Here is a 71885-nt window from a genome sequence, read left to right on the forward strand (position 1 = left end):
TCATTAAAAACCTTACCAGGGAAACTCAATAGGATAAAACCTTAGTCAAGGGAAAAAGAGTACAGTGCGTATTTACTCCCCATCATGATGATAATACTTAAGATTTTTGTACTGACGCATTCCAATATTGTATACCAACTTTACAAATGTTGCAATCGGTAAAGCTTTAATGAATAAGTCTGCCAAATTATCACATGATCGAATCTATTTAACTTCAATATTGCTATTCTTTTGAAGATCATGAGTGAAGAAGAATTTTGGTGATATATGTTTTGTCCTATCACCTTTGATATAACCTCCTTTTTAACTAAGCCATGCATGCGGTATTATCTTCATATAATGTTATAGGAACTTCTTTGTTGTAATCAATGCCACATGATTCTTAAATATGTTGGGCTATTGATATGAGTCAAACACATTGTCATCTTGCTTCATGGATAGCTATTATCTCGGCATGGTTTGAAGAAGTAGCAGCTATAGTTTGTTTTGTAGAGCGCCATGAAATAGTCGTACCTCCAGAAGTGAACAAATAACCTGTTTGAGATCTAGCTTTATGTAGGTCAAATAAATATCCTACATCTACATAACCAATCAATTGAGGTGTAGATTCATGTGAATAAAATAAACTCATATCTATTGTTCCTTGAAGATATCGAAATATATGCTTAATTTCGTTCCAATGTCTTCGTGTTGGAGCATAACTATATCTTGCTAACAAATTTACTGAAAATGCTATATCTGGTCATGTAATGTTAGCAAGATACATTAATGCACGTATTACACTTAAGTATGGTACTTCAGGACCAAGTACCTCTTATTTATCTTCTACCAGCTGAAAAGGATCTTTGTTCGTATCAAGTGATCTTACAACCATTGGGGTACTCAATGGATGTGCTTTATCCATATAAAATTGTTTTAAGATTTTCTCGGTATAATTTGATTGGTGCACAAAAATTCTACTCGGTAAGTGCTCTATTTGCAAACTAAGACAAAATTTTGTTTTTCCAAGGTCTTTCATCTCAAATTCCATTTTTAGATAATCTGCTGCCCTTTGAATCTCTTCAGGAGTTCCAATACTATTCAAGTCATCAACATATATAACAATTATAACAAATTGATCCAGATCTTTTTATGAAAACATATGGGCAAATAGGGTCATTTTTATAACCTTCCTTCAACAAATATTTACTAAGACGGTTATACCACATACGACCTGATTACTTTAATCTATATAATGATTTATGCAATTTAATTGAATAAAATTCTCGAAAATTTGAGTTACACGCTTCAAGCATTTTAAATCCTTTAGGGATTTTTATATATATGTCGTTATCAAGTGATCCATATAAATGGGTTATATCTACATCCATTATATGCATATCAAGGGTTTTATTTGTTGCCAGATTAATAAGAAATCGAAATGTTATTGCATCCATCACAGGAGAATATACTTCTTCATAATCAATGCCAAGTCTTTGCGAAAACCCTTTTGCTACAAGTCGTGCTTTATATCTTACGCTTGCATTTTTCTCATTTCGTTTTTGCACAAATACCCATTTATACCCCACTGGCATTACATCTTTAGGTGTTCGGACTACAGGTGCAAAAACTCCACATTTTTCTAATGAATTCAGTTTTGCCTTGATTTCGTATTTCCATTTTGGCCAATCTTCTCTCTGTCTACATTCTTCAACAGATTTAGGTTCAAGATCCTCATTATTATTTACATATCAAGCGCTATATTATATGCAAAAATATTGTTGACAATTATTTCTTTTCGATTCCATAATTTTCTTGTAGAGACATAATTTATTGAGATCTCTTCGTTTGTCCTAGTTTCAGTAACCTAAACTTCTTCTGGAGTTTCATGATTAATTATGTCTCTATTCTCTTCGTGAGAACTTGCCTTCTTGATGTAAGCATCTTGGTCATTTGCTACTCTTTTCTTTCTAAGATTTGTATCTTTTGAACCAACTGGTCTACCACGCTTTAAACGTGCCTTAGATTCATTTGCTACAGGTAATTGTCCTTCAGGGACATCAATCCGAATTGGAGCATTTGCAATTGGTATGTGAGATTTAGTTGAATTAGTAAATGCGTCTAGCAACTGATTTGCTGTCTTTTGCAAATAAATTATCTTTTGAACTTGTTGTTCACATTGTTTAGTACGAGGATCAAGATAAGATAATGATGATATTTTCCAGGTAATTTCCTTTTCCAACTACCTATTATCTCCCCCTAATGCTAGGAATTTTGTTTTATCAAAATGACAATCAGCAAATCATGTCATAAATAAATCTCCTGTTAATGGTTCTAAATATTTAATTATAGAAGGAGATTCATATCCAACATATATTCCCAATCTTCTTTGAGGACCCATTTTAGTGCGTTGTGGTGGAGCAATTGGAACATATATCGTACATCCAAATATTCTTAAATGGGAAATATTTGGCTCTTGACCAAAAGCCAATTGTAAAGGGGAGAAATTGTGATAACTTGTTGGCCTAATGCGCACAAGTGCTGCTGCATGTAAAATAGAATGTCCCCAAGCAGAACTTGGGAGCTTGGTTCTCATAAGTAATGGTCTAGCAATTGATTGGAGGTGTTTAATTAATGACTCTACTAAACCATTCTGTGTATGAACATGGGCAACAGACTTTTCAACCGTTACTCCGATTGACATACAATAATCATTAAAAATCTGAGACATAAATTCACCAGCATTATCAAGATGTATTGTCTTAATTGTATAATTTGGAAATTGTGCTCGCAATCGAATTATTTGGGCAAGTAATCTTGCAAACTCCAGGTTGCAAGCAGATAATAAACACACATGGGACCATCTTGTAGATGCATCTACTGAGACCATAAAATATTTAAATGATCCACATGGTGGATGAATGGGTCCACATATATCACCTTGAATTCATTCTAAAAATGTAGGTGATTCAATCCCAATTTTAGCTAGTGATGGTCAAATAATTAATTTAACTTGAGAATAAGCAGCACAAGAAAATTCATTAGATTAAAAACTTCTGGTTTTTCAATGGATGTCCGTGTGAATTCTCATTGATTCTTCGCATCGTTATTGAATATGGCCTAACCGATCATGCTAATTAATAAAAGTATTAAGATCACTAAACTTCTGATTTACTATAACACATGTTTCAAATACATTGATATTTGTGTAGTACAATTCGAAAGAAAAAGCAAGTAATTTTTCCAACACACATTTCTTGCCTACAATTATTCTTGTAATATAAAGATATTCAGTATTTCCTTCATTGGTTGTCTCAATATGATATCCATTACAGCGAATATCTTTAAAACTTAATAAGTTTCTTTTAGACTCGGAAGAAAATAATGCATCTTTTATAATAAACTGTATTCCTCCGGGCAATAATATATCAGCTCTTCTAGAGCCTTCAATTAATTTTGTACTACCAGATATCATATTTATGTTAGCTTCACTCATTATCAAAGAAGAAAAATATTTCTTTCTTTAAGTGTAGTGTGCATTGTAGCAATGTCTACGAGACAAAGATCTTCATCATTAATCTTGGATCCAATCATAAACTTAGGAATGTTCATTTTTGTTTATTCAAAAAGAAAAATACATAGTAAGGCATATTACAAAGCCAACAAAACAAAGTAATTTATCTAAAATTGAAAATCACACTTAAACATATTAAAAGTAAAACACTCAGTTAAAAGTAAAACACTCAACTTAAACATATTAAAAGTAAAACACTCACAAAAACATAACTTTAACAATTTTGGACATTTTCATCCCTAATTAAATGATCAATTCTCCCTTCAGGATTTTTGAAGAAATCTACAATATCCAGATGTGTTAAGCAATAGGTCCATGATCAAAATTATCATCTTGATAAGCAAAATTTACTTCTCTATTTTCATTTTGGTAGGCAAAATTTGCTTTCATGTTTATCTCTTTTTCTTTTAATAATGCTTGATAAAGTTCAACAAGATGTTTAGGCGTACGACAAGTACGTGACCAATGTCTTTTCATGCCACATCAATAGCACAAATTTTCTATATTCTTCAAATTTTTATGTTGTCCACTTTTGCTCTTTTCCTTTTTCCTTTCATCATTATTCCACTTCCAGTGGCTTTTATAATTAAAAGGGTTATTATTATAACCACCACCCATGCCCATGATTATCATATATTGTCACATTCACTTTAGGGAATGAAGTAGAACTTGTTGGGCGAGCTTCATGATTTTAGAAAGAGTCACAGTTTTCTAGTGGTCATATATTTCCTTTAAATTTTTCCAAAGAATAAGTGGATCTTTTACCATAAGGTATTCAGTTTTCAATCCTTCCTAGAGATGGTGTTGAAGGAAAATCATGGCTTTAGCCTTATCTTGATTGGATGATTCATTTCCTTCTTTGATGATGTCAACAAAACCCATAGCATCTAAGTGAATTTCAACATCAAGAATCCATGACAAATAATTCTTGCCCATAATATCAAGAACCACAAATTCAAGTTTCGTAAAATTTGTCATGACGAAAACTATAAAAGAAATATTTAATAAATTAGACAATCTCTAATAAAATGGAAATATTATCAGAAATAAGAATTTAGAATAACAATAATGAACATACAACTTATTATAGTTATAGAATTTAATCATTTAAAAACATAAATCATAAAAGCAAATATCTACAAATATAGTGTCTTTCTTTATTAATCAAATTATAAATCTATCACTATATAATGTTTTGTTTATAATAAAACCAAAACGTTCCAAATTAAAACACTTTCATATATTTTTTACTATAAAAATGATTAAACATTCCAACATATTTATAAAACATATTGAGATACAAGCAAAATTGAATTTACTTACTTGGAAAATGGAAAAATTCAACACCAAATTTGATAAGAGACAAAAGCTTGAAACTTGATGAGAATATTTTTCCCTTGACAAGTTGATATGGTTAGAGACCCGTGTTGATAATGTATTATAAAATATACTAAAAGAAAAGAGAAGATAATTGAAGGAAAATAGAACCAATGCTTTTCTATTTCAAAGTTGAGTGTATATCATCTTTCACAATACATCTGTTTATAGTCTCAAGATTATGAAATATTATAAATGAAATAAAAGCTTATAAAATACTTTGAAGTTGTAGAACTTGAAAGATTCAAGAGTTAGAGAAGATGAAAGATTAGGAAGTTATAGAACCGCAAGAAATATCCACATTTATTCATAACAAAAATATAATTATCACGCAAAGAATCAATATTGGTAAAGAATTAACGGAAATAAAACCATCAATAATCTAATTTCATTATGTTCTCCTACCATAATTTTTCTTTTTTTAATGTATAATTAGCTATAATGATTTCTTTGTTTTTAATTTGAAAAATAATATGACCTCTTACCGTTATTTTTAAATGAATTTGAAAAGAATTAAAAGAGTTTCTAAAATTTCATAAAAATTTTGTAAACTATATTAGCCTATAAAGTAGTAAAGGACAAATTTATATAATCTAGGAGGGGTTTTGTGTCGACTCTAAGGTTTAATCTAATAATAAAAAAATTTCTAAAGATTTTTGAAATAACACAAATCCCTTTATGGGTTTATTAAAATTTATAATATGATGAGTTTATAAATATGTATCTAATTTGTTTATTCTAACACAAAAAAAAGAAGCTTTTTTGTTATTATAATAACGGAAGAGAATATTTTTCATAAGAGGATTATTATTATTAACCCTTAAGAGCATCTCTTCATTGATTTTTAAATATAAAGAATAAATTTTTTATTCAAATCCAATAGACTCTCTAAAAGTGGAGAGTCAAACTCACTCTAATTTATATTTAAAGATAAAGAGCCTGTTGGACTCTTGTTTTTATGAATAAACTCTTTATAATAAAGAGTTTAAATCATATAAAGAATTATTTGGAGATGTTCTAACAAACTCTTTATCTTTAAAATATATATTAGAGAGTGAGTTTGGCTCTTCACATTTAGAGAGTCAAATTTCGCTCTCTATTCTAATTTTAATTAATAAACTACAAATTCCTATACATTTTATTTATTAATTCTCTCTCTCATTAAATCTCTTTCTTAAAAATAAAGAATATATTTATTAAATTTAAAGAGTCTGTTAGATTTGAATAAAAATTATGTTTTTTATATTTTAAAATTAATAAAAATGTTTTTTCTTTATATGAAAGATGCTATAAAGAGTATTATTGAAGATGTTGTTAGTAAGTGTTATAAAAAGTCGAGATGCGCTAACGTAAGTAAATTAATCAAAATAATTAAAATTTTCAACTAAGACCAAGGTTCAGACCCGGTGCCAATTCCAACCAGGGGACCTGGGCCTGACCCGAATTTGTTCTGGGTTTGTTTCTCTACGCTGAGTACTGGCGGATCATAATCTCGGATCCGGTTTTCCGGTTCGGGTATTTTGCGTACCCTAAAAATTTAAAATCCAGAGTTGCAACTTGCAAGGGTATAAGTTAACCTCACTCCGCAAGTAAAACAGAAAAAAAAAAATAATAATTTAATTAATTAATTGAGTTAATAAGTAGGGAGTAGGGACTTTTAGCAAAACCTAGGAAGTGTGTTGTTTGTGAGCAACAGCAGCCGAAGAGCCATGGCGAGTTACGACCTCACGCAGCGCATAGCACCGAATCTCGACCGACATCTCGTCTTCCCAATCCTCGAGTTCCTCCAAGAACGCCAGCTTTACCCAGATGAACAGATCCTCAAGTCCAAGATTGAGTTGTTGAACAAGACCAACATGGTGGATTACGCCATGGACATTCACAAGAGCCTCTACCACACCGACGATGTCCCTCAAGATATGGTGGAGCGGAGGGCGGAGGTCGTCGCCAGATTGAAAGCCCTTGAGGAGGCTGCTGCTCCCTTGGTCTCCTTCTTGCAGAACCCTTCTGCCGTTCAAGAGTTGAGGCCTGATAAACATTATAATTTGCAGATGCTTAATGAACGCTACCAGGTTAGCTTATTCTTTTCTTGGCTTTTTTTTATTATTTTTTTATTTTTCTTGGGGTGAATAAATTTGATAGGTTTATGAAACTTTAGGAGTTCAGGAACAGAAAGTTAATGTATATTGTAGAAGTTTAATTTAGCTAAATATTAGGGAAGGTCAATGTGATTTTTATCGAGTTTACTTTCTGCTGCTGTAAATAAGGCTTAAACAGAGGGGAAAGAAAGAAAGAAAGAACAAATTATTGTTTGCAAGTTGGGTATGCTTTCGGGGCTTATGGATCTAATCTTTTTTTTTTTTAGTTTCATTAGGTCAAAGCGGTGGGTAAAGCATTGATTATTCAATGTACAATTGAGTTATTGTTGTTGGATTCGGAGGCTGGGCTATACAATGATAAAGGGTTTTGGGAATATGTTTGGTTTAAATCTTTTTGTGGTTGTTCTCATTAATTAGTTTGATACGCTTGTAGATGGTTTTATGTACTTAATTTTGGATGTCTCTAAGATTGGAAAAGAAAATGTTGTCTTGATTGGGTAAGGAACAATTTTTGTAATCTGGAATGGCTATCTAAAGGATTATCCCAAGTTAGCTGAAAATTTTAATTTTCTTGTGTTGGTACTGTGAATGTTTTGGAGAAGTTTAATATCTTAGGTTTTAAAACTAGGGGAAAGAAGTTCTTGGATTAACTGTGTTTCTGTTGATTATTTTATCATTTTGATTCTTGAACTTTTTGTTTTTATTCTGGCAAGAAATATGCTTTCCTCTTTTAGGTAGATTTAACTTGTGAAATTTATTTATCTTCTTTGGTTCCCTTTGATCAGATTGGTCCAGACCAGATAGAGGCATTATATCAATATGCCAAATTTCAGTTTGAATGTGGGAACTACTCTGGTGCTGCTGACTATCTTTATCAGTACAGGGCCTTGTGCACAAACAGTGAAAGGAGGTTGAGTGCACTATGGGGAAAGTTGGCAGCAGAGATATTGATGCAGAACTGGGATATTGCTCTTGAAGAACTTAATCAGTTGAAAGAAAAAGTTGATGATTCAAAGGTGTTTTTGCTTTTGGAAAATTTTTTCATACATATTTTTGTGTTTTTACTTGCATCCTAGTATTGTTTCAGTGTAATGTCTGTACCAACTCATTACTTTTGTTGCAGAGTTTTACTTCTCCTTTGAGTCAGATGCAAAGTAGAATATGGTTGATGCATTGGAGTCTGTTCATCTTTTTCAATCATGATAATGGAAGAACACAGATCATTGACTTGTTCAATCAGGATAAGTATGCCGCTTCCAATTTTTGTCTGGTTCTGTTTACACTTTTATTATTTTGTCAAATTTATCATGCTTCACTTAGTGTCAAGTACATCTCTTATGTGTTTCTTCCTTACCTTTTGTTTCCTTTTTTGTTTGGGCTTCTAACAGCTTCTAGGATGATGATGTTACTGAATTAAATTGATGAACTTCTCATCTGTTACTGCCAATGCAGCTTTTAAATTTAATTTTCACTATGAAAACCGCTTGCAAGAAATCATTGTACTATGAATTGTTTTATATTGTCTTTTGTTGTTATGGAAATTGCTGTATGATGATCAGGGTGCCGAATATTTTCTAGTGCATAGATTTGTCATAACATGATGGCTCATTGATGCTTCTTTTTTTTTGAAGTCTTGTTTTCACATCCTTCTTTTGTTATATTGGAAGTCATTTTTCATGTAACCAGAATCGTAACTTTTTATGTCACACTCTTGTCTCAAGTATAGAAGTAGTGATTTGAAGCAAAAGTAATATCTGTTTCTGTAGTGCTTCAATTTCTTGTTTCATAGCACAAAGAAAAATTATCCTTAATCATAATAATTGTGTTTGCCCTTTCATTATTAGTTTTTTTCTTTTTGAACTTTCTACTGCAAGCTATAACGATGTTGTACCTACTATCAGTTTATTATTATTTTTTTCTTGCAATCTGAGAAGATGGGAATATCAATTGTCAGGTATCTCAATGCCATTCAAACAAATGCTCCCCATCTCCTACGCTACTTAGCCACTGCCTTCATTGTCAATAAAAGGAGGAGACCTCAATTCAAAGATTTTATTAAGGTTATACAGCAAGAGCAGTACTCTTTCAAAGATCCCATTACAGAGTTTTTGGCATGTGTGTATGTCAATTATGATTTTGATGGTGCACAAAAGAAGATGAGAGAATGTGAAGAAGTAAGCTTTCTTTACCTGAATGTGACTCTCACTAGTATTTTTGTGAAAGTACCAAGTCATATATATATATCATATCATTTTTGTTGAGATGTTAGAATCTGACTTGGGATTTGGGGGGTTTGGGATAGATTCTTTTTTTTACTCTTCCCTTTTAGTCTTTATATCTATTATTTTGTCAGAAACTCTGTTGTCTGCACCTAAATTTTGAAGCTGTGACCTGGATTGTCCTAACCTTGTATGCAAATATAGGTTATATTGAATGATCCCTTCCTGGGAAAACGATTGGAAGAAGGCAACTTTTCCACTGTGCCACTGAGAGATGAGTTCCTTGAAAATGCTCGGCTGTTCATCTTTGAGACCTATTGCCGAATTCATCAGCGTATTGATATGGGGTAAGTGTTTGTTTTCTAAAACTGTTTACTCTAGTTACATGCTTGGGAATATCTGTATCTCAGCAAAACAAAATATTACCAATTCTTCTCTGTGCAAGTGGTGTCTGCTGCATAACATGCCTCTTTGCTCCTGAACCTTAGCTCTTTTACACTATTCTGTTTAATGAAAAAAACTAAGGAAAAGTATTTGAAATATAGGTAAATATTGTTAGATAAGTCCGCAGAGTTTGGTTTATTCTGTACAACATTGGCATCATGAACAAATTTTAAGTTCTCATGATATTTTACGTATGGTACACTTGTAAATACAATGTAAGAACCAATGAAACATGTGTAACCATATCTAGGGGAAACTAAACCATATACAACTACTTTTTAAAGACCTTGTCTTTCCCTCTTTATATAAAAACTTGTTTGTGCAGTAATTCCTGTTTCTTTCATCAACTCGCAAAGTTTTACTAGAGCAATTCACATTTATTTGCACTCTTTATATGTGGCAGAGTGCTTGCTGAGAAGTTGAATCTGAATTATGAGGAGGCTGAAAGATGGATTGTGAATCTTATTCGGAACTCAAAACTTGATGCCAAGATTGATACAAAGACAGGAACTGTTATAATGGAGCCTAGCCATCCCAATGTGTAAGATTATATATACACATTATTGTATCTTTGCATAATGATGCATGCTCTTTCCCATGTTTCATTATTTTCTTCTTCCACACGATTTCTCTGTTAACTTTTTGCTTTACTCTTTATTTCAGGTATGAGCAATTGATAGACCACACCAAGGCACTATCAGGACGTACCTACAAGCTAGTCAGTCAGCTTATGGAACATGCACAAACACAAGCTGCTCGATAAGTCAGTGCTGACATTTCTTAGATTTACTTGTTGCAAGTTTTGATATATCTAGGTTAAAATTAAAGCTTCCTGGTAATCAATCATTTGCTGTTTTTTCCGGAGTTGGAATGAAGAAAAAGAATCCAGTATTTTTGTAAGATAATTTATAATTATGTTCTCAATATTTGCTGTAAACTTTTTTAATTTTTAAAAGGTTAACATGTTCTTTCTTGATGAGATTATTTCCTTCCGAATTGTTTGGCAAATTTTTGCTATTGCATTCCTACTTGGAGCCTTGTAGCAAATCTTTGATGGTTGTAATTGAAGACAGTTTGAGTTGGTTGGGATCATAATCATAAATCATTTATAGAAAACTAGATGTGTTCCAAAGAGAAGCTTCTCATTCCTCGAGAAATTCTATTTATAAGGATTTGTGACCAAAACACTCTACTTCATAAGCAAAAGCTTTCATCTTTTTCTAAGTAAGATTGATTTGTTTTCAGGTTTTCCTAGGGTTGTTAGACGAGTTGAGCGGCTCAGCTCATCTGAATCTTGTTTATGACTCGACTCGTGGTTAGTTGAGTCAACTCAATTTGAGCTCGCTATATAAAACGAGTTGAGTTCGAACATGGGGAGGCTCGACTTGTAGGCTTGTGAGCTTGATGTGGCTCGGCTAAGCAGGGTTTCATTTGTTATATTTTATAAACTGTGGAGACTGAAGTTTTATCTATATTCTTTAGTTTTAAAAATTTGTAAAAATGACATTTAACCCCCTGATATAATTTGTTTTAAAACACAAAATTAAACCTCCAAATCAGATATCCCAAATCGACAAACCCTAACCCCTAAATTTGTTCTTGCATATTCATAATAAAAAATCAAAATCAATATAATGGTTGTGTTAAGGAAGAAGACGAAGATGAAGATGTAGAAGATGGAGATGGAAGCAGCATAAGTCTGCATAACTCGTGATGCTATGCAAGATGAAGATGAGATGGAGACGAAGATGAAGATGAGATGAAGACGAAGATGAAGATGAGACGATATGAAGATGAAGATGAAGATAAAATGTGCAGATGGTGGTGATAAAGATGCAAATGATGAAGATGAAGTCGAGTCGACTCGAACTCGATCGAGCTTGAGTTTGAGTTCGAGTCCCTTTTCTCTGACTTGACAAGCTTGAGCTCGAACTTGAGCTCGATCCGATAGCAAACAAGCTGAGCTCGATAAGACAAAAACTCGACTCGACTCGTTTACAGCCCTAGGTTTTCCATCTTCTTGAACCTTTTTTAATCTTCCTCTCTCAACCATTTTCGGATTGTTGGATTTGAAGCACTATTTTAAAACCTAGACCGGAGGACAACCCGCTTAGCTGTTCGGGTCATGGGTCAATCGGTCTGACCGGTTGAACTGGTGATGTCATCATGCTGACGTCAGCATTGCAAAAAAAAAAAAAAAAAAATTTTTTTTTTTTTGAGATTTTAAGATTTCTATTTTTTAATAACAACTTAATTAATGTCCAACATGATTCAAAGTTCAAATTCAATAACAATCCCAACATAATTTAAGTATTTAACAACAATTCAAAGTCCAAATCTAAACATGATGTTGTGTTCATCCATTACATATTAAATGACAAAATACATAATAATTAATAACAAAACATTTAGTGCAAGTGTTTTTTCTTTGATCAGTCTCCATGTTGATTGAGCTTCACACACTAGCATCAAAATTCATCATCATCATAACCATCACCATCATCTACATAAATTTCAGTAAAAAATAGAAATAATAAGTTAAAACTTGTAATTTAATTTAAAATAACTACTAAGTTGCTTAAATATTTGAAACCAACATTCTGAACATCGGTTGAATCATAAAAAGAAGGGTGATTAGCAACTCCAGCAAAAATATATCCTTCTCCATATAACATTTGTTCCAACTCCTCATAATTAAGTTCATTGACCTCCTCTTCATCGTCAACTATCCAACCTTCAGTTTTGTCGATACTTTCATAATCAATAAGATCGAAACTTATTTTCTTGTAACATCTCCTAAAATACCATAATGAAATATTAAAAGCATGACAAGTAAAATATCAGGGAAAATAATAGATAATAACAATAAGAGTGATACATAATTGAGTAATTGACAATATTTTATACCTGTTTTGCAAACGCAAGTCATAGTGAACAAAAACAAGATCATTCAACCTTTAATGCTCCAATATATTCCTCTTTTTAGTATGTATGCGCTCAAAAACACTCAACTTTCGTTCACATCCCAAAGAGCTTGAAGTTTGGCTAAGAATTTTTATTGCAAACTTTTGCAAATTTGGAGTACTATACCCAAATGATCTCCACCGTTCATCTAATTGAAAATTAAACATAACAAATGAATTAGACTTAAAAAACAAAAGAACTCATAAATTTTATAACTATTACGTACCAGGAGTGTGGTTTTGGCGGTTTCAAGAGCAAGCCCACGAGAAAAGCTTTCCTCTCAGTTTGAATATAATATACTCTCTTTCATTAACCCTGTCTTGTTCAAATTGAACGCACTTGATTTACTATCAATAGTATCAAGGAAACCACTCATGACTTTTGGCTTGGCGCAAAAAGATGCTTCGTCATATTTAAAGGTATGATTCAAATAATAAGCCACAACAGGGATATCATGGCACAACGTCCTATCCCAACGTAGCTTAATGATTCGTGTATAAGGCTTGTGCAATCTCTTTTTATTCTTAGACAACTTCTTAATTGCATTTTTCGCTTTGTACATGTCATCATACACATATCCTATTGTAGGCATCTCATCTGAGTCAACAATCCGCAGCAAGCGCATCAATAGACTCACAACTTTGGATATCTTACCCATATCATCCCAAAATCGTTATCTAGAATTATACCAATAACATGTTTGCCTTTATTACTTATTGCATATCGAGAATCAACAAATGATTTATTTGTCACCATGGCTTGCAAGTCATGTTTGTGCTCATGAAGGCTTCCCATTGCAATGAAAGTTGTAGTAAAACGGGTTACGCCCAGACGGACAATTTCTTTCCAACCCTGTTTAATTGATAAATAATAGATGTTAGTCAATCATAAAAAATGCATATTATGTTATGACTTGATAAGAACATGAGCTAAAGGTATATTACCTGTCTTTTATTCAGTCAAGCTATCAAGAATGTATGATTATATACAAACTTCGTCACCTCATAAGCACGTCTCGCAAGATAAACTATGTGATCTATCTCAGCTATGTCTTTTAACACTAAATTTATACTGTGTTGCACAGGGCGACCAAATAATACTCGGATATTTCTCAAACAACATTCTTCCAGCAACTTTATAATTGGATCCATTGTCTGAGACAAAATTGACAATATTATTTGGTCTAATCCATAAAGCTATCTCCTCAAACATCTTCAACAATGTCCCATCATCCTTCACAACATCTGAAGCATCAACTGATTTCACAAAACAAACTCCCTTAGGACAATACACCATAAAATTGATCAATGGCCTATGTGAATTATCAGTCCAACCATCAACCATTAAGGGACATCCAACATTTTCACAAATTTTTCTGTAACTATCAACAAGAAGCTGCACTTCCTTCTTAGCATCTGTTAGGACAAGTCACGACCATTTCAGAAAGTGTAAGTTTTTCAGAAAGCTACGCCTGGGTATAAACACCCAAATTATCATGGTTTGCGTGTCAATTTGTTAAGAGATGCTAAGAAGGATTAAATAAACACCTAAATTATCATGGTTTATATTCCATTATAAACATTAGTACAATACTTAATTAAATGATTAGAAATTTAATTAATTATAATATTAAATTATAGATTTATAGTATTATTGTTTAATTAATTGTTTGTGTTTTGGTTTTGATTGAGGAATTTTACGTGAATTGTGATGAATTGATTGAATTCAAATGTTACCTAGAGATTAGAGGATTTATGTATCACATTGGACACAGATGAATGAATAATCAAAATTTGTAAGGAGTGTATTTGTAAACTTTTAAGGTATTTTTGTCATTTTTTAAATGGGGGGATAATTGATTTTTTACAGGGTACCCAGGAAAGGAATTGGAACCTGCATTTTAGGTTCTGATTCCTTGAATTTAAGAACCTATATTGTACGGTTTTGGTTCCGGTTCCTTTTTTTAGGAACCTGCACTGTACGGTTCCGATTCTGTTTCCCTCGAAAAATACAGGGTACCCGAAACCACTCACCCCTATTTAAAATTTGGCTCAACCCGGTTGGTTTAACCGGTTTGATTGGGAATTGATCATTGAACAGGGCCTAACAGGCCTAAAAATCAAGGGTATCAACCTGCCCAGTTCAATCCGTGGTTGGGCCAAGGTTACTATAGCAACCCATTGGTCAAACCGGTTTGGGAAAACCAGGTGAACTCTTACACCTGGTTTTCAATTCCTAAGAGTGGATTTCTATTCCGGTTTTCCCATTTTTTCATTCTCTGTCAAGCCCTAACTCATATTTTCTCTCTTCCATTGTCGATTTCTTCATTTCATCTCTTCAATTATTCATATTTTCACTTTAGGCTACTAGGAGGTTGTTGGTTTTTACGATTTGGGTCAAATTTGCAATTTGAATGGAGGATTTTGCTGGTTTTTTTTTTTTTTTTTAATTTGAATAGAGTAGGCTATTGGATTTTTGCGATTTAGGTCAATTTTGTGATTTGAATAGAGGAGGTGCTAGGTCTTTGAGAGGAGGCTGCTAGTTTTTTGCTATTTGGATCAATTTTGCGATTTGTATAGAAGCTGGGTTTTTTTTATTTGAATGGAGTAGGATGTTGGGTTTTTGCGATTTGGGTCGATTTTGGGGTTTGAATGGAGAAGGTTGCTAGGTTTTTGAGAGTAGGTTGTTGGTTTTGCGATTTTGATCGATTTTCTGATTTGAATGGAGGAGATTGTTGGGTTTTTTTTTTCGAATTGAATGGAGTAGACTGCTGGGTTTTTGCGATTTGGGGCGATTTTGGGATTTGAATGGAGAAGGTTGCTAGGTTTTTGAGAGGAGGCTGCTGGTTTTTGCGATTTGGATCAATTTATTGATTTGAATGGAGGAGATTGCTGGGTTTTTTCGATTTGAATGGAGTAGGCTACTGGGTTTATGCGATTTGGTTCGATTTTGGGATTTGAATGGAGAAGGTTGCTGGGTTTTTGAGAGAAGGCTACTGGTTTTTGCAATTTGAATGTAGTAGGCTACTGTTTGTTTTATTGTGAAGGAGTTGGATTATGAGGAAGAAGAAGAAGATGAAGCAACTGCTAGTTTCAAAGAAGCTTGTTCATTTTATTTTGGGATTTATTAATTTTTAAAGATGGAATCATGCTGACATCAGCATTGGTCCTATCCACCGGTCAGCCTAGTTCAACCGCCCAACTCTGGACCTGGTCCCTTGACTGAGTTTCACCTTGGATTGGGTATTAAAACATTGCTTCAAACTCCTTGTAAGCCCTTGATAGTGTAAAACCTAACGCAACCCATTATATCAATTGTTAAGGAATCTGTAGCTTTGTGGCAAAATATTATTTTTAAAAATAATGGTAAGGGGTCATATTATTTTTCAAATAAAAAACAAAGAAATCATTATAGTCTACGAGAGCAATTGAGTCGATCGTAGCTTTATGGCAAACTCCTCTTTATCTGGGTTTGTACCCTAGGAATCTGTTAGATCATCGCTTCCATCTTTGCGAGCTTTTTTGCCATTGCTTGCTCTATGGGAGTTACGATTGACGAAAAAAGGCTTACACTAGTAGTTCCGAATGTGAAGGGACTCCCACTCGACACGATACGTATAGTCAAGCGGTTGGTTAGGGCTGCCCGATCAATTGTCCCTGTTGTTTGGAACTACGAGAACGTGGTCGATTGGTATTGTGGGAACGAAGTCGACTGGACAACTGGGTTGGATGACTTGAACAACAGAAATCCAATTGATCCGTCATTAGCTCCAACAACTAGGTTTTTTATGGAGCTTGCAAGTGTAGAGGTCAAGACACCATTTATTGTTGACTGGGAGAGTTGAGACTGGCTTGACGATCCCCATTGTTCAAACGAGTGCACCAAGTTGATCGGGATGCGAGGTCTAGCCTCTTGTTGATGATTTGGCGACTCGAGGGCAGAAAACTGTTGGACCTTCTCTTGCAAAGTCTAATTCTCTGCTCGGATAGCAGCATTTTCATCCTCTGGCGCTTTGAACTTGCTATCATTTTCTTGCAGCAACGTAGTGAGAGCCACAATCTGGGCCACAACGTCGTCAGAAGGAAGCTATGTGTTTCCCATCATGATGAAATTCGTCTCTAGGTTAGATAATTGCCAAGGGCCCATGGTGAGCGCCAAACTATAGATGGTTAAATCTACCGAAACTCCTTGCGGAATTGATCCTCTAAGGTAGAGGCCATTGACAATATCAAAGACCTACAGAGAGACACAAAAGATAAACGTGAAGACTTGAGGACATCGGTGTGGTGTCAGCCATAAGCATTCCTACGATCAAATCAAAAAGGTTATGACGGGAATGAGCATAAAGTATGCTAGGTTTTAAGTGTTTACCGTTCCCATAGAGCTAAGGCACAACTTATCGTCGCAGAGTGGTTAGAACTCGGCTCTACAATGGAAAACGACGGCTAAGGAGAAAATAGGTAGGGGAATAATGTGTATATCGAGTATCGATTGAATACTAGATTTTGGACGGATGGAAACAAATGAATTTCCTAGAGTACTGACCTTTGTTTATCTAGGGAGCCAAGGAAGGTTAAGTCCTTGTATAATTCAAAGTACTAGTCTTCATGGAAATAGGAATAGTAGCTCCCATGAATATAGGATTACTCAAAATCCATGTTTTAAAACCCGGACCGGCCCAGCCGGTTTAACCGGTTGGACCGAGACCCGGGGCCTTCTCCAGGTCGGGTCACTCTTTTTAACTGTTTCAAGTTTAAAATATAACAAACACAACCCTGATTAATACGCATCAATCCCTGAAGATTTCAAATCTAGCAAACACACCCTTTGACCAAATGCAAATCGGCAATGACCTCCCTTTTTCTGGCGACCTTCCACCTTCCCTTACTGTTGGAAACCACCTTCTGACTTTCTCCAACGCTATCACACTTCATCTCCAGCCGCAGCGTGATGTTTCGTCATCCACCTTCGCCGCGTCATTTTTCTTCCATTTCCCGACGTCGATCAGCCTTCTCTGGCATCAACAGGCTTCCTCAGCCACCGATCTACCTTCTCCCAAGCTCCCTTGCTGTCGTTCACGAAGATCCAGTCATCTCACCAAAGAAAACCATCGCAACCATTGACTCCCACCACCAATCTGTCATTTCCGGCGATGCCTCTACTTGCTAGCTACCGATTCACCCTCCCCATCATCCGATCTACCCTCCCTGGTGTGTCGCCGCTGTTCTCCCAATCGATCGCCGATTTGCATTTGGCCAGGGTTGTGTTTGCTATATTTCAAACCTATAGGGTCTGATGGTATTTATCAAGGGTATTTTTGTTAGATTTTAAACTTGTCAAACCATTGGTTCAACCGGCGGTCCAACCGGTTGGACAGGTTGAACCGTGACCCGACCATCATAGCGGGTTGCCCTCTGGTCCGGTTTTTAAAACACTGCTCAAAATAGGAAGAATCCGTGAAGGACTTTGGAACCCTAGGATATTGGAATTCTTGTAGGACTCAGGGTCCTTGGATTTTAGAATCTGTATGGGACTTGGAGGCCTTATGTGAGTTAGACTCTCATGAGATTCGAAATTCATGGAGAGTTAGAATTCGTGTGGGAAGCGAGGTCCTGAATAGTGAGCGTGACCTCTATTGAGAAGTTTGACTCGTAGTTGTGTCCAATTTGTAAAGAGACCCCGACTTGTAAAGTAGCCCATATCGCAAAATGGCATGTCTCGTAGAGTAACCAGCTTGCAGAGTTAGACTTCTAGAGTGAACTAGCATATTGATTGGACCAACTCGTGTAGTAGATCTTCTACATGATGTGATTTGATAAAAGACCAATCAGAGTTAGGTCATGACACGAAGCCGTGGTTATAATATATTGGAGTAATCGGAGTTGGGCCGAGGTATTGGGTCATATGTCGATAGTCTCCGAAGTGGAGGAAAATGTTATTGGGTTGTCAGGAGTGCAATACGGTTTTTTGCCCATACCACAACTATGACACAACATAATTACATTAGAAAGCAGGCACAACGCGATTATCAATTGATAATGATCAAAATTATATGATTAATGAAGAGGTAGAAAATGCTGTTGACGTTGAGGAAGAAAGTCACGATATTAACGGTTCTAAAATAAGAGAAATGGAAGTTTCATATTTAGACTATTTTAGATTAATGTTATATTATAGATTAATACTTTGATTAAATATAAAGAAAAAAAAGAATAGTACTTCAGTTAGTTATTTCAAATTACGTTGTGTTGAGCATAGAAAATAATGAACAGTGGGAGGCATGTCCGTACTCAATACTAGCAACAAGTAACTTTGTATTGTTTTAGACTAACAAACAATTTTATAGGGTGCTAAAATCTGTTTGAATAATGTTACATTTACAAAGAAATTTTACAAAAATCTCCATACAAAGTGATGTGACAAAAAATGAAAAAAATATTAAATTTAATGAATTTGACTTTTTGTTTCACTCTTCTATTCACTTTTTACTACCTCACTTTATATGCAATTCTTTATAAGATTTTTTTATAAATATAGTATTATGATATCTGATTGGTTGTATAAACTAGTGTTCATATAACATTTTGACGTAGAAATGTCGCTTTTCAAATCTATTATTGCGTTTGTATTGATTTCAAGGTTTTGTCAAAAGCATTCTCAAATTTAAAAATACAGAATTCAATTTTCAATTTTCACTCTGCCTTCAACTTAAAAGGTATTTGCAGACAACTGTTAATAAAAACAAAGCAACATACCAAACGTTTGTGCCCATGCCCAATCAACAAAACTAGCCAACTAGTACCATAAAACTTGGCTGATGTTATTCCAAAGGCTTATATTCAGGAATCACATAAAAGCAAGCATTTCACCGTTTCCTTTATTTTGTATCATTCCCCAACAAGGGATGAGGGGAAAAATGTGACTGCTATGAAAGCCTGCAGACACATCTGCAATGCTATAAGGTTTACATCACTGAACCGTGCATCTTGTTTTAATGACCACGTCTTCAGTATTTGTAAATACATATACAGCAAAGAAAATTTCGTATAAACTATTCTGAGCAAAACCCCGACTCCTTTATCTTCCAGAGTTAGTAAAGGCTGTTTTATAAACACTGTCAAGCATAAACATTTCAAACGAACTACCTCCCTTCTCCTGATCTCTTCTTTCAGCTGTGTATGTAAAACAAGTTTCTCCTACAAAACATCTGCAATATCCACACATGCTATATGATACTTAGAACCATAGCAGAGTCACTTCCATTATAAGGCGGTGACCAATTACCTGGCACAACCAGAGGGCAGGTAGTCACTTCTGTATCCATCAACGAGTTTGTGCCACTTAAAATCTGACCCAACTCCAGGATTCAAATAATATAACTGCCCAGGAAACTAAAGCAACTCTTCCACATGCTTCTTACCATTGTGGATATGAATTACCATATTTCTTCCAATTCTCCTGCCAGTATTGTTTATTGGCACTCCTCCGTGACGTGAAACCATATGCATCTGATGGTCTTCCATAAGGGCTACTTCGATGGCTTTCTTTTGGAGCTTTCCTTATTTCCTCTTCAAGATCATACTCTGATCGCTGTTAACAGTAGAACAATTCATCGAACTTAGTTGGATATTAAACAAACAATTAGTATTCAAGATACAAACTTTTTGAATAAGTGACTTAATTCTTCTTAGACAGTAAATTAATAAGTGATGTCAACTGTGACACATAATAGGCACATCATGCATCTAGTGATGTCATTCACTGAACAACCAAAATCTCAGAAAAGCAATTTTTTTTTTTTTTCAGTTGAAACAGTGATTGAATAGCTTAACTAAGATTTGAAGGATTTACTTGGTTCATTTCAACAAAATCTCCACTGTCATAATAACAATATATAGTGAGAAATTATAATGTCCTAGTTGTACAATATTTGTGTATTTGGTGTAGATAAGTCATTGTCACATGCATTTACAAACATGTTAAGACTCAAAAGAAAACCTTCTCAGCTACTTTCAAAGATTTGAAAAACTATTAACAAACAAGTAAAAGACAGATAATGAGGTGGAAGTTCATGCCATGCATCATTTGCTTTAGGGTATGCACAAAATTCATAATCATGAATATAATCACACAAAAAGCTCTCATGCCGGAATCGGGTTGATAGCAAACCTTAGTGGGATCTGAAAGAACTGCGTATGCCTCTCCAATCATTTTGAAGAGTCTATCAGCATCCTTGTGAACTTCATGGGCTATTTCCTTCCAGAGCCGTCCCTCTACTCCACTCTCAGTTCTCGCCAGAAACTGACCAGCCTAAAGTAAAACAGTGGAACTTCACAAATAAGTTAAAACAAGAATAGCAGTAACATCACAAATAAATTAAAACAGCAAAGTACACAGAAGTAGAACCTTGTCTGGGTGATGTCTAAGCGCTGCTTTTCGGTATGCCTTTTTGATATCAGATGCTGCATCAGATGCTTTAACTCCCCTGGCATCACAATTAGAGACAGTAAAAAACTCAAAACTTTGTTTGGTTCAGAAAAAAGTTATTAAATGAGCCATTCTTATGCATGGTTGAAACATAAATGTAAGTTCAAAATAAGTTTGAACTTATATTGCTTCGAAACAAACATTTTTAACCAAACAAGGTTTCTCACTCCAAGATCATGATTTCTGAAGCACTTTAGAACTGATTCAGCAAAAGTATAAGATGTAATGGCGCAGTAGGTTTGAAACTATTTAAGATAAGGTTATAAAACAAGAAAATGAAAATGAACACATGGCATCTTATATTGGTGTCTTCTTAGTTGTGTTATGTTCCCTCAGCTTGCAATCCTGAGAGAAACCTCTGCTGTTAAAAAGCCAAAGGGTGGAACTTTTACATATGATGAAAGATGGGGAACTAAAACACATAATAAAAGAAAGAAAAACCTATAGAAGCAGCATTTATATATACACATATATACATTTGTCGTGTGTGTGTGTATATATATAAACCTTAAGTCCAGTATTCTACACAGAAAGGTTCGAATTAGATTAACTTACAAGATTAGGTAGAGATCCAAGGGGACTCCTTTCTTAGCTTCCTCTTCCATTAAAGATATATGTCGATGAGCTTGCCTTATTTCTTTGCCGCCAGTGGACCTAGATGGCGAGCCAGACTGTTTAGCCTTTTCATTAGGCCTATTTTCAAGAATTGACACAAGTCTCTGGAGGTCAGTAGCTGCTTGTACATAGTCTCTGATCATCTCATGTAAGACAGCTCTTCTAGAAACAGCCTGTTAAAGAGTAGAGCAGTCAGGCACAAACACACNAACTCCAGGATTCAAATAATATAACTGCACAGGAAACTAAAGCAACTCTTCCACATGCTTCTTACCATTGTGGATATGAATTACCATATTTCTTCCAATTCTCCTGCCAGTATTGTTTATTGGCACTCCTCCGTGACGTGAAACCATATGCATCTGATGGTCTTCCATAAGGGCTACTTCGATGGCTTTCTTTTGGAGCTTTCCTTATTTCCTCTTCAAGATCATACTCTGATCGCTGTTAACAGTAGAACAATTCATCGAACTTAGTTGGATATTAAACAAACAATTAGTATTCAAGATACAAACTTTTTGAATAAGTGACTTAATTCTTCTTAGACAGTAAATTAATAAGTGATGTCAACTGTGACACATAATAGGCACATCATGCATCTAGTGATGTCATTCACTGAACAACCAAAATCTCAGAAAAGCAATTTTTTTTTTTTTTTTTTCAGTTGAAACAGTGATTGAATAGCTTAACTAAGATTTGAAGGATTTACTTGGTTCATTTCAACAAAATCTCCACTGTCATAATAACAATATATTGTGAGAAATTATAATGTCCTAGTTGTACAATATTTGTGTATTTGGTGTAGATAAGTCATTGTCACATGCATTTACAAACATGTTAAGACTCAAAAGAAAACCTTCTCAGCTACTTTCAAAGATTTGAAAAACTATTAACAAACAAGTAAAAGACAGATAATGAGGTGGAAGTTCATGCCATGCATCATTTGCTTTAGGGTATGCACAAAATTCATAATCATGAATATAATCACACAAAAAGCTCTCATGCCGGAATCGGGTTGATAGCAAACCTTAGTGGGATCTGAAAGAACTGCGTATGCCTCTCCAATCATTTTGAAGAGTCTATCAGCATCCTTGTGAACTTCATGGGCTATTTCCTTCCAGAGCCGTCCCTCTACTCCACTCTCAGTTCTCGCCAGAAACTGACCAGCCTAAAGTAAAACAGTGGAACTTCACAAATAAGTTAAAACAAGAATAGCAGTAACATCACAAATAAATTAAAACAGCAAAGTACACAGAAGTAGAACCTTGTCTGGGTGATGTCTAAGCGCTGCTTTTCGGTATGCCTTTTTGATATCAGATGCTGCATCAGATGCTTTAACTCCCCTGGCATCACAATTAGAGACAGTAAAAAACTCAAAACTTTGTTTGGTTCAGAAAAAAGTTATTAAATGAGCCATTCTTATGCATGGTTGAAACATAAATGTAAGTTCAAAATAAGTTTGAACTTATATTGCTTCGAAACAAACATTTTTAACCAAACAAGGTTTCTCACTCCAAGATCATGATTTCTGAAGCACTTTAGAACTGATTCAGCAAAAGTATAAGATGTAATGGCGCAGTAGGTTTGAAACTATTTAAGATAAGGTTATAAAACAAGAAAATAAAAATGAACACATGGCATCTTATATTGGTGTCTTCTTAGTTGTGTTATGTTCCCTCAGCTTGCAATCCTGAGAGAAACCTCTGCTGTTAAAAAGCCAAAGGGTGAAACTTTTACATATGATGAAAGATGGGGAACTCAAACACATAATAGAAGAAAGAAAAACCTATAGAAGCAGCATTTATATATACACATATATACATTTGTCGTGTGTGTGTGTATATATATAAACCTTAAGTCCAGTATTCTACACGGAAAGGTTCGAATTGGATTAACTTACAAGATTAGGTAGAGATCCAAGGGGACTCCTTTCTTAGCTTCCTCTTCCATTAAAGATATATGTCGATGAGCTTGCCTTATTTCTTTGCTGCCAGTGGACCTAGATGGCGAGCCAGACTGTTTACCCTTTTCATTAGACCTATTTTCAAGAATTGACACAAGTCTCTGGAGGTCAGTAGCTGCTTGTATATAGTCTCTGATCATCTCATGTAAGACAGCTCTTCTAGAAACAGCCTGTTAAAGAGTAGAGCAGTCAGGCACAAACACACGGATAGAAAACTACATAATTAAAAACCTAAGCAGCAAAGACAGTAAAACTTATTTTGAAAAGAAAATTGTATTTGATGAAGAAATTGACAGTTTCAATGTCTTGTCAAATTTTAAGAAAAAAAAAAAAAACTGATTTATTCATCTTTTTTTATCCAAAAAAATTTTTGAAAAATACTCAAAAATCAAGTGCATAAGGAAATCATGAGCCCGTAAAAAGAAGGGAAACAAATGCAAATACAAGCAACAGGTCAGACAACAGGCCAAACTTATATCCAGATAATTCCCAAATTTGAGATAAGTAATCACTCACCGCATCCATGACTAAGCTAAAAAAAATTCTTCAAATAATTTCTTATACCAGCAGGACACATGTATTACTCTAAAGGAAGGTACACTCAGTAAGATCTACCGATTCATCTAAAAAATAAAAGAAGAAAAAAGAAAAGGAAAGACCATATGAAAAGTTCACGTAGAAAAGAGATTTTAGGGATTTAAGGTTATTTTCCGATTTTCTCAAATTAATTTTTATTTTCTTGTCTCGATGTTGTAAGAGTAGACCTGCATATCAAGGTTACTTTACTTTCCTATTTGGTATCGATTTCACTTCTAGTTAATTGTTTTCCTATTCCAAGTTATGTCTTGACCGCTATAAATGGTAGGCCTAGGTAATTGTTGTTTTCAGACTCGACGAACGAATCATTGATAAAAAAAACAACTGTTTTACTCCTCAATGCCTGTCTCTATTTCCTTCCCTTTCTTCTATAATTTTTGCAATTTCTTTTTCTCCACTATCCTTCACAAGTCTCCCTTGTATATACACTTTTAGAACAAAAGATCAACTTTCAAAGCAAACCTTTGTATAATTTCCATCAAGGGCCATGGCCAGACTGCAATCTGCAATGGCATCAGCTATCTGGCCCAAAGCTTGGAGTGCTGCAGCACGGTTACAAAAACAGATAGCAGCAAAAGGACGAGATTCAATATTGCTGGATAAAGCAGTAGTATAATGCTCCACTGCTTCAGCATACCTTCCTGATCGAACAGCTTCATTACCAGCATTCTGAAATTTGCAAGAATAACAAAATGGATTAATAAGATAAACAAATTTTAAACAGATCATTAACCCAAAACACCCATATCTGAAAAAGTTATAAAAGAAAAAAAAATGATAAGAGATCAAAAACCAAATACAGCATTAAAAAAACACTAGATCCTCATGTAATTCTATGTAAGGTTTCTGATTTAAGATATGGAAGATGTTAAAAAAGGAAACAAAATTTTTTTGATTTACAGATCCCATGCCTTCTATTTTTATCAGGAAAAAAAAAAAAGAAACATCCAAATCCTTGTATGATGCCAATGAAATATCCATCAGATATTATATTATCCTCTTTTGCCGAATTTGCAACCTTAAATCCTTATCTAAACGCATTGTTACAGCCCAAATTGCCCCTATGCTCGCCAACCTTTTACCACCAACCTGAATTTCCAGTATTAGAACCTGGTTTTATTGTTGCTGTCCAGAGTATCCACAGCTATATCTTTAAATTCTTTCAGGCCCTACACCACTAGTTTGTCCAAAGACAAATGACTTTCCAGTAAATATTTCCAGAAGCCTACCCATAATGGCATCAACTAAGTAAACAGTGACTTCGTTTTCTAAATTGTAATACATTTAATCAATATACCACCAAAAACAATGGGGGCCACAAACCTATAATATCAGATGTGTAAAAGCGAAAAACAGGGGAAAAAGATTAGGCTACATAACTACAGGCAGCCAAGGATACCAGAAATAAAGCTAACACTTCTTTAAAAAAAAATTTTGAAGTTTTTATTTGTAATGATTAAGCATCAACAACACTTCTTAAAACCGACTAGATTGATAACCTTGTCCTGCAAATCCCCTAAGAAATTAATGATAAAAATGAGACAGTAAAACCAATCAAACAATTCAAAACAAGAAACATAAAAGTAAGTCTGAGCAAAATAGAAAGTTGACAATCACATCTTAAGGCATTCTGGATTCAATCTAGCTAAAAACCTTTGCCTTAAAAAGGATTGAATATCATAAATAACAAAGCACAATATGTTTCTGAAAGTGTAATTCAATCTAGCTAAAAACCTTTGCCTTAAAAAGGATTGAATATCATAAATAACAAAGCACAATATGTTTCTGAAAGTGTAGCTTCTGAGACACAAACACTCCAAGTTTTAAACTCATGGTCTTCCATTGAAAAGGATGGCTTAAATTCTTCATCGAGTTCAAAACAATAATACTCATAAAATCAGGTACAATAGTTCAATTAAATTAAAAATCAAAAATTAAAAAAAAAAAAATAGATGTGCTATGCATTAACTAATAGCTCCATGTTAAAGGATTGCCAAGGTACTTTGGCGACTATTATTCCAAAATCCAGGTAAAAGTATAACAGAGGAATGAATGTTGTACCTTACAGCGTAAAAGTTCACGAACGGTTGCAGCTAATGAAATTGATGATTCCAACATCTGACTTCCATGCCTACACAATTGAAACTAGGATCAGGAACCTCAAAGCCCTCTAAAGCAAGACATGTCCAAATTAAGGCATAGAAACGTAATAATTACTTATGCATAAAGAAAATTATTGATTACTTGTCCTTGAGAGATCCAACTTGCTCCAGCTTCTGAAGTAAATCAAGTGCTGCCTCAAGCTTGCCCAAGCAGAAGTAGGACTTAGATATCAAGCGCCACCTCCACAGCCTAGCAACTGAGTATCTAATGCTTCCAGAAGCATTCACATTTACTGAATCATTATCAGTTCCCACTGAAGCAAAATTCTTCTCAGCTACATCAAGAGTCTGCTCACACAGTTGAATTGCCTCTTGATATTTCCGCAACTGAAATATCCAACAATGTTATCTACCATGCTAAGATCAAAACTTAAGGTATATCAATCAAACACCTCACAAGAAAAGAAGTACATAGTCATCCAACAGACGATAAATTTAATGTCCAAATTAGCGGAGTTATATGTTGATGGGGAACAAACCAAGTATAGAGACTCTGCTTTCATTTCAAGCAACTTTTCTGAGCATGAACTAATGGACAAGGCCTCCAAAATTATTTCTAAAGCATCAGATGCTGCTTCTAAAGTTTTCTGCTCCAAAAATTTAGCAGAACGGTTTGTACACTCAGCCACTTTCTGAAAGGTGAACCGCACAATTAGTCACCAACACATAAAAATATCATTCTAAAGACCAACGAGGAAAGAGAGGCAACAAATGTAGGAACATAACAGCACATGATAATTCCATTCACAGAAAGGACACCTTAGTAATAACAACTTCAGCTCGCGAAAAACAACACAGATAGTATTCGAGCAAACATGATAGCACATCAAGTTATATATTAAATACATCGTTGCAGACTCACAATTGTGTACATAAAAACATAAATCCTTGGAAAAAAAAAAAAGGTTTGCATATGTGAATTTGAAATCTAAAAACATAACGAATTCCATAAATCTTGTTTAGCACACAAGCATTCACCAATCATAAACCATTATGCTGCAAAATTCATTCAGATTAAGAACATAGAAATAAATGATCACATGAGCTTAGTAGTACAATTTATATAAATTCCTTGAGAAGACCTTATTCTCAAAAGCCAATAAACAGACGCTTACCTGAGCTTTTTGTAGGCCTTCAGCAGCTTCAATAATAATTCTACGATCCAAACACACGTCAGGTCCTGATTCCAGGAGTTTGTTGTAATAATGCAGTGCATTTTCAACTTCCCCCAGCACAAGATGGCAACTGGAAAAAAGAAAAACATCCAAATTTAGAATAGCAATAATGCCATAGAATTGCAAGAAAAATTTAGTAGCACACAACATTGGCATGCAAAAGATTATTTATATAATGATTAAAAAAAAGAAGAAGAAGAAGAAGAAGAATTTTGTATTACCTGCACTGCAGAATTAAGCATGATAAAAACTACTTAAATATGTGCAAGTGTTTGTTCACACAAATTTGTTTTGGAATGAACAAAATTAATGACAAATCTTACAAGAGTTCCATTATATGCAATCTAACATAAAAAGGACAAATGCAACTCCATAAGATTGCTCTTCTTTACTTATGGAGAATGTTGCAACTTACGGTAAAGTAAAGAAGGCAAAGACTTTGTGGAAATACACAGTTCTTGCTCTTTTGAGGGTGATTTAGAGTGAAAGGAATAGCCGAATCTTTGAAGGGAGTAAAGGAGAAGAGGCTAATGTTTCATGGGAGAAAATCAGATTTTTAACTGCTCTTTGGGTGTCTATTACAAGAGATTTCCGAGATACCTCTTTTTTCTTCATTTTTCATAACTGGATAGGGGTTTTGAGTTGATGTGTTTTGTTTTTGTGGTTTTTGGGATACTGCAGTTTCTCTCTTTTTGTTTTTCATATACACAAGATTTTTCAGTTTTTTGTAAAGCTATAAATCTCGTACAGTGGACACTTGGTCCACCTTATACCAGTGCTTCCTATCAAAATAAAAAATAAAATAAAATAAAGAGGGCAAACGAAAGCCTTACTTTGCAGCTCTCTTGTAAACTTTGAGAAAGTTCGGATCTATATTGGCAGCTATCAAACAGTCCTCTATAGCTTCCCTCATCCTTCCAAGAGAGATCTTTGTTGCTGCACGATTGCTGTAGCAAAGCACAAGAGGCTTGATGCAGCATCCTGCAGTCTCATCTGGAGGGGCAGAATTAATGCCCTGTGTGTAAAATTCCTCAGCTTTAGACAGATTACCATTTTTATAAGCTTGATTACCCCTGATACGTATAGAAAATTGAAAACATGAAATAGTAATCAATATTATTGAAAGCAACATTATAATTAAAAAATGCACATTGCCATCAATAGAAAAGCAACCGATAGTTAACAAAATCGAATCACCATAAATGGTAAACCAAGAGACGCATTTTAAAATTAACTAAAAACTACTCATTTATTCTGATACCTCTGTCGCCACACCTCGCAGGCTTCCTGAAATGATGCCCTGGAGGAGACAAAACCCTGCCTGACCTGTTCAGCAAGTTCAGATATAGTCCCCACTTCACCTTTAGACGTATATCTATCTTCTTCTTGACCATGGACAGAGCTGACCTTGACATTAGAACTTGGAGAGATGATAAATGACCCATTAACAACTCTCTTCTTAGTTTTCTTCCGAAGCAGAAGTCTTCTAGAAGTTAAACCACCTTCTGCAGTGGATGAAGCAGAAAAGGTAAAATATTTCTGCTCTTCTACACCTGATGCAAAACAATACAGTACATTTTCAGGAATATTGGTGTTCAAGCCATCTGCATGTGCCACTGAAGGGCCAGTGGAACCACTGCTACAGTATACCTGCTCCTGATTGAAACTAGAGTAAGCAGTTTCAGATCCAAAATCAAACCCTTTCAGAGAACAATCACCATCATGAGAACTTTCAGGATGATGTCCATAACTCTCTTTATTTGGCTGTCTACAATTCTGATCACCTATATTAATATCAAATCTTTCTGCAGAAGCAAGGTTTCCATCTTTAAAATCAGTAGTAACACAGTGGTGAGAGGTGGAGGTTGCACAACTATTGTCTGTATGAAAGGACTCATTTGATCTCACCAGTGTTTCCCTTAAAGGCATATCACTCACTGTTGCTTCCACATAGGGGGAAAAATCCATAGGTGAGTAACATTCAGGGGAGGTTGGGTTTTCTTGTAAGTTGCCTTCCTTTTGCACGTGGACTTGTTTCAGCCCTTTCTTAAGGAAAGAAGGTTGCTTCAATTTTCCCCTAGTTTTCTTTGATCTTTTGTCTTTACCTGATTTACTCTTTGCACTGAATTCCAGTTTTCCACTTAGTTCAGGACATAGATTTGCTTTGAAACAATCCCCGTTGGGTGTTATGAACTCAGCAAAGGAAATCCCTAATCCTTGTGAACTGTTCTCGCCCTTCTTCTGAACTCCATCTAAAGAAGTAGCCCCAGGAACATAGTTGTTTGCTGATGAAGCTGTCTCACGTACAAAATCATATGCTGATGGAGCACTCTTTATATTACAGCTATTACCAAATACAGTATGATTACTGTCAACAGTCCCACATTTATCTTCCACCTTTGTCCCAACAGCAGCACCAATACCTGATATCTGCTCCTGAGTAGGATTTGAATCAACACTAAAAGAACTAGAAGGCTTTACACCACTAGTAAACACAAATTTACTATCACCATGAGCGCATGAATTCTTATTCGAATCATATTTCCTGTCAGCACCATCATCATTTTCACATTCATTGATGTTCAGTTTCTTCATCTCATCAGGCAGTTTAAATACTGGGTTTGTGCTTGAAGCACCAACCATATTGTTAATACTACTACTACTTTCTGATACAAACTTACTCTCATAACAGAGATTAAAATCCACATTATCATTTACAGTCCATTCAATACTGTTGTCATTACCAAAGCTTTTCTTATTGTCAGCACCAAATACAAAAGCACCCTTACCATTATCCTCCCTGCAACTAAAACTTTCGTTACATTTAAATCTAACCTCATTAGTTTCCACTTTCTCCGACTCTATTTCACTTTGTACTTTCATCTTGCCCTGATCATCAGAAACTGGTGTACCATTATTTTCACAACACTCACTCTCTTCTGAGTTCACATTCGACATAGAATTATGCCAACTAGAACCAAACACAAACCCGAGACAAGAATCACCCATATTCCTACAACATTCCCTCTTTTCTGAATTTGAACTTGATCCCATACCACTACCATTAACACCAAACACAAAATCCACATTCTCTGAATCAGGATTTTTATTTTTTGCACTCTCGCTTGACTCTCCTTTCTCCGACTTCAAATTCAGACAGAAATCACACCCATCATCATCAAACACAAGGCCCATTTTATCAAGCTTCTCGAGCTCACTTTCAGAGACCTTTCCCACATCACTCTTTTTAGCACCAAATACAAACCCCACATTATCATTATCAAAAGAAAACTTATTTGATACACTATTAGTATTCTCTAAAACCCCATTACTAGAAAACGATGAATTATAACTATTACCGTTTATTGAACCCGAATCTTCAACCTTTGATCGAAACGGATTAAAATCCGACGCCGTTTCGCTCGCTTCATTCCTAGACCTCCCCACCTGCTTCCTCACCTTCAGCAGCCTTGGCTTGTTCCGAACCGACCCGGTCCGCGACCTGGTTCCACAACCGACACCGACGCCAACACCAAAACCGAAAGCTGTTGAAGAAGACGAACTAGAGTTAGTGGCGTTAGGTAGATTCTGCAAATGATCGCCCCAAGAAGAACATGGATCAAAGTTAGGGTTACTATTAGGGTTTTGGACAAAGGAAGAGGGTTTGATGGTAAAGGGAGAATGGAATTCCACTGTTGCCGCAGCCGGCGACATACGGGCGAGATTGCGATGTATGGGGATTAGGGTTTATGGGTTTTCCTTCAGTTTTTTTTTTTTTTTTTTTTTTGTTTAAATTAATTTATAAGTATTAAATTGTGGTTTGTAGAAGTTTTTGGAATTGGTTGGAAGTAAAAGGAAGAAAATGCAGTGTCGATTGTAGAGTGAGTATCAGGAGCTGCGATTTTCAGAATTTAAATTTATTATTTAATTAATATCTGAGACTGAGCGGCTTCCTTCAAAGTTAAAACCCTTGCAGTTTAAATTCCACTGTGCTAAGCCCACGTGCACTTACCGATCCTCGCTTTTGGCCGTTAGGATTTTTGATATAACATATAAAAATAAACAATTTTCCAAAGCCTATAGTTGAGTTCAAACCAAGGTTTTAAAACCCGATCCGGAAGTGACCCGATCAGGTCACTGAGTCATCGGGTTGGCCGATCAAACTAGTTTAACTATCGAGTCGAATCATGATATCATCACACTGATATTAGCGTGATAATGTCATTCTGACATCAGCATAACATATAAAAAATAATAAAATAATAAGAATATGGTTCAACCGTTAGGTAAAATCAATTGGACCGATAGTTCGTAACAAAAAATCTGATCCAACCGCAGTTCAAACTGGGTTATTTAATATTCCTGATTTTTTAGCCAAACCGACTCGGCTCAATCACTGGTTCCCGATTTAACCGAGTTGGGTCGGGTTGTAAAACCATGGTTAAAACCATCCACATAATGGCCAAAATCCCTTTACCCCCAACCTTTCACTACTTAAACTATTTAACACATTTTCATACAAATTTCTCTACATTTCAATCCATAAAATCATTCAAAATTAGTTAAACATCTCCCATTTGAAACATGTAAACACTATATTCTAGTAAGATCGTCAATTTTATGTTTTGTGGAAAGTTTTTGGTTTAGTTGGGATGATTTTTGAGTAGATGTGAGGCTACATTTTAACGTTTTGTTAAATTTTAATATAATACTACACATACAATATTTTCATACAACATAATATGATAAAAGGTGATTGACTGATTTTAAATTAAAAAAAATACTTTTATTCAATAATCTTTTACCACATCATATTATATGAAAATGTTATATATGTAATATTACTTTAAATTTTATGTACGTATAATGTTCATTTGATGTTAATTTATCATGTATTAGTTTTGATGTTGTGAAAATTGTACAAACGAAGTGCATGTGATAAACTGAAGTGGGAAAACGAAGAGAAAAGTCAATTAATGTGAAACTTTCCAATCATTGCGAACTTTTTTCAATCAGTGCCAAAATTTCACACTAACTAACTTTTAGTTTTCTGTTAATGCGAAAATTTTAGACGAACTACAAAAATTTCGCATTAACTAGATTCATTACACGCGAACTAACTTCTTGTTTCCCAATTAGTGTGAAAATTTCACACTAATTTATTTCGGTTGATACCAACTTGCTTTTGGTATTGTTGGTGACCTTTAATTCCTTAATCTTAATTCTATCAATCATATAACTAATATATATATTATATATATATATAATCTATAGATTTTTTGTTACTAGAGGGTTCGGACCAGTTTACGTGCATCTCGACAGTCCCTAACCCTGAATAAGATAAGTCCTACAATCCGTGGCTAACAATATTAATAGTCATTCTTGTGATAAATTAAGACCACAGGAAAAACAAATCCCTTAGTCTCAAGCCTTTACCACTCGACTAACCATTATTGGTTAATGTATATTATACGTTACTCACAAAGAGCATTCAAAATGGAATAATTTAAAAAAGAATCTCCTTACCTTAACAAAATTAAAAGAGTAATATACATGTCTTAAGAGATATTTCAAAAAAAAAAAAAAAATCATTTAAAATGAAATAGACAGGTCGATGTTTCATTTACCCAATAATTGTTTCATTTCATATCTAATGGTGATGTTAAATTTATCAACACCATTACAAGTTTTTCCAGATAAAATTAAAATTATTTTTTACACATGGTGGTTAAAGATCCATCGTTATAATTAAAACAAACAAACAACCTAATCATCAAATTATTGTATGAGATTAACAACCCAAACTAGACCAAGTAAAGTTATAGGGATCGTTTAACTCATTTGACTCTTTATATATATATATATATATATATATATATATATGTGGTGTGTGTTGTGTGTGTGTGTGTGTGTGTGTGTGTGTGTTAATTTTAGTAATAAACTATTCAAAATAATAATAAACATGGTGGATATTCTTCCTATTTCTATTTTTATTCGATACGGAAAGTAAAGTAAATAAAACTTATCCTCTCAAATCCTAACATTATTACTTTTTTTCTTTTTTAAGATAAGGAAAATGAGTCCTTCGTACTATATTTAGGCATGGCAATGGGGTAGGGTGGGGGTCTCATTCACCTTACCCATCTTGCCCTCAAAATTACCGAACACACCCCCCCCCCCCCCCCCCCCCCCCCCCCCCCCAACCCCCCCCCACCACCCCCCCCCCCCCCCCCTCCCTTTACAGGGATGACAAGAATTCCACTTTCCTGCGTCAAAGGGGAATGTTGGAGGCCCGTCCCCATCCGGTTAATTTTATATAAACATAAATTAATTTGAGTATTGCCAAACACAATAGTTAATTCTCGTCCACATGACAAACACTTAAATTAATCGTTTAAACATAATTAATTATACATAAATATGGGTCAGGGTTTTGTTCTTGTTCAATTGTTTAGGATGAGGAAAATTGAGAAAATATGGGTTTATATAGATAGGATAATTATGTAATTAGGTAAAATATAGGAGTATTACTGAAAAGTATATATATATATATATATTTTAATTTTATATATTACATACGGGGCGGGGCGGGGCGGGGCGAGAGAAAGGCATCACCCACCCCCGCTCTATCCCCGAGGACGGGATTAAAACGCCCCCCACCCCGCCCCTATCCCTAAAAAAACCGGGCCTTCCCCGCCCCATATGGAGCAGGGCGGGACGGGTCCCCGAAATCCTGAGGAATATTGTCATGCCTACTATTATTTGCTTAATTGGGAATGTATTTTCTGTATTTGAATTTTTAATTGCATAACTATTGGTTTTCAAAATAATTTAATATATTTTGATGCTATAAGATTATTTGAACATTTATGCATTTGGACATTTTATATCTTTACTTATCTAGTTTATAATTACAATACAAAATTATTTATAAGAGTCCAATCATATTATTTTTTATTGTTTAACAAGAAAAAGAAAAAGATGGGGCAAGGTTTTAACAGGTGGAGTTTGGGTAACACATTAAAATACAATTTCTGTTGTGGTTTTCATACTTTATCCCAATCAACTATTGGGTTAGGTTCGGTTTAAACTTTAAAACTATTGGATTGGGTTCAGTTTTGAATCTAACACTACATGGATGTGGTACAACGTGAAACCGCTCCAATACGACCCATTGCCAAATATGGTCATTAAAATATATCAATATAGAGAATATTACCCTAAGAGCATTTGTAGTGGTGTTTTTATTTTAAAGAGTATTTTTCATATAAATAAAGAGTATCTTTATTAATTTCTAATATAAAAAATAAAATTTTTATTCAAATCCGATGGATTCTTTAAATTTAATGAAGATGTTTTTTATTTTCAAGAAAAATACTTAATGGGAGAGAGAATTAATAAATAAAATACATGGAAATTTATAGTTTATTAATTAAAACTATGATAGAGAGTGAAATTTGACTTTCTAGATGTGGAGAGTCAAAGTCACTCTTTAATTTATATTAAAATGATAAAGAGTTTGTTGGACTCTTATTTTTATGAATAAACTCTTTATAATAAAGAGTTTTTTTATTATATAGAAAGTCATTTGGAGATGCTCTAACCCCCCTAAGGTCCTCCATAAATAAATGAACTCCCTATGGTATCCAAAATAGCTCTCAACACTTTGTTATCTAACAACCACTAGCACTTTTTATGGTTAATTTTAACACTTGTATAGTAAATGGGTAAATGACTAATTAATAACAAAAATAATTGAGTGATAATTTATATAAAACCTTATATGGCAATTACTCCTAAAAGGGGGGTAAATAAGAGTTAACTAAAATTAACATGGAATTTAAAACTTCAAACCACCATAATGCTTAAAACAATAAGTTGCAATAAATACAAGCATTCAATGTGCAATAAATTAAATGATATTGAGCCCCCATGTGTTTTGATGTGTCAAAACTAACCAAAGAGTTGATTGGTTCTCTAACAAATATGCTAAGGTATGACAAGAAGTCTAACCAAAAACAAAATGCACTTTTCCTAGTTGGTACGACTATGCAAAACAAAGGAATGATCGTCCCTTGTTTCACAAAGTTGCCCAAATGCATGTTCCTCTCATCACAACATCATTCCATATGATCATGCATGCTTTTGCCCAAAATGGAGTCAAGTCGCTCACAATAGCACGACCAAGCAACATGCCTGTTCCATCTAAGTCAAAAGTCAAAGTATTCAGAATTCAAATATTTCACTCATTCGACAAATCTTGGAAGACAAGCCTTAAAGATCAAGTTGAAGTTCATGTATCTAAAGTGGAACGACCGTTCCTCATGATGGAATGACCGTTCACACTCAAAGATTGTTTTTGGCAGAACGTCATTGTTCCTGGAAGACATGCATGCTTCCAAAATTCTTATGGATTTGTAAGGAGCCAATGGACCAACCGTTCCCCGTGGTGGGATGACCTTTCTTGATGATGGTACAATTGTTTGCGATGATAAAATGACCATATACCAGAAACCCTAAAGCTGTACGAAATGACCGTTGATGTTCAGAACGATCGTTCGCGATGATGGAACGCTCGTTCCTCTATGTCTGTAGGCTTTTCAGCATTAACTACAACAATGACTCTTTGCTTCAAAGAGAAGAGATGAGTACTAAATAGGGCGTTTTATTGCTAAGAAAGATAGAGAGAATACCAAAGATACAAAAGTCATATAAAAAACATTCTCAGATAACCCCTTGAGCTAAAAATCCAAATCAAATCATCACTCTCTTATACTCATTTGAAATCATTTGAGAGCACTGTTCTTATTGTATCTTCAAGCCTAGTTTAAGAGGCAATCTTTTACATACTTTTATTCAATGTTTTAAAACCCGGCCCAGCCCAGCCGGTTGAACCGATTCAATCAGGACTCAGCTGGTGAGCCGAGCCGGGTCGGGTGAGTCTCAAAACCGGCATTTTTACTCTGTCCGTTAATGCCCGCGGTTGGACTGGTGCATTGTAGCACCTGTCGGTCCAACCGTCAATTTTAAAAAACAGGGTCACCATTTATAAAATATAAAATAATTAAATTTTTAATTATATAATATATATTAATGAACAGTAAACCCCAAATATCAACATTTCCCTCATTCCCCCCCCCCCCCAATTTTCACGGCATTTCCACCCTTTGCTTTGAAAGTCTGAAGCTGAACACTGAACTCTGAAAATTACCGTCGGAGTCTTCCCTTCACTGTCGAATCTCGTCGCTGCAGCCTTCACTGTCAACAGCTTACTTCGTCGTCAGCTGGAATATAACGAATCTCCTCCCATTTCGCGATCTTCTCTGGCCTCACACACTCTTCATCACTGTCGATCTACGCTGTACATCCATCGTTGTCATTCTTCTCAGAGCTGCACAGTGCATAGTCGATCTTGATCTCGGAGCTGCACACACTCTTCTTCACATTGCTTAAATCTCAAGACTCAGCTCTTCATAGTTGCCCTGTTCACAGCCGAGCTCCACCTCCCTGACGGTCAACGAACGATAGCTCATCTTCACCAGCACCAGGTAACTGTCACGGTGTAGGCATATGTCTTTGTTTCAGGTCTTGTGCATGAGATGTCTTAATTTGCAATGTAGCAGGCTTCCACCGGTAAGCATGCTGCTCTCAGGTAAATTGAAGCCTAGTGAACATGCTTTATAGTTTGAAGGGAGAACTAATGAAAATGATCATGCCTTTCTGATCCTAATTGTAGTAAAAGTTTTGTATCCATTATTTATTTATTTAATTTTTGTTTTGTAAAAGTTATTGAATTCATTCAAACCTATAGGATTTAACTTGATTGGTGAACCAGTTATGAATTATTGGTACTTTTGGGTAGACAGAAGTGGTGGTGTTGTGTTGAAAGCTATCACTTTGTTTCAATAAGAGATAGTATATTAATTAATTAATTAATTGAAAGTAAAAGTATAGTTAAATTCTTGGAAATTGAGTATTATAAGAGATAATAGGAAGCGTGCCATCAACAGTTTTGCAATGTTTTATGGCTTTTCTTGTTTCTTCATGGAGCCTCTTAAATATTTATTCTCTTGATATTATTGTCTATTTAGAGTATCCAGTTTCATTTTCAGATTTAGCAATTTACTATTTGTAGTCTCTTGATGAGTTCGTCATTTTAATGTATCTGGCTCTAATACAAGTTTGGTGGAATTTGTATATTCATATCCTGAGGTAGGAAGTTTTAGCTGTGTAACTCTCTTTTAAACCTTTGTCTAGTTAATTTCATAATTTTATATGTACATGTGTATATTATGAGGTGTTTGCCTTTTTTTGATTTAATTTATTTGTGCCAAAAATGTGGTTTTGGATTCCAGGTATGCTACCCATGCATGTGTTGTCCCTTCCACTTTTTTTAGAGATTTAGGAGTTCATTATGGAACTATTTGTTTGAATACATGTAATTCTGTAAAAAATTGTGGACAAGTGGTGTAAAGTTTTCTAATACACTGTCTTTTTGGATACATGTAATTCTGATTAGAAAGAGTAAACAAATGAAATTCGCTATTTATTTAGCTGCTTTAATGATATTGTAACATTTAGATGCTTTAATGATTATGTAGTAATAAGGGTTAATTATTAATTATTAGTTTATTACTAATTTATTTGTTATTTGTGTTGCCAGGGTAGAGATCAAGATTAAAGACAAAGAATATGTCATCATCTAGGTCTTGTCAACAATCTGCTTCCGTGAATGTTTCACAAACTTTTCGAGGAAGAAATGATATAGCATGGGGACATGTTAATGAGGGTGTGGATGAAAATGGGAAGAAGATATTAACATGTCTTTACTGTGGCAAGATATTTAGAGGTGCAGTAATTTATCGAGTGAAATTGCATCTAGCGGGTGTAAAGGGAGAAGTTGTAAAGTGCCATAAAGTTCGTTTCGATGTTAAATTCCTTTCGATGTTAAATTCAAGATTGAAGAAGCACTAAATGAAATTAGGGCCAAGAATAAACAAAAAGTTGAACTTCGTAAGAATGTCAATCTTTATGGAGCTAGTGTATAACAATTTGAGGTTATTAATTCAATTTATTTTCAACCTATGGCGGATGCTATAGTTGCAATTGGTCTTGGGTATAAAATCCCAACTTATCATAATTTACATGTAAATTTATTGAGAGATGCTAGGAAATAAGTGCAATTACTTGTTGATGGTTACAAGAAAACCTAGGAGGATGTTGGATGTACTTTAATGGCTGATGGTTGGACAGATAATTCACATAGGTCGCTGATTAATTTTCTAGTGTACTGTCCTAAAGGAGTGTGTTTTGTGAAATCAGTGGATGCTTCAGATGTTGTAAAGGATGCTGCAACATTGTTTAGCTTGTTTGAGGAAATAGCTTTATGGGTTAGACCAAACAATATTGTCCATTTTGTCACTGACAATGGAGCAAATTATAAAGCTGCTGGAAGAATGTTGTCTAAAAATATAGCAGTATTACTTGGTCTCCTTGTGCAGCACATTGCATTAATTTGATGTTGAAAGACATAGCTGAGATGAGTCATATAGTCAACCTTTCGACATGTGCATCTGAGGTTACAAAGTTTGCATATAATCATTCCTTTGTACTAGCTTTGTTGAGGAAAAAACAAGTTATATACCTTTACTTCATATGTTTATAATTTACATTGTCAAGACATATTATATATGTACACTTTTTAATAATTTACTAAGTACTAACATCTATTGTCTATCACTTGAATAGGGTTGGACAGAAATTATATGCCCAAGTGCAACCTGTTTTGCCACAACTTTCATTGCATTGAGCAGCCTACATCAGTACAAACATGACTTGCAATCTACAGTGACATATAGAACTTTTGTGGAGTCTCGATATGCAAAAACTAATAAAGGCAAAGTCTTTATTTCCATAGTTCTAGATAATCGGTTATGGGATGACATTGGTATAATTTCCAAAGTTGTGAGTCCATTAATGCGTATGCTCCGGATTATAGACTCAGATGAGAAACCTTCAATAGGATATGTGTATGATGGCATGTATAGAACGAGGATGAGGATCAAGAAGCTATTTAAGAACAAGAAAAATTTGTACAAGCCTTATACAACAATTATTAAGATACGTTGGGATATGATGTTGCGCCGTGATATTCATGCAATAGCATATTATTTGAATCCTGCTTTTAAATATGATGAAGATATTTTTTCCAAAAAACCTGAGGTCATGTATGGTTTTCTTGACACAATTGACAATAAAGCAAATGCATGCAAAATGAGCAAGACAACATTACTGGAGGAGAGTAGATTATATTGAGACTGTCTAGAAAGTTTTTCTCGTGAGCTTGCTCTTCAAACTTGCAAAACTACACGGCCGGGTATATAATATTTATTAACTTTTTAAATCTAATTTTTAAGTTATGAAATTGTGTTTATTTCTTATGTAATTTATACTTTTATTCTCAATTAGATGAATGGTGGAGGACATTTCGGTCTAGTGCTCCAAATTTGCAAAAGTTTGCAATCAAAATTCTAAATCAAACTTCGGCCTCTTCCGGATGTGAGCGGAATTGGAGCTTTTTTGAACGCATACATACTAAAAAGAGGAACAGATTGGAACATCCACAGTTGAATGATTTGGTTTTCACTCATTATAACTTGCGTTTGCAAAATAGGTATAAAGCCTTCTTCATTTTGTTATTTTTATTGATGTCTTTATTGGTCATGATTTGAATATTTAATTATGCTATTTCAGGAGTTGTTATAAGAAAATTACATATGATCCTATTGATTATGAGAGTATTGATAAAACTGAATGGTGGATAGTTGATAAGGAAGAGGAGGTTGGTGAGCTTAATTATGATGAATTGGAACAATCATTATATGGAGAAGGAGTTATTCCTATAGATGGTGGTGATCACCCTTCTTATTATGACTCAACAGATGCTTCAGAAGGTTATTTGCAATTTTTTAAGCAATTTCAATTTGGTATCAGCTAGTTTATATTCAATTAGTTTAAATTTTAAGATTTAACTTATGGTTTTCCTTTTTTGCTAGAATTTTTTGTAGATGATGTCGCCGATATTAATAATGATGGCGATTATCTATCAGGTAGTGTGTGAATTGTCAATTTTAATTGAAGATGTAATGATGAATTGAAGATCATTTTTTGTTAGAATGTTGAAGTGTTGACTTGAAAGTTAAAAACTTGAAACAACTATTATGTGGTTTTTCTTCATTCATTTTGTTATTTTGATTTGTAATATGTTGTATTATTGATGTAATCATGTTTGATGATGCTTTGCTAAAGATTTTTTATTTTGGAGTTTATGATTTGGAGCAAAACTTGGGAAATCATCATTCTGTGAATAGTGTTTTTGCTGACATCAGCATGATGACGTCACCAGGTTGAACCAGTTGGTTCAACCGGTCGACTCGGGACCCGGCCATCTTGCCGGGTTTTGTCCCGGGTCGGTTTTTAAAACATTGCTTTTATTCAAACATCTTGTGGGCGAAATAGTGTCAAACTAGTGTAACTGACGCAATTCGATTCTAGTGGAACTTCGAGAAGGTTGCCTTGAAGAAGTGGATGTATGAGGCTTTTGGATTAAGCTCCGAACCACTATAAATCTTTGAGCATTTCTTCTCTCTCAACTTATTTATTATTCCGTGCATACTTACTTGAAGCATCATTATCATTTGCACTTATTCATTACTTATATTTATGACTTTTTCTCATTTATTACTTAACATTGTTCATCCTTATTGTTTAGCATCATTCTCATTTATTGTCCATCTTTGTTGGTGTTTTATGTTCATAACTTGTTTGGGTTGGAGAAAGTTTTTATTCAACAATTATTTTTTATAGATTCCTATTCACCCCACCTTTAGGAATATTTGAGATATAGGATTTTACAATTGGTATCAGAGCTTGGGCTCTTGTGTAGAAAGCCTAATGGTTTTAAGAGTTAATCGATCTAGATATGACTAGTATATCAACATCTCTCTTTAATGAAGGTCATTGTACTACAAGACCCCTATTGTTTTGTGGTGTAAACTACACACAATGCAAAATTATGATGAGACTTCATATTAGATCCATAGATTACATTTTAAATTAGAATAGCAGGGCAACGTTGATCCACACGAAGATAATCTGAAGAACTAAAAGTTAATTTGCTAGAACAACTTTAATGGCTTCAAAAATCAAGAAAACATAATTTTGTTCACCAAAATTGATAAACACGTGAAAGGGAGAAGGGTGGGTAGGGTTTTTGCTAAAAGTTTGTTATTGTTCTATGTTTTAATTTAAGTTGCACTTATATAGTGCAACTAATTAAAACTCTATTTCATTTAAGAATAGTCATGGATTCCAATATTAATCCATCATTGCAGCCAAACAAGCAATGTTGGTACTTTAATTATTAATTATTATTATTATTATTATTATTATTATTATTATTATTAAAATCCCTAAATATTAATGCATCAAAAATATATTAATATTAAATAATAATAATTCATTTAAATATATGTACACATATATTTAAATATATATAATCTCACCAATTTTAATTTGAGTATTAAAATTGAATACAGGCAATAACCTTAACAAATTTAATTACATTGTGAGATTACCAAAATATAATTTCGTCTTAAAAGATGAAAATACCTCTTTCACATATTGATTCTTAACTTGTCTTCTAAGTGTGTGACTCGTAGGCTGTTTATCATATCGGTAATGAGTAGTATCGCAATTAACACTCAATTAATTGTCTCACTACACACGAACTGAGATTGACCTCTAGCAAGACATCATGACCACTCGATAGATTCGGATTTAACGAAACAATTTCCTATCAACGGTACGGTTACCATGCAATCAAAACCCTTCATCATCCATTATCTCATCAAGGCTGGGGTACAAAAATAGTGTCAACCTCAGATATCCTTGATCTCTTTGTATTTGGTTACTGGACCAACGATGGGAGTAATAAATTAGATTGAGCGACAACTCAATCCCACTGTGGCTATAGATTTAGTATCATTGTCATTCACCGAATTGCACAGTGAGATTATTTCTCCCGTACCCTGGAGTGATGAATCTTTTTTCAATCTACCATAGTCTGGATACACTTTTCGATGCAACTAACCACTACCATTTTGAGAGTCCTATATAAAACTACATTGTGCTAGTGTCAAACTACACCAATTGATGTACAAGGCGCTTAAGTGATCTCAAGTCTAAGGATCACATGCACCACCATCCGTTAGATGATTTATTCTATAGACACTAGGGTTACCATCTATGTGGAATCCTCTGGTGGGTCTGTCTAGTGAACTTGCCTATAGCAAACACCCATGTGTTACACCACGTTGTTACTAAATAACTTTGACAAGCGAGATTAGTCACTGCCTTTTAGTAGGGTCGTTCAACACTATGATAGCCTTACCATATTATCTATGCTCTTAGTCAGAATAATACTAGGGCTACGTACATTTCTAGAATGACTGCTATATGTGATCGTTGGGTTTTTACTATCGATATTTGAAACACTTAATACCCTCGTCACGGTTTTATTATCCTAAGGACATATATTAAGATATACTATTATGAATTATATGATATAGAAAAAAATGTCTTTTTATTGATAAATTAAAATTCTTACAAAAAGTCAATATTACAATAGTTGATTGACTTTAGGCACCTAATCAAACATGTATGTATGTATGCATGTAGAGACATAGAAGTAAAAATAGATCTTTTAAGTTAAAAGTGTTTTCGAAATGTTTGGTATTTTAAGATTATTAGGAAGTAGTAGTAGTAGACGAGAGGACATGAGTAATAACAGTAGTGGTATTATAATTAATAATAAAATAGAAAACCACAATAATAATCAAGAATTAACAAAAGCAATCAACATTCAAGAAATTAATGTGGCAAAAATATATCAACATTTACATAGCTGAAACATATATAGCATCAGTTAAAAAATAAACAATAGATCAAGTAGGTAATTTTGCATTTATGTTAGATTATTTAATTAAAACAACAGAAGATACAAAAATGATTAATGAAGAAAAGGTTCAAAAAATTCAATTGTTCTCAAAAATAGCATTAGAACAACATAAACGAAAATGTTATAAATTTTTACATATAGGATTAGTTCAAATAGTAGTAAAACCATTGTTTAGATTATGAAAAAACATTTCAATATTAGTCATGTTAAGAGGCATACGAAATCTTGATTTCAATAACTCTTTATTAGTTTTATTAAACTCTAATTTTTAAAACGGTCTAGTATAATTTAACTGTATCCAAACTTTATGATAGTATTATATGATTCAACAATAATGTCAGCTTTAACCTTTAATTTGAAAGCCTCAAACCTTGATATCTATCAATTTCAAGAAAATAAAGAAATTCAAAAAATAAATTTGAAGTTAATGGACAGGCTACTCGCTAGCGAGTTGCTAGGCATCTTAGGCTAGGATAGTCGTTGACGAGGTGCCGGATCACCAGTTGGCCTTTGCTTGTGCAGAGTCTAAGCCTAGTCAATGTTGCCGGGCTAATAAGGCTTTGCTTGTGGCTTGCCAACCCGGCGTGGCCATGTGCCCGTCCAATTTTTTAATTTTTCAGATTTTTAATTTTTAAATGTTTTTATATGTTGTTTTTAAAATAGTTTATTTTTTTTACTGTTTTGAGATTTTTTGCACTATTAATTATTAATTATTTAATTATTTTGATTTTTTAATGCATAATATTTAAAAAAATTTAAGTTTTTTTTTGTTTATATAAATTGAAAGTTAAAGGAAATAAAAATATAACTTTTAGCGAAAATGTATAGTGAAATGAATCTTTTACCTTTCCCTAACACTCCATTTAATAGTAGAAATTAACTTTAAAAAGTTAAAGTGGCTAATTCAGGGGTTAGTGTAAACAACAGTTTTCTGAGTTGGAGGCCATGGAAGAGGAGTAATCCTCGATGGACTAGTGAAACAAAAAGTAATGACCAAATATATATATATATAATTATTTCCTATTAATGGGGTTTTTTCAAATAATGATGGGCCAATAACATCAACACAAAAATTATAAAAGAAAAAACCTTTTAACACTCATTCAATATATTCATTATAAATTTAAAAATTACAAATATTTTCATAATTCTAATATAAAATCTAAGACATAAAATTTTAATTAAACAGAAAACGTGATGAAAATAAAATATGAAATAAATTTTAATTACGTATATGCCTAACATAAATAAAAGAAATCTGCCGTTGGTATGTACCAATGATTTGGCAACAGCTTTACATCAACGCGTGTCGGACAGGTGTCTGGAATTAGCGGAGGCGGTGGACACGTTGGCTTCCGTGCATTTCATTAAAAACAAAACTATTCAACTCAAACTAAAGCCTAAAGGCTGAAGGTGGCAACAAAAATATCACCTTCTTCTTCACTCTGCTCTTCTCAGGTAAGTTAACCAAACTTTTTCGTTCCCATTGTTCAAAACAGATGAAAACTCTACGTAGTGAGTGGTCTCGTTTTCTTTTCCCGATGTTTTAGTAATGCAAAATTCAATTCCATGTTTTATTTACTCTGTTTGTCTGCGTCACTTGGTTCATTCATAGCAAACTGAAACGCACGTTTGGTCCGTTTATGTTATTGACTTGCTGTGTTTGCACTGTGTTACATATGTTCTTGCTCAGTATTTCTGTGATTGTTTTAGTAGTATTTTTTTTTTCACTTGTGAATATATTATTTCTGGAAATTGTAATTGTAAATCTTGATGGAGAAGGCTTTGAAATTTCATTTTTTGTATTTGTATTAGGGATTTAGGATGTGAATGAATGGGGAGATTGAGTTTGTAAACGTTTGGTGATAGATACTTGCTGTGGAATTGTAGGAATATTCATCAGTGAAGTCTATTTTTTACTTTACGCTAAATGTTAGATTAGTTGGTTACTGTTAATTGTGTTTGTGAAAGGTTGGAAAGTGTTAGTTTGAGCACTGGCATTAGTTGTAGTGCTGGAATCAATGGCCAATTTGGATTTCGATACGACTTGAGGAAGGTCATTTGTCTATAGGACTTGAATGAGAGGGGTGATATTTGGTAGTTGTTAAGATGGATTGGATAAAGGGGGAACAGTAGTGAGGATGATACCAATGTAAAACGCGGAGGTGAGTCACCTATAATTAATGCAAGTGATGTGCAACTGAAGCAACTGACAGTACACTTATTGTAAGGGATTTGGTGTTCAAGGATGCAATCGTATAATTACATCTAGGGATGTAAAAGATCTATACTCAGTAGTCCTGTTTATGACATGTTTGTTATTCTAGGCTTTTTCAATGCATAATTGGCCTAAAGTAGTGTCATATTTGTTGGAGACTCTCTTTATGTTGCTCAATTAACCTCTTTTCTTCTATACTAAAACAAAATAATGCTCTACTTGTATGCGATAGAAATAAAGCTGTGAGTAACAGAGAAATAAGAGGCAATAAGAGGATGAAGAGAAAAAAATGTGCATTTGTGGGGAAACAGATCGAAAACATGGAAGCATTAGTAAGAGAATATGTAGGGCATAGTTTTTGAGATTGAATTTAGCTTTTGTAAGTGTTTGATTGTTCTATGTTTCTCCAACTTTGATGTTAAAGGGTTTTTTTCCTTTTTCTTTTGATGAATGGAAGTGACAAAATTCCTAAATGAAAACTATTAAAGAGTTCGTTTGAGTAGTAGTAGAGCTGGTGTGAAGTTTGGATTTTTAATGGACTTTGGTTCTATTCTTGGAGTCTATCTCTCTACTGCTGGTTTAAACATTCTAGACAATTTCTTTAAGATTTCAGTGACATGTACATAAGAAATTTAAGGTAAAAGAGTTTTCATAACCTTGACATTTCTGATTTATGTTATTTTTGTAAGCCTATGTTTCACTTAATTTGTGGAGAGACTTTTCTCATCACTTTCTATCTAAAATTATTTTTGACCTTTCATTTTTACAGCATAAACTTTTGGCTTGTTTGATAATATTTTGCAAAGCGGTTCTTAAAATTTGCCTGCAAGGCGAATAAGAAATTGAATCTTGTGTTGTCAGGATCCAAATATATTTAGTAACATAATTTTGAGGCAAAATGTTGATTATATGGCTAAACATATCAAAACTTGTTTACGAGACCTATTTATATATCATTTGTTCTTCAGACATGATGAAAATGCCTCTTGGGCATTTATCTGGCTAGAAATTATACTTGCATTTTAAAAAACTGTTTTCTAACTATAGTAACTGAATGTATTTCACATGTGTTTCTGGCTTTGCATAATGATAAATAACACATCATAAGCAACTAGAACAGCTATGAGTAAGACCTAATATTTCTCACCTGTATGTATCCCTGTGACATACATGCCTTGTTTTTCTTTGCCGTGCAATAAATATTGAGCTTTCTACATTTATTCTCTCTCTGTTTGTATATTGATAGGATTTTGTCTTGTTAGATTGTTCATCATTATGCCCACCTGTATCTTATGCTAAGTCTCCTGAAAACATCTACCATCATCTTTGTTTAGCCAAGATCACTTCAGTTTCTTTCTAATTTTAATATTTAACTTTAGGCTCTGTGAAGTAAGGAGGGCACATATGATTCTACTTTGTCGACTTTGGTTCTGTCTCCTGATTTTAAATAAAGCTAGTAACCGGCTTTTCAAATGGATGCTTGGTTAGTTTGTTGTGGTTGTCGGCCAGCCACAAGATCTAGAAAAAGATAGGTGCCTCAGCAAAAAAATATGGTTTGACAGCTATTTGTTATTACTCTGATGGTACCAGCTGTTAAGCTAGTCCCTCAGTATAGTCTGGATTCATTTGGAGTGATGGTTCATTATATGTAATACATGCTCCCTTGTCCTTATATTTCTCTTATTATTCTGTTTGTTTAATTTGTCCATTTAGTTAGCAGGTGATCTTCATATTGCTATGTTTCTCATCTCATGTATATGAGTGACAGAATGATATGGAACAGGCCTCTGGAAAGTCACTTCTTTAAGGTGTAATGATATGCTCAGATGGAAGTAAAAGACCCCAAGTTATTTCCTTGATTAAGCCTTCATGAATCCATAGTAGTTTCCTTTTTTTTTTTTTTTTTGGGCTCAGTTGACTGGTACTTTTACACTACCTGACTCAATAGAATAGGTCTGTTGTGGTTTTGTGTAAGTAATATAATCTCTCTTAGACACTAAATGCCGGAGTATGTGTTCCGATAAGTTATTTATTGGCTCTATGGTTAAAAGTTCCTTTATCAATCTAAATTCTTTAACTTCTCTCTTGCATTTTCACCTTCCCCCAATATTTAAGGCTATGGATGTGAATCTTAAAAAACATTATTGGTTGGTTTGTCTAAATGTGTTACCTCTGTATAACTTTTCGAGAATGAAATGATTTTGTGTAATAAAGAATGTCAAAAGAAATTTTAATTTCCATATTATTTTATAAAAATATTGAATTCAAATTGCTGCTTATTAATAAAGTTCTTACCACCATTTTATAAGAACAGCACAAAAGAATTGATAAGACTCATAAAAGATGTAAAGATTAAAGTTACTTTTCATTTGTCCCGAAGAATATTGTTGGGAGATAATTTTCCTTGATAGCCTTTTGTTTTTGAATCTTTAAATTTTCTCTTTATCTTTCTGTTTTAGTGATCAAGGATTTCTCATTTCTGCCAGAGTCCTGCTTTATTATATTTTTTCTTCACCCAAAGTCTCAAAAAAATTGTGTTAAAATGACCATTAGTTAAGATTCTGGGTGTTTTTATCATATCTGAAAAGTGCACGTGTGTTTTGATCAGAGTTAATTTGGATCAATATATCTGCACTTGAAGTCTTAAGAAGTTATTAGGAGGCATAGCAGATTCCAATATGCATTATTCGCCAAATGCTGACATTTATGTTAAAATGAAGTCTTACGTTTGTAGACTAGTAATTTCTGTATGAGATGTTTTATATTTTCTAATTTTAGTTCCTTGGATTCTGTTTGCATATATTGTTCAGTGTGTATCTGCAAAATGCATGTGAAATACTGTATCTTACTATCTGCAAAATGCATGTGAAATACTGTATCTTACTATGTCAATAGAATCTTACAAAACTTTTGATTTTTGTCTTGTTAGATTTGTTCAGAAAATCTGCAGAGGATCTTATTCCTGACAAAAGAGAGATTGTTTAGAAGAACCACCGAGTGGTTACTCAATCTTGCAAGTTTGATCACCTATGGAGTATCAGTCAGCTGAAGTTTTGCATGGTACTAGCTCCTCACGTCTTGTCTACTATCAGTTTCTTGATCTATTTAACTTTCCGAGGAAGAAAACAGAATCTTATTGAAGCTATTCACATCATGTATGACATGATTTTTGTTTTGTCTTTTTGAAGTTTAAACATCTCTATTAAGTAAATAAGTTTCTTTTGATTTACAATTTAGATTAGTTGAGAGAAAATTGTTGAGCAGGATGACTGCATGTCAAGATATAGCTGAGATTCTGATAGGTACCCATTCCAATAACTCAACAATTGAGTTGGGTCATGGGTCTTTCATGGGCTTGGGTAAAACTCTCTTTGGAAAACCGGCTTGTTAAGGGAGGGTGTCCAAGCCCTTTATAACCCACATGCCCACCCCTTTCCTTTTCAATGTGGGATTCTAACATTCCACCACGCTTTCGCAACCGACGTCCACGTTGGCCTTCTTACCCCCGTCGGCCTCTTTACCCCTTAGGTGACTACGCGGATCCCTTTTCCCTCCGGCCTCCATGCCCTTTTTTGGGGTAGCAGTCCGGGCCCAAGGTTAGCCTTGTCACGTAGGTGCAGGATCATGCTTTGATACCAATTGATAGGAACCCACTCCAATAACTCAACAATTGGGCTGGGTCATGGGTCTTTCATGGGCTTGGGCAGAACTCTACTTGGAAAACTGGTTTGCCAAGGGAGGGTGTTCAAGTCCTTTATAACCCACATGCCCACCCCTTTCCTTTCCAATGTAAGATCCTAACAGATTCCTGTATTGGTTAAGATCCTTTTACTGAGTGACACGACTAGGATTTTTGAATTAGAGATAAAGAGAACAGGATCTTGATAAAATTTTCTTATATTGATTGGCCTAAATGGAAAATGGAGATACACAGCTGAGTACTTATCCAAGCAAAAAGTGGAATGCTACTACATGTTAGCCTTGTTTTTGTATGCATTGATAATCTTCTCATACACTATATATACTTCCATGTGGCATGTTTCTCCTTGATCTTGTGCTTGGATTTTGATTGGAGAATTGGATAGTGCTTTGGTCTTTCAAAATCTTTGTCTATGTCGTTTTCGTTTTTCAATTAAATGATTGTGGTTGAAAGGCAGTTAATAGAAAAAAAAAACTTTTGGTATATGGTTCCATATTCCCCACCGTATTTGCTTGACTGTCACTACAGGAGTGACATTAAGCTGTCTTAAGGTTGTGAAAAAGACAATATATGCCATTGAGGGTAAAATTAGGACATTTAATTTTGCTTTGCTTAAATCTGTTGACAAAAAGAGATATATCACTTATGTTGATGGACAAATACCTTTCTATGGCTTGAAGCTTATGCATATTTTTGTGATAGCTCTCTAACTTAGTTTAATATCCATAATACATTTAATGTTCCCTGTTATTATCTTTTGGCATCCAGATATATCTCTATTTAAAACGACCTTTTGTCCAAACAAAACAGGGCTTAAGCTTTGTTTAGAAGTAAGCACATTTGGAAAGAAAGTTCCAGAAAGTAGGAGACAAGCTATTCAGCCCAATCATTTTAAGCACAAAGAAGAATCTCAAATTTAAGTATAAATCTACAGAAATTTGTGCATAAACAGCTAGTGATATAGATTTTGGATAACAGTACTAGGAGAGATAATGACAACTAGTCTTAGAACTTGTTGCAAAACAGAGAAATTAAGGAGGTTACATTTTGTTATTGTAAGATACATTGATTGTGCTTGTATATAGAAATTGTGGAATGAGTTCAGGAGCAGTTGATTTTGAGAAACTAGTAGTCTATGTCTTAAAAGAACAAAACATATTTCGAAGACTAGCAAAAGACATTGAATCTTTGGAATTTCACTTTGATTCAGGGTGATGTGCCATAAGCACTCATTTTGAAGTTGTTTTACTGTTGATGCTTTTCGACCATTTTATTGTTCGATGTCAAAGCAACTTAAGACACATAGTACACTTTACAATTTCTTGAACTGTATTTATTATATCAAATCTCATAGATGATGCATGCATTTAATTTTTCCATCTGTTTTGTGCCGAAACCTTAATGTCTTTTCTGTGAAATCTAGCAGACTATTCACTTGGGGCTTTGGTTAAGTACTTCAAGGGACTTGTATGTCATGTTAGTTTCACTTCCATAGATAACGGAAGGTTATGATTCCAAGTTAGAAATCCTTATACTTGTTTGATTATAACTGGTTATCTTTCTTATAAGCGTTTTTTTTTTTTTCTTATTTAAACATAAGTACATTATGTGCATATGCTGGCATTTGTATGTACATTATGTGCATATGCTGGCATTTGTATGTCAAACTGAGTTTGTGAGCTTTGGATGCCCCAGATAAAGATGGAACAACCACAAGAAATGAAGTAACTGAATCTAATAATGCGAAGGTCGATTTGGAAGGTGTTCCAAAATCCATTCCTGGATCTCAAATAAACAATGAAAAACTTATACCTGATCAGAGTAGCAGGGAGTTTGTTTCACATGGTGCACTTCTGGGAGATGTGGGGACCTCTGGGGATGTAAACATGGAGGCCACAATAACACCAGATGATGTTATTCGCGCTGGGGGTTTTGGGGCAAGAGATGACATAAGTAGTTTTCTTCCTGTTGCAAGTGATTCAACTGATTTTGAAGCTTCAATCCGTGATGCCCAAGATTATGAGCAACAACAGGAAGAAATACGCAGGCCTGGTCTAGGCTGGACGGAGACATCAGGGAAAGAGTAGCTTTGTATGTTTTTTACTGAGTCGTTGCCATCATCACATATATGTATATATATTTATTTATTTATTTTGATATTTTCTTCTTTTGAGAATTGGTGATTTCATTATTACATGTTATTATATGGTTTGGACTGAGGAATTTCAGGTTTTGAATAGCATTTCCTTGTATCTTTAAAAGAGCTCAATATTGTTTAGTCTATGAAAGTAAAAGAAAACAACATGGAGCTCTCTGTATTTTCTACTGAATAAGAGCGACTCTGATGCTAATTTTATAAGACCTTATAACATGCAATACTCTGTTTGCATAATTCAACTTTTCAGGTTATCAACAAAATTGTTGAATAGATTACTACTTCCCTTTTTTGCTTGCGATTGTTGTGGACACCCAATAATGTATGGAGATTAACTACTAGTAATTTACAATTTTAGGCATAATGGCTCCATATACTTAAGCTCTCTCTGATTAATTTGTGGTTTATATGAGAGAATATTGTCATAAGAAGGGTATCGCTTTTTGGAAAATTCTCTGGCCAGGAGCAAGGATTGCAAGAGGGTCATAGGCAGATTTCCTCTGTACAAAAAGTTCCCACTGAGGACCAAAGTGAGCTTTCCACTCTTCTTGGTTGTTGTAATGGGGCAAGTATTGCTTGATTCCAAGATTTGCCCTTGCACTGAAATCTAGAATTTTTTGGTTTAGAGTTAGTCTGTGTTGTAAACCATCTGTTCCTGTTGAGCTCGGAACTACAGAGGACAGAATTGCCACTAGGTAGAAAATATCTTCATCTGGGGTAATAAAAGATGTTTTCCTGTTCCACCTGCAACATAAAAGATAAACTAGGTTCAAAATATGAACCTGGAAACTGTATTAGGAATTGACAGAATTTGTTGATAGAGTACTTAGACTTGTTGACTGGATAGATAAGGATAGGTCCATTGCTGTCTTTAAGAATGTTACCAAAGACCTCTTGAGAAAAGTATGAGATTTGGCTTTTTGGGATGAGAAGATTCAGCCAAGGATGAGGAACCTCCCATAATCCTTGTGCTCTGAGTTTTATCTCTGACGTATGCACTCTATCCAGGAAGTCTACATAAGAAACCTCTGATAGGAAGAGTGTGGATGGTATAAAACTCAGTTCTGATAATAAGCTTTCAACTTTCTGCATCATGATGAGTAAAACTTACTGATCGGCATTGAAACCTTTAACAGAACCATAATGTTATTGGAATGGGAACAATTTCTTAGCAAGTTTTACCTGGTTCATAGCATTAGTCTCCTCTGGGTTGAAATATATAGCCAACTCTAGACAGTAAAGAACTTTTCCATCTGAAATGAACTGGCTGGCTTGAACTGGGTCTTTGGGATTGAAGGATGATCTCCAGTTATTAACGAAGCCGGTTCTGTTTATTAGAACAAATCCTTCGATGTAGTCGAACGACTTCTCCAATGATATTAAATGCTCTTGATCCTCGGAAAATAATGAGAATTCTGAGTAGAGTACTCTAATCCATTTCACCTGTGAAGATAAGTTAAATTAAGTCATAAAGATTCATTTTTGTGTATTAAACTTTTTAAGAAATGGTATTTGTTCTAACCATCTTTGGTGCTGGTTGAAGGGAGATTCTAGCCCTGGTAATGATGCCAAACTGTCCAAGTCCTCCAAGAACACCATAAAAGAGATCAGTGTTCTGTTTCTCCGAACAGGTAACCACGTCTCCTTTTCCTGCACCCAAACCCAAAGTCTCAAAATTGGATTTATTCATGGCTATATTCTCTGTTTTGCTATTCTTCTTGTTGGAACTTAGGGGTCAAAAACATCCTGCATTTAGTCTAGCTTTCATTAATTCACCATTAAGGGCTTCTCATAGCTAGGGATGGATGGTACAGTTGTCATTTCACCATATTCAAAATAATCAAATTACCATATCATCCTTGTCTTTGGCTGAAGTGACAAGTGTTCAATACCTCAGTCTTGGATGGGCTATGATTTTCAGCTATTGGGAGATATTTAGTTTGCTTGAACATACCTGTGACAACCTCCAGCTGGTAAACGTTATTGATCTGGGGTCCATGGAGAAATGCCTGACCACTGATTCCGGCATTCGATAGCGTGCCTCCGACGGTGAGATAGAGGTAATCTGTCCAAGACTTTGGTGAGAGCCCATGTTTAAGAGTCTCATGCAGAATATTAATCCACAACTCACCACCGGAAACATCCACATACGGCAGTTCAAGAGGGTGAACTTCCATAAGTGGTTCTTGGAGTGATTCCATGTTGATAACTACACCTCCTTGAGTTTGTGACTGGCCTTGAAGGGAGTGGCCATGGCCTCTAGCAGCCACTGTGAGCTCAGAAGCATAACCCATATGATAAATATGCTTTATTGTTGAGGAAATATCAGAAACTGATTTAGGATATAGAATTGCTGATGGTTGGAAATGGTGAGTATTGCCAAAGTCTTGAGCTGCATGATGCATATCTTGAAAGCTAAGGTAGCCATCCAGAGGCAGTTGTTTTAATGAGAAAGGGATGTTGGAGGAAGAAGAATGAGTTTGAATTGTGGTGGTAGCTAAAGAGAGATTAAAAGAAAGGTTCGTTGTGTTAGGAATAGAGCTCAAGAAGAAGATCATAAAAATCATGAGAGATACAGTGTTGTATTGTTTGAGAAAGCCAGAAAGTGGTGACCCCATTTTCTCTGGCTTATGGTGTGAGAGAGAGAGAGAGAGAGAGAGAGAGAGAGAGAGAGAGAACTTTCTTTGTGTTGTTCTTGGTTGGGAAAAGTAAAAGAAGATGTATAGAGTGGAAATGAAAGGCACAGAGGAGAATTTAAAGGGAGGATTTTGGGCGGCATAGTCAAACTGCCATATGTTTACTGGTTAAATCCGTATATTAGACTGTATAATATTATAATCTCTTGGGTTCAAGATTTTCTTTTGGCCCACCTTTTTGGTTTCCAACGTTAAGCAGATAAAGGTCAGAAGAAAGTTCTTCGGAAGATTTTACGTATCTTTGGTACTTTCTCCCACACTATTTTGATTTAAGAATCCAGAGATCTTCTTGCATTTGCTTTGTAAGTCCGGTTTCAGTACTGAGTCTGAACTCTCTACCAAGCTCTATAATTTTTAACTTTTGGGAAGTGAAACAATGGTTTGGTTCTCTAAACTTAAATATAGAGAAATATTGTATAAAAATATTGTATCCGTATAAATATTATAAATCCTTTAATTATTAACGGTTAAACATTTATATTGAAGTCAGAAGGGCTGAAGCTGCAATCAATTTTCCCAAGAGTTGTGTTGTCAGATAGTGTGGAATAAGAAGAATGGATTATCCGGTATAGACGGGACGGCCCCTACCAAGTTTGCATCGTTTTAAAGGTGAGTGTGAGGAGTGGGTCCATAGGCACATGAAGTTCATGAGTTTATGCTTGTGGGAAACTTGGCAGCTATTGACTCTGCTACAATGACATCAAATCTCCCCATTTATCATTTAGATTTTGGTCTGATTTCAACCTTTTATATCTCTAACTTCAACTTGTTTTATATCTTTACTCATTCCTTTAGTAGGTTTTCAAAAAAGGACATGCCTTTTGTGCTCTGCATAGTTACTGTTTTGGATTAGGACTTTGGTCTTTTAAATTTAACCAATAATAATATTATTAAACCCTAGTATTCCAATAGTGATTTTTTATTAGGTTGTTTTTAACGTGTGCATGCATAAGTTAAGGATACTAAAAGGCAAAAAATTTAGTATTTTGATACGTTAAAAATTGTATTTCTGCATATTAATAAGCATCAAAATAAGTAAATCTTTTGTTTTCTAATATCCTTTGTGTTCTAAAAGCAATCATTTTTTATTTTACTTTTTCCTGAATAAGTATGGATTATGGACCCTTTTTTATTTTTACTTTTTCCTTTACAAGTATGGACTATGGAGTCTCTTGTGCCCACAGTTTTTGCAAGACTTGTGTTTTAATTTTTTGGTGTAGGGGCCTGGGAGCTGAGCTTCAGGGTTCTGCAAGAGAGGAGTCAGAAGAAGAAATGGCGAGTGGAGTTTGAATGGAGGAAACTCTGAACAAGTCTTAGCCTATCAACAAGAGTCTCCATTGCAATTGTAGATTCCAGCAATGGGGCATTTCCAAAAATGACTCTCTCTCTCTCTCTCTATTTTAATATATATATATATATATATATATATATTTTTTTTTTCATACAATACTTTTTTCGTGCCCAACAAAATACTATTATGGAAATTATTACTCCGATTGCCTAATGCCATTTTAATTCTCAAGTTGTTTTGGAAAACCATTCGGATGTCACAATTTTTATATCTAGTATTTGTTTTATATATTTATTCATCACAATGTTTGCCATTTGTCTTTCCCACTTTCAAATTGTTGCCTTGTCCTAATTATTGGTGCCACTGATGATTATTTACTATGCAATCTTAACCTAGTCTTCCATACAAGTGTATTGTATTGTAAAAGTAGATAATTCTTTATTTACGACAGGTCATGCTTTAAGTTGTTCGGTCAATTTCTTCAGCAATGCATGTTTTGGATTGGTTTATTGCATATAGGGACTGAAAACATCATCGTTTCTTAAATTGAGTAGACGATGTAATCAAACTCTTTCTTCTCTTCACCATTATTATGATACGATTAAAGAAAATAAAGTTAGTCAATTACATTGAATATAATACTAAAACTTTTCGTATTTAGTTTACCTAAATGGTAATCATTTTTAGCTGGTATTTTATCGAGGAAATTTAAGGGCTATACAGATGATATGCTGTCATTCCAGGGTTACAATTAGAGTGCACTTAGTACGGACAATGCTTTATTATCAAAGAGATAAGGTTACTAGTGAGATATGTTACCTTAAAGATTAATGAGTATAAATTATTTTTGTGTTTGATTCGTGTGGACTGTATAAATAATTAATGTGCTTTGTAGACAATAATTACAAAATATTTAGGTATTATTTTATTGAAATGCTCTTTACAAGATTAGTGAGAGTATAAATTAATACTTGTGTTTGGTTAAACATGTATACTTATGGCAAAGCACACATATGAAGGATATTTCAATAGGCACGTATTCTATTCATATTCCATGAACAACATCGAACTTTGCTTAATTGTCATCTAACATTCTGGAATGATGGAACGTGGAGCTTGTAACAAGATTGAATAAATTATTGAAATCAGCAAATCAATAAACGCCACTTGTTTATTTTATTTGAACATGAATACTCAATTAATTTCAAGTCTTACTTTAAGTTGAATTAAAATGTTCACATGAAAATTGACTTATTAGCAATCCATAAGATAAAGAAATAGGAGTTTAACAATCTATTTGATAATTTTTTAAAGAAAAAAAAAAATTTCAAATCTCATACAATACACGTAATGTTGAGAGTTTTGAGTTCTTGAATTATGGTATGTAATGTTTGTGCAAGAAGTGGGATGAAGAGATGTTGTGTTATGGGACCATGGGAGTTAGGGGATAAACCCAAATTGTATTGTAAGTCTTAGGTTCCCTAAACTCAGTAGTAATAGATGTAATTTAAATGAATGATCCCAAAGTGGATAACGTCTATTGGTTTAGGCTCAAGTTGTTTATAAATGGTATACAAAAAAAGCTTGTAATTCAAAAGAAAAAGAATTTGCCACATCTAACATCACTAAAGAATGGAGCTTGGATTCAATTTATAGGTCGTGAATTGTTTTAACATAATATGCGCATTTTTGAATAAAGAATGTTAGTGTAAAGTCCAAATAGCAAATTTGTGCAGGTTAGGCCAAAGCGGATTAATTATATCTACTCAGTCTGGATCGAACTCTAATAGTAGCTTCCCAAGTGACCTTCATCATGTCTATTCAGTGGCAATGTTGCATTTCTCAATTGGTTTTTTTAGCTAATGAATTAGGGCAGGGAGAAGGTACGAGCTTTTCACGGGAAGATATAGGTGTGATAGTGTAGGGAAAAGGGGTGGGTTTTATTTATTTATTTTGCGATGGCTAGTGAAAAAAAAGTAATGACCAATTAGTATATATATATTATTTCCTATTAATGGGGTTTTTTCAATAATGATGGGCCAATAACATCAACACAAAAATTATAAAAGAAAAAACCTTTTAACACTCATTCAATATATTCATTATAAATTTAAAAATTACAAATATTTTCATAATTCTAATATAAAATCTAAGACATAAAATGAAAATAAAATATGAAATAAATTTTAATTTTACGATATATGTCCGTTGGTATTCCAAGATTTGGCAACAGCTTTACATAACCGCGTGTCGGACAGGTGTCTGGAATTAGCGGAGGCGGTGGACACGTTGCTTCCGTGCATTTCATTAAAAACAAAACTATCAACTCAAACTAAAGCCTAAAGGCTGAAGGTGGCAACAAAAATATCACCTTCTCTTCTCTCTGCTCTCTCAGGTAAGTTAACCAATTTTTCGTTCCCATTGTTCAAAACAGATGAAAACTCTACGTGTGAGTGGTCTCGTTTTCTTTTCCCGTGTTTTAGTATGCAAAATTCAATTCCATGTTTTTTACTTACTCTGTTTGTCTCGTCACTTGGTTCATTCAGCAAACTGAAACGCACGTTTGGTCCGTTTATGTTATTGACTTGCTGTGTTTGCACTGTGTTACATATGTTCTTGCTCATTTTCTGTGATTGTTTTAGTACATTTTTTTTCACTTGTGATATATTATTTCTGGAAATTGTAATTGTAAATCTTGATGGAAGGCTTTGAAATTTCATTTTTTGTATTTGTATTAGGGATTTAGGATGTGAATGAATGGGGAGATTGATTTTTTGTAAACGTTTGGTGATAGATACTTGCTGTGGAATTGTAGGAATATTCATCAGTGAAGTCTATTTTTTACTTTCGCTAAATGTTAGATTAGTTGGTTACTGTTATTGTGTTGTGAAAGGTTGGAAATTGTTAGTTTGAGCACTGGCATTAGTTTGTAGTGCTGGAATCAATGCCCATTTTGATTTCGATACGACTTGAGGAAGGTCATTTGTCTATAGGACTTGAATGAGAGGGGTGATATTTGGTAGTTGTTAAGATGGATTGGATAAAGGGGGAACAGCAGTGAGGATAATACCAATGTAAAACGCGGAGGTGAGTCACCAATAATTAATGCAAGTGATGTGCAACTGAAGCAACTGACAGTACACTTATTGTAGGATTTGGTGTTCAAGGATGCAACGTTAATTACATCTAGGGATGTAAAAGATCCATAATCAGTAGTCCTGTTTATGACATGTTTGTTATTCTAGGCTTTTTCAATGCATAATTGGCCTAAAGTAGTGTCATATTTGTTGGAGACTCTCTTTATGTTGCTCAATTAACCTCTTTTCTCTTCTATAACAAAATAATGCTCTACTTGTAGTGATAGAATAAAGCTGTGAGAAACAGAGAAATTAGAGGCAATAAGAGGACGAAGAGAAAAATGTGCATTTGGGGAACAGATCGAAAACATGGAAGCATTAGTAAGAGATGTAGGGCATAGTTTTTGAGATTGAATTTAGCTTTTGTAAGTGTTTGATTGTTCTATGTTCTCCCAACTTTGATGTTAAAGGTTTTTTCCTTTTTCTTTGATGATGGAGATGACAAATTCCTAAATGAAAACTATTAAAGAGTTCGTTTGAGTAGTAGTAGAGCTGGTGTAGTTTGGATTTTAAATGGACTTTGGTTCTTTCTTGGAGTCTATCTCTCTACTGCTGGTTTAAAACTTCTAGACAATTCTTTAAGATTTCAGTGACATGTACTAAGAAATTTAAGGTAAAAGAGTTTTCATACCTTGACATTTCTATTTATGTTAGTTTTGTAGCCTATGTTTCACTTAATTTGTGGGAGAGACTTTCTCATCACTTTCTATCTAAAATTATTTTTGACCTTTCATTTTACAGCATAAACTTTTGGCTTGTTTGATATATTTGCAAAGCGGTTCTTAAAATTGCCTGCAAGGCGAATAAGAAATTGAATCTTGTGTTGTGAGGATCCAAATATATTTAGTAACAATTTTGAGGCACAATGTTGATTATTGGCTAAACATATCAAAGTGTTTACGAGACCTATTTATATATCATGTGTTCTTCAGACATGATGAAAATGCCTCTGGGCATTATATCTGGCTAGAAATATACTTGCATTTAAAAAACTGTTTTCTAATATAGTAACTGAATGTATTTCACATGTGTTTCTGGCTTTGCTAATGATAAATAACACATCATAAGCAACTAGAACAGCTATGAGTAAACCAAATATTCTCACCTGTATGTATCCCTGTGACATACATCCTTGTTTTTCTTGCCGTGCAATAAATATTGAGCTTTCTACATTTATTCTCTCTCTGTTTGTTATTGATAGGATTTTGTCTTGTTAGATTGTTCATCATTATGCCCCCCTGTATCTTATGCTAAGTCTCCTGAAACACTCTACCATCATCTTTGTTTAGCCAAGATCACTTCAGTTTCTTTCTAATTTTAATATTTAACTTTAGGCTCTGTGAAGTAAGGAGGGCACATATGATTCTACTTTGTCGACTTTGGTTCTGTCTCCTGATTTTAATAAAGCTAGTACCGGCTTTTCAAATGGATGCTTGTTAGTTTGTTGTGGTTGTCGGCCAGCCACAAGATCTAGAAAAAGATAGGTCCTCAGCAAAAAACATGGTTTGACAGCTATTTGTTATTACTCTGATGGTACCAGCTGTTAACTAGTCCCTCAGTATAGTCTGGATTCATTTGGAGTGATGGTTCATTATATGTAATACATGCTCCTTTTCCTTATATTCTCTTATTATTCTGTTTGTTTTTTGTCCATTATTAGCAGGTGATCTTCATATTGCTATGTTTCTCATCTCATGTATATGAGTGACAGAATGATTGGAACAGGCCTCTGGAAAGTCACTTCTTTAAGGTGTAATGATATGCTCAGATGGAAGTAAAAGACCCCAAGTTATTTCCTTGATTAACCTTCATGAATCCATAGTATTTTCCTTTTTTTTTTTTTTTTTGGGCTCAGTTGACTGGTACTTTTACACTACCTGACTCAATAAAATAGGTCTGTTGTGGTTTTGCGTAAGTAATATATCTCTTACACTAAATGCCCGAGTATGTGTTCCGATAAGTTATTTATTGGCTCTATGGTTAAAAGTTCCTTTATCAATCTAAATTCTTTAACTTCTCTCTTGCATTTTCACCTTCCCCCAATATTTAAGCCTATGGATGTGAATCTTAAAAAACATTATTGGTTGGTTTGTCTAAATGTGTTACCTCTGTATAACTTTTCGAGAATGAAATGATTTTGTGTAATAAAGAATGTCAAAAGAAATTTTAATTTCCATATTATTTATAAAATATTGAATCAAATTGCTGCTTATTATAAAGTTCTTACCACCATTTTATAAGAACAGCACAAAAGAATGATAAGACTCTAAAAGATTTAAAGATTAAAGTTACTTTTCATTTGTCCCGAGAATATTGTTGGGAGATAATTTTCCTTGATAGCCTTTGTTTTTGAATCTTTAAATTTTCTCTTTCTTTCTGTTTTAGTGATCAAGGATTTCTCATTTCTCCCAGAGTCCTGCTTTATTATATTTTTTCTTCACCCAAAGTCTCAAAAAAATTGTGTTAAAATGACCATTAGTTAAGTTCTGGGTGTTTTTCATATCTGAAAAGTGCACGGTGTTTTGATCAGAGTTAATTTGGATCATATATCTGCACTTGAAGTCTTAAGAAGTTATTAGGAGGCATAGCAGATTCCAATATGCATTATTCGCCAAATGCTGACATTTATGTTAAATGAAGTCTTACGTTTGTAGACTAGTATTTCTGTATGAGATGTTTTATATTTTCTAATTTTAGTTCCTTGGATTCTGTTTGCATATATTGTTCAGTGTGTATCTGCAAAATGCATGTGAAATACTGATCTTACTATCTGCAAAATGCATGTGAAATACTGTTCTTACTATGTCAATAAATCTTACAAAACTTTTGATTTTGTCTTGTTAGATTTGTTCAAAATCTGCAGAGGATCTTATCCTGACAAAAGAGAGATTGTTTAAAGAACCACCGATTGATTACTCAATCTTGCAAGTTCGATCACCTATGGAGTTCAGTCAGCTGAAGTTTTGCATGGTACTAGCTGCTCACGTCTGTTCTACTATCAGTTTCTTGATCTATTTAACTTTCCGAGGAAGAAAACAGAATCTTATTGAAGCTATTCACCGCACTGTATGACATTTTTTTTGTTGTCTTTTTGAAGTTTAAACATCTCTATTAAGTAAATAAGTTTCTTTTGATTTACAATTTAGATTAGTTGAGTGAAAATTGTGAGCAGGATGAATGCATGTCAAGATATAGCTGAGATTCTGATAGGTACCCATTCCAATAACTCACAATTGAGTTGGTCATGGGTCTTCATGGGCTTGGGTAAAACTCTCTTTGGAAAACGGCTTGTTAAGGGAGGTGTCCAAGCCCTTTATAACCACACTGCCCACCCCTTTCCTTTCAATGTGGATTCTAACATTCCACCACGCTTTCCCAACCGACGTCCACGTTGCCTTCTTACCCCTCGGCCTCTTTACCCCTTAGGTGACTACGCGGATCCCTTTCCCCTCCGGCCTCCATGCCCTTTTTTGGGTAGCAGTCCGGGCCCAGGTTAGCCTTGTCACGAGGTGCGGATCATGCTTTGTACCAATTGATAGGAACCCACTCCAATAACTCAACAATTGGGCTGGGTCATGGGTCTTTCATGGGCTTGGGCAGAACTCTACTTGGAAAACTGGTTTGCCAAGGGAGGGTGTTCAAGTCCTTTATAACAACATGCCCACCCCTTTCCTTTCAATGTAAGATCCTAACAGTTCCTGTATTGTTAAGATCCTTTTACTGAGTACACGACGATATTTTTGAATTAGAGATAAAGAGAACAGGATCTTGATAAAATTTCTTATATTGATTGGCCTAAATGGAAAATGGAGATACACGCTGAGTACTTATCCAAGCAAAAAGTGGAATGCTACTACATTTAGCCTTGTTTTTGTATGCATTGATAATCTTCTCATACACTATATATCCTTCCATGTGGCATGTTTCTCCTTGATCTTGTGCTTGGATTTTGATTGGAGAATTGGTAGTGCTTTGGTCTTTCAAAATCTTTGTCTAGGTCGTTTTCGTTTTTCAATTAAATGATTGTGGTTGAAAGGCGTTATAAAAAAAAAAAACTTTTGGTATATGGTTCCATATTCCCCACCGATTTTGCTTGACTGTCACTACAGGAGTGACATTAAGCTGTCTTAAGGTTGTGAAAAAGACAATATCTCGCATTGAGGGTAAAATTAGGACATTTAATTTTGCTTTGCTTAATCTGTTGACAAAAAGAGATATATCACTTATGTTGATGGACAAATACCTTTCTATGGCTTGAAGCTTATGCATATTTTTGTGATACTCTCTAACTTAGTTTATATCCATAATCATTTAATGTTCCCTGTTTTTATCTTTTGGCATCCAGATATATCTCTATTTTAAAACGACCTTTTGTCCAAACAAAACAGGGCTTAAGCTTTGTTTAGAAGTAAGCACATTTGGAAGAAAGTTCCAGAAAGTAGGAGACAAGCTATTCACCCCATCATTTTAAGCACAAAGAAAATCCAAATTTAAGTATAAATCTACAGAAATTTGTGCATAACGCTAGTGATATAGATTTTGGATAACAGTACTAGGAAGATAATGACACTTCTTAGAACTTGTTGCAAAACAGAGAAATAAGGGAGTTACTTTGTTATTGTAATACATTGATTGTGCTTGTATTAGAAATTGTGGAATGAGTTCAGGAGCAGTTGATTTGGAGAAACTAGTAGTCTATGCCTTAAAAGAACAAAACATATTCCGAAGACTAGCAAAGACATTGAATCTTTGGAATTTCACTTTGATTCAGGGTGTATGTGCCATAAGCACTCATTTTGAAGTTGTTTACTTTTGATGCTTTTCGTCCATTTTTGTTGGATGTCAAAGCAACTTAAGAACATAGTACACTTTACAATTTCTTGAACTGTATTTATTATCAAATCTCATAGATGATGAATTTCACTTTGATTCAGGGTGTATGTGCCATATGCACTCATTTTGAAGTTGTTTTACTGTTGATCTTTTCGACCATTTTATTGTTCGATGTCAAGGCAACTTAAGACACATAGTACACTTTACAATTTCTTGAACTGTATTTATATATCAAATCTCATAGATGATGCATGCATATAATTTTTCCATCTGTTTTGCGCCGAAACCAATTTCTTTTATGTGAAATTAGCAGACTTTCACTTGGGGCTTTGGTTAAGTACTTCAAGGACTTGTATGCCATGTTAGTTTCACTTCCATAGATAACGGAAGGTTATGATTCCAAGTTAGAAATCCTTAACTTGTTTGATTATAACTGGTTTCTTTCTTAAAGCGTTTTTTTTTTTTCTTATTTAAACACAAGTACATTATGTGCATATGCTGGCATTGGTATGTACATTTTGTGCATATGCTGGCATTTGTATTCAAACTGAGTTTGTGACTTTGGATGCCCCAGATAAGATGGAACAACCACAAGATATGAAGTAACTGATCTAATATGCGAAGGTCGATTTGGAAGGTGTTCCAAAATCCATTCCTGGATCTCAAATAACAATGAAAAACTTATACTGATCAGAGTAGCAGGAGTTTGTTTCACATGGTGCACTTCTGGGAGATGTGGGGACCTCTGGGGATGTAAACATGGAGGCCACAATAACACCAGATGATGTTATTCGCGCTGGGGTCTTGGGCAAGAGATGATATATAGTTTCTTCCTGTTGCAAGTGATTCAACTGATTTTGAAGCTTCAATCCGTGATGCCCAAGATTATGAGCACAACAGGAAGAAATACGCAGCCTGGTCTAGGCTGGACGGAGACATCAGGAAGAGTATCTTGTATGTTTTTTACTGAGTCGTTTGCCATCCTCATATACTATATATATTATATATATATATTTGATATTTCCTTCTTTTGAATTGGTGATTTCATTATTACTGTTATTATATGGTTTGGACGAGGAATTTCAGTTTTGAATAGCATTTCCTTGTATCTTTAAAAGAGCTCAATATTGTTTAGTCTATGAGTAAAAGAAAACAACTGGAGCTCTCTGTATTTCTACTATAAGAGCCACTCTGATGCTAATTTTATAAGACCTTATAACATGCATACTCTGTTTGCATATTCAACTTTTCAGGTTATCACAAAATTGTTGAATAGATTACTACTTCCCTTTTTTGCTTGCGATTGTTTGGACACCCAATAATGTATGGAGATTACTACTAGTAATTTACAATTTTAGGCATAATGGCTCCATATACTTAAGCTCCTCTCTGATTAATTTGTGGTTTATATGAGAGAATATTGTCATAAGAAGGGTATCGCTTTTTGGAAAATTCTCTGGCCAGGAGCAGGATTGCAAGAGGTCAGGCAGATTTCCTCTGTACAAAAAGTTCCCACTGAGGACCAAAGTGAGCTTTCCACTCTCTTGGTTTTGTAATGGGGCAAGTTTGCTTGATTCCAAGATTTGCCCTTGCACTGAAATCTAGAATTTTTGGTTTAGAGTTATCTCTGTGTTGTAACCATCTGTTCCTGTTGAGCTCGGACTACAGAGGACAGAATTGCCACTAGGTAGAAAATTCTTCATCTGGGGTAATAAAAGATGTTTTCCTGTTCCACCTGCAACATAAAGATAAACGGTTCAAAATATGAACCTGAAACTGTATTAGGAATTGACAGAATTTGTTGATAAGTACTTAGCTTGTTGACTGGATGATAAGGATAGGTCCATTGCTGTCTTTAAGAATGTTACCAAAGACCTCTTGAGAAAAGTATAGATTTGGCTTTTTGGGATGAGAAGATTCAGCCAAGGATGAGAACCTCCCATAATCCTTGTGCTCTGAGTTTTATCTCTGACGTATGCACTCTATCCAGGAAGTCTACATAAGAAACCTCGATAGGAAGAGTGTGGATGGTATAAAACTCAGTTCTGATAATAAGCTTTCAACTTTCTGCATCATGAGTAAAACTTACTGATCGGCATTGAAACCTTTAACAGAACCATAATGTTATTGGAATGGGACAATTTCTTAGCAAGTTTTCCCTGGTTCATAGCATTATCTCCTCTGGGTTGAAATATATAGCCAACTCTAGACAGTAAAGAACTTTTCCATCTGAAATGAACTGGCTGGCTTGAACTGGGTCTTTGGGATTGAAGGATGATCTCCAGTTATTAACGAAGCCGGTTCTGTTTATTAGAACAAATCCTTCGATGTAGTCAACGACTTCTCCAATGATTTAAATGCCTTGATCCTCGGAAAATAATGAGAATTCTGAGTAGAGTACTCTAATCCATTTCACCTGTGAGATAAGTTAATTAAGCATAAAGTTCATTTTTGTGTATTAAACTTTTTAAGAAATGGTATTTGTTCTAACCATCTTGGTGCTGGTTGAAGGGAGATTCTACCTGGTAATGATGCCAAACTGTCCAAGTCCTCCAAGAACACCATAAAGAGATCAGTGTTCTGTTTCTCCGAACAGGTAACCACGTTCCTCTTTTCCTGCCACCCAACCCAAAGTCTCAAAATTGGATTTATTCATGGCTATATTCTCGTTTTGCTATTCTTGTTGGAACTTGGGGTCAAAAACATCCTGCATTTAGTCTAGCTTTCATTAATTCACCATTAAGGGCTTCTCATAGCTAGGGATGGATGGTACAGTTGTCATTTCACCATATTCAAATAATCAAATTCCCAATCATCCTTGTCTTTGGCTGAAGTAGAAGTGTTCAATACCTCAGTCTTGGATGGGCTATGATTTCAGCTTTGGGAGATATTTAGTTTGCTTGAACATACCTGTGACAACCTCCAGCTGGTAAACGTTATTGATCTGGGTCCATGGAGAAATGCCTGACCACTGATTCCGGCATTCGATAGCGTGCCTCCGACGGTGAATATAGGTAATCTGTCCAAGACTTGGTGAGAGCCCATGTTTAAGAGTCTCATGCAGAATATAATCCACAACTCACCACCGGAAACATCCACATATGGCAGTTCAAGAGGTGAACTTCCATAAGTGGTTCTTGGAGTGATTCCATGTTGATAACTACACCTCCTTGAGTTTGTGACTGGCCTTGAAGGGAGTGGCCATGGCCTCTAGCAGCCACTGTGATCTCAGAAGCATAACCCATATGATAAATTGCTTTATTGTTGAGAAATATCAAACTGATTTAGGATATAGATTGCTGATGGTTGGAAATGGTGAGTATTGCCAAAGTCTTGAGCTGCATGATGCATTTTGAAAGCTAAGGTAGCCATCCAGAGGCAGTTGTTTTAATGAGAAGGGATGTTGGAGGAAGAAGATGAGTTTGAATTGTGGTGGTAGCTAAAGAGAGATAAAAGAAGGTTCGTTGTGTTAGAATAGAGCTCAAGAAGAAGATCATAAAAATCATGAAGATACAGTGTGTATTGTTTGAGAAAGCCAAAGTGTGACCCCATTTTCTCTGGCTTATGGTGAGAGAGAGAGAGAGAAGAGAGAGAGAACTTTCTTTGTGTTGTTCTTGGTTGGGAAAAGTAAAAAGAGATTATAGAGTGGAAATGAAAGGCACAGAGGAGAATTTAAAGGGAGGATTTTGGGCGGCATAGTCAAACTGCCATATTTTACTGGTTAAATCCGTATATTAGACTGTATAATATATAATCTCTTGGGTTCAAGATTTTCTTTTGGCCCACCTTTTTGGTTTCCAACGTTAAGCAGATAAAGGTCAGAAGAAAGTTCTTCGGAGATTTTACGTATCTTTGGTACTTTCTCCCACATATTTGATTTAAGAATCCAGGATCTTCTTGCATTTGCTTTGTATCCGGTTTCAGTACTGGTCTGAACCTCTACCAAGCTCTATAATTTTTACTTTTGGAAGTGAACAATGGTTGGTCTCTAAACTTAAATATAGAGAAATTGTATAAAAATATTGTACCGTATAAATATATAAATCCTTTAATTATTACGGTTAACATTTATATTGAGTCAGAAGGCTGAAGCTGCATCAATTTTCCCAAGAGTGTGTTGTCAGAAGTGTGGAATAAGAAGAATGGATTACCGGTATAGACGGACGGCCCCTACAAGTTTGCATCGTTTTTAAAGGTGAGTGTGTGAGAGTGGGTCCATAGGCACATGAAGTTCAGGATTTTATGCTTGTGGGAAACTTGGCAGCTATTGACCTGCTACAATGACATCAAATCTCCCCATTTATCATTTAGATTTTGGTCTGATTTCAACCTTTTATATCTCAAGCCATTTAATAGTAGAAATTAACTTTAAAAAGTTGAAGTGGCTAATTCAGGAGTTAGTGTAAACAACAGTTTTCTGAGTTGGAGGCCATGGAACAGGAGTAATCCTCCAAACCAAAAGAAATTAAAGAAGGGGCTAGTGAAACAAAAAGCAGTGGCCAAATATATATATATATATATACAATAAAACCTGTCTATAATGATACTCCATATAGGAATAAACTCTACATAGTCATAAAAAATTTTAGTCCCAATTTGGGATAGTTATAAATAACAATAAACTCCACATTGTAATAAGTTATAATTTTTCTAATTCCCGTCTTAAGGAAAGTTGCCTCCACATAGTAATAATTATCTGTATATTACCAAAAAATATATGTTATGTTATATTAAAGGTTTAAGATGAAATAAAATATTTGTCTAAAGTTGTTTGAGACAATGATTTATATTTTAGAGTTGTTACCACATCTTTTATTTTGCTAATATGTAATAACCTGCTAGCATGAACATCTTCTTGTTGAAGCCAAAATATTTTTAGCTTCTTAAGCATGTTTAGAGTTTCATAGCACAAATCTTTTTGTATTTTCGTACTATCATCCTTATGATTATTTCCTTTATCTTCTTATTTAATTGTAGCAATGATTTCTTCTTCGGTTAAAGCATACATGATTTATTGCTCATTTGGATGATCGAGGAAGACATTAATATCTAGGTGCGGATCCAACCTCTTTTTGGGTGGGCCATGGCTGACCCTCAATTTTTTTTTTTTAAATACTAATATGTATAATTTCTAGATTTTGGTCCACCCTAATAAAAATATTAATATATAATTAATTTTTATTTTGGCCCACCCTTACATAAATTTCTGGATTTGCTACTGTTAATATCCATTTGATTAGTGTAGTAAAATTGTTGAATCTGATCACTCAATTTTGCAATGACTCTTCTATTTTCTTGTCGAATCTAATCACTCAATTTTGCAATGACTCTTTTATTTTCCTCATTCACTTTATTTGTGACTTGCAATTCATTGAAATCGGGGGTTCTAATTTTGCAATGTTTAAAACCATTAGCAATTGTCTGTGGCTTCACATCAATTGACCATGTATCAACTGCCTATATAGTTCCATTAATGATACTTATCTTCGTTGGTTTTAAGATACGGTTTTCTATCCATTTCAAAAGTAAGCAATTGAAGTGTTGAATTGAAATCCTAATACTACTAAAATATGAATTGAAATTCTATTACCGTACTACTAGAACATGAATTAAAAAATAAGAAATCAAAACTATAATTTTTATAATTACACCTCTATTAAGTTATAACCTCCTTATAGTAATAAAATTAGTTAGTCTCACCATTATGACTATAGAGAGGTTTTATTATATATATTATATATATATATATATAATATTTCTATTAATGGGGTTTTTTCAAATAATGATGGGCCAATAACATCAACACAAAAATTATAAAGAAAAAAAATCTTAACACTCATTTAATATATTCATATAAATTTAAAAATCAATATTTTCATAATTCTAATATAAATCAGATAAAAATGAAATATGAAAATAAATATGAAATAAATTTTAATTACTTAGCTCATATGTCCGTTGTATGTACCAATGATTTGGCAAACAGCTACATAAACGCGTGTCGGACAGGTGTCTGGAATTAGGAGGCGGTGGACACGTTGGCTTCCGTGCATTCATTAAAAACAAAACATTCAACTCCAAACTAAAGCCTAAGGCTGAAGGTGGCAACAAAAATATCACCCTCTTCTTCACTCTGCTTTCTCAGGTAAGTTAACCAAACTTTTTCGTTCCCATTGTTCAAAAAGATGAAAACTCTACGTAGTGAGTGGTCTCGTTTTCTTTTCCCGATGTTTAGTAATGCAAAATTCAATTCCTGTTTTCTTACTCTGTTTGTCTGCGTCATTCTGTGATGTTGTAGTATGTAATTTTTTTCATTGTGAATATATATTTCTGGAAATTGTAATGTAAATCTTGATGGAGAAGGCTTTGAAATTTCATTTTTGTATTTTGTATTAGGGATTTAGGATGTGAATGAATGGGGAGATTGAGTTTGTAAACGTGTGGATAGATACTTGCTGTGGAATTGTAGGATATTCATCAGTGAAGTCTATTTTTTACTTTACGCTAAATGTTAGATTAGTTGTTACTGTTAATTGTGTTTGTGAAAGGTTGGAAAGTGTTAGTTTGAGCACTGGCATTAGTTGTAGTGCTGAATCAATGGCCAATTTGGATTTCGATACGACTTGAGGAAGGTCATTTGTCTATAGGACTTGAATGAGAGGGGTGATATTTGGTAGTTGTTAAGTGGATTGGTAAAGGGGGAACAGCAGTGAGGATATACCAATGGAAAACGCGGAGGTGAGTCACCAAATTAATGCAAGTGATGTGCAACTGAAGCAACTGACAGTCACTTATTGTAAGGGATTTGGTGTTCAAGGATGCAATCGTATAATTACATCTAGGGATGTAAAAGATCTATATCAGTAGTCCTGTTTATGACATGTTTGTTATTCTAGGCTTTTTCAATGCATAATTGGCCTAAAGTAGTGTCATATTTGTTGGAGACTCTCTTTATGTTGCTCAATTAACCTCTTTCTTCTATACTAAAACAAATAATGCTCTACTGTATGCGATAGAAATAAAGCTGTGAGAACAGAGAAATAGAGGCAATAAGAGGAGAAGAGAAAAAAATGTGCATTTGTGGGGAAACAGATCGAAAACAGGAAGCCTATAAGAGAATAGTAGGGCAAGTTTTTGAGATTGAATTTAGCTTTTGAAGTGTTTGATTGTTCTATGTTCTCCAACTTTGATGTAAAGGGTTTTTTCCTTTTTCTTTGATGAATGGAAGTGACAAAATTCCTAAATGAAAACTATTAAAGAGTTGTTTGAGTAGTAGTAGAGCTGGTGTAAGTTTGGATTTTTAATGGACTTTGGTTCTAACTCTTGGAGTCTATCTCTCTACTGCCGTTTAAACATTCTAGACAATTTCTTTAAGATTTCAGTGACATGTACATAAGAAATTTAAGGTAAAAGAGTTTTCATAACCTTGACATTTTGATTTATGTTATTGTAAGCTATGTTTCACTTAATTTGTGGAGAGACTTTTCTCATCACCTTCTATCTTAAATTATTTTTGACCTTTCATTTTTACAGCATAAACTTTGGTTGTTGATATATTTTGCAAAGCGGGTTCTTAAAATTTGCTGCAAGCGAATAAGAAATTGAATCTTGTGTTGTAGGATCCAAAATATTTAGTAACATAATTTTGAGGCCAATGTTGATTATATGGCAAACATATCAAAATTGTTTACGAGACCTATTTATATATCATTGTGTCTTCAGACATGATGAAATGCCTTTGGGCATTTATTGGCTAGAATATACTTCATTTTAAAAAACTGTTTTCTAACTATAGTAACTGAATGTATTTCACAGTGTGTTCTGGCTTTGCATAATGATAAATAACACATCATAAGCAACTAGAAACAGTATGAGTAAGACCAAATATTCTCACCTGTATGTATCCCTGTGACATACATGCCTTGTTTTTCTGCCGTGCAATAAATATGAGCTTTCTACATTTATTCTCTCTCTGTTTGTATATTGATAGGATTTTGTCTTGTTAGATTGTTCATCTTATGCCCACCTGTATCTATGCTAAGTCTCCTGAAAACATCTACATCATCTTTGTTTAGCCAAGATCACTTCAGTTTCTTTCTAATTTTAATATTTAACTTTAGGCTCTGTGAAGTAAGGAGGGCCATATGATTCTACTTTGTCGACTTTGGTTCTGTCTCCTGAT

At 34.3% G+C, this 71885-nt stretch overlaps 5 protein-coding genes and 1 pseudogene across 6 annotated transcripts; 3 read left to right on the plus strand and 3 right to left on the minus strand.

Moving 5' to 3' along the window:
- Window positions 1-6584: 6584 nt before the first annotated feature.
- Window positions 6585-10676, plus strand: LOC116141199 (eukaryotic translation initiation factor 3 subunit E). Its single transcript, XM_031426726.1, has 7 exons — window positions 6585-7002; window positions 7815-8045; window positions 8153-8274; window positions 8984-9203; window positions 9453-9595; window positions 10096-10233; window positions 10356-10676. The coding sequence occupies exons 1-7, from the start codon at window positions 6640-6642 to the stop codon at window positions 10453-10455; spliced, it is 1317 nt and encodes a 438-aa protein (XP_031282586.1). The 5' UTR covers window positions 6585-6639; the 3' UTR covers window positions 10456-10676.
- Window positions 10677-19369: 8693 nt separating this feature from the next.
- On the minus strand, window positions 19370-31495 carry LOC116141196. Of its 2 annotated transcripts, none has more exons than XM_031426723.1 (11): window positions 28917-31493; window positions 28489-28728; window positions 27596-27725; window positions 26960-27112; window positions 26563-26807; window positions 26380-26449; window positions 24781-24987; window positions 21699-21931; window positions 21063-21141; window positions 20826-20966; window positions 19370-20246 (listed from the first exon to the last, which is right to left on the minus strand). In XM_031426723.1, the coding sequence occupies exons 1-11, from the start codon at window positions 31367-31369 to the stop codon at window positions 20073-20075; spliced, it is 4125 nt and encodes a 1374-aa protein (XP_031282583.1). In that variant the 5' UTR covers window positions 31370-31493; the 3' UTR covers window positions 19370-20072. The 2 variants fall into 2 exon arrangements, with proteins under 2 accessions (XP_031282583.1, XP_031282582.1); XM_031426722.1 differs by lacking the exons at window positions 19370-20246; window positions 20826-20966; window positions 21063-21141; window positions 21699-21931 and adding exons at window positions 22003-22202; window positions 22786-22926; window positions 23023-23101; window positions 23659-23891 and having other exon boundaries at window positions 28917-31495.
- A 7394-nt stretch (window positions 31496-38889) lies between these two features.
- Window positions 38890-40775, plus strand: LOC116141192. Its single transcript, XM_031426718.1, has 4 exons — window positions 38890-39132; window positions 39404-39882; window positions 40409-40608; window positions 40711-40775. The coding sequence occupies exons 1-4, from the start codon at window positions 38890-38892 to the stop codon at window positions 40773-40775; spliced, it is 987 nt and encodes a 328-aa protein (XP_031282578.1).
- A 4303-nt stretch (window positions 40776-45078) lies between these two features.
- Window positions 45079-51678, plus strand: LOC116141193. Its single transcript, XM_031426720.1, has 3 exons — window positions 45079-45131; window positions 48821-48951; window positions 51287-51678. The coding sequence occupies exons 2-3, from the start codon at window positions 48921-48923 to the stop codon at window positions 51676-51678; spliced, it is 423 nt and encodes a 140-aa protein (XP_031282580.1). The 5' UTR covers window positions 45079-45131; window positions 48821-48920.
- Window positions 51679-51850: 172 nt separating this feature from the next.
- Window positions 51851-54389, minus strand: LOC116141198 (cytokinin dehydrogenase 1-like). The gene is made up of 5 exons (XM_031426725.1): window positions 53701-54389; window positions 53269-53396; window positions 52929-53189; window positions 52573-52832; window positions 51851-52490 (listed from the first exon to the last, which is right to left on the minus strand). The coding sequence occupies exons 1-5, from the start codon at window positions 54362-54364 to the stop codon at window positions 52169-52171; spliced, it is 1635 nt and encodes a 544-aa protein (XP_031282585.1). The 5' UTR covers window positions 54365-54389; the 3' UTR covers window positions 51851-52168.
- A 10737-nt stretch (window positions 54390-65126) lies between these two features.
- Window positions 65127-67887, minus strand: LOC116141194 (annotated as a pseudogene).
- Between the last annotated feature and the right edge of the window lie 3998 nt (window positions 67888-71885).

Source organism: Pistacia vera, unplaced genomic scaffold (assembly GCF_008641045.1).
Source record: "Pistacia vera cultivar Batoury unplaced genomic scaffold, PisVer_v2 Contig395, whole genome shotgun sequence".
Taxonomy (NCBI): Eukaryota; Viridiplantae; Streptophyta; class Magnoliopsida; order Sapindales; family Anacardiaceae; genus Pistacia; species Pistacia vera.

What these genes read in the sequence shown, in the direction of transcription:
- LOC116141192 (XM_031426718.1), top strand. Translation starts at nt 38,890, where the DNA reads ATGGCTGATGGTTGGACAGATAATTCACATAGGTCGCTGATTAATTTT. An exon ending in TGTTGTCTAAAAATATAGCA is followed by an intron (nt 39,133 to 39,403) that starts GTATTACTTGGT and finishes TCACTTGAATAG; the next exon opens with GGTTGGACAGAAATTATATG. An exon ending in CTCAACAGATGCTTCAGAAG is followed by an intron (nt 40,609 to 40,710) that starts GTTATTTGCAAT and finishes CTTTTTTGCTAG; the next exon opens with AATTTTTTGTAGATGATGTC.
- LOC116141193 (XM_031426720.1), top strand. Translation starts at nt 48,921, where the DNA reads ATGGAGTATCAGTCAGCTGAAGTTTTGCATG. An exon ending in GTCAGCTGAAGTTTTGCATG is followed by an intron (nt 48,952 to 51,286) that starts GTACTAGCTCCT and finishes TGGATGCCCCAG; the next exon opens with ATAAAGATGGAACAACCACA.
- LOC116141198 (XM_031426725.1), bottom strand. Translation starts at nt 54,364, where the DNA reads ATGGGGTCACCACTTTCTGGCTTTCTCAAACAATACAACACTGTATCT. An exon ending in TTCAACCAGCACCAAAGATG is followed by an intron (nt 53,190 to 53,268) that starts GTTAGAACAAAT and finishes TTATCTTCACAG; the next exon opens with GTGAAATGGATTAGAGTACT. An exon ending in TATCCAGTCAACAAGTCTAA is followed by an intron (nt 52,491 to 52,572) that starts GTACTCTATCAA and finishes TTTATGTTGCAG; the next exon opens with GTGGAACAGGAAAACATCTT.
- LOC116141199 (XM_031426726.1), top strand. Translation starts at nt 6,640, where the DNA reads ATGGCGAGTTACGACCTCACGCAGCGCATAGCACCGAATCTCGACCGA. An exon ending in TGCTTAATGAACGCTACCAG is followed by an intron (nt 7,003 to 7,814) that starts GTTAGCTTATTC and finishes CCCTTTGATCAG; the next exon opens with ATTGGTCCAGACCAGATAGA. An exon ending in GAGCCTAGCCATCCCAATGT is followed by an intron (nt 10,234 to 10,355) that starts GTAAGATTATAT and finishes TCTTTATTTCAG; the next exon opens with GTATGAGCAATTGATAGACC.
- LOC116141196 (XM_031426723.1), bottom strand. Translation starts at nt 31,369, where the DNA reads ATGTCGCCGGCTGCGGCAACAGTGGAATTCCATTCTCCCTTTACCATC. An exon ending in TGCGAGGTGTGGCGACAGAG is followed by an intron (nt 28,729 to 28,916) that starts GTATCAGAATAA and finishes TATACGTATCAG; the next exon opens with GGGTAATCAAGCTTATAAAA. An exon ending in GTTGGATCTCTCAAGGACAA is followed by an intron (nt 26,450 to 26,562) that starts GTAATCAATAAT and finishes TCAATTGTGTAG; the next exon opens with GCATGGAAGTCAGATGTTGG.